Consider the following 72,089-nt stretch of genomic DNA (forward strand, 5'->3'; position numbering starts at 1 on the left):
GAAGTTTCTCTCTGTACTAGGGTTTTATAACCGACTGCAGGATTGAATGCTATATTCTTTTTTCCTTTTATATATGTTTGAATCTTGGGGGTCCATTAGAAAAATGCAGTTTCGCTGGAATTATAACATACTCCCTTTGTTCAACACCCAACATTACATTTCCAACTCACATATAATTGCTTATACAATTTTCCCTCTCCCACAACAGAAATAAAAAAAGGTTTTATATTATATAGTCATAAATTTCTAAAGACAACGTCAAAACAATCAGCAGAACAGAACTTCTTATCGCTCCCATTAGACTCTCTACTTCAACATGGCAGAGGGAGAAAGAGGCTTAATTATAACAGCTTCCCATTGCATAGCCTATATGGTTACTGCACCTGGCAAAATAATTAGACAGGAAATACATGGATCTTGTTTTTTGCTGCTTATTTTTCAAGAGGTTTAGGAAGGGAGTTGGTTTTGTGGGCAGCATCTTGGCCTTTGGGGCAATCTTTGGCGATCACCAAATTTACATTTAAATAAACATAGCCCATCTTTTGTGTTCCTATACCAGTGGGTTTTTCTGTAGACCTCATGTCTTGATTTAAGTCAAGACATCCATGTGAGTAGAAAAAAACAATATGAATTTTCATGTGAGTTTCAATGTGATATAAAAGAATTACTAGGAGAAAAGGAAAGGAAACTATCTTTCTTTTTGGTCAATTTCTTGGGGGAAATATGGTGCTAGTGGTTTGGCTATTAGGTCATGAAAACTGTCCAGATGTCAGGGCTTGTCAAAGTACCCAAAATGCACAAAAGAAAAGAAAGCCAGTATATCTGTACAGACCTGTGAGTCTAGCTATGTGAAAGGATGAAATGGCAGGAAGATTACAAACTCAAAGGCAACCTAACCTACAGAGTTGAAACCTACCAAAGCAAATTAAAGAGATTCACTGAAAAATAACTAAAAAATAAAATTTTCTTCAACTGACTATACCTTAGTGGTAGGGAATTTATTTAGAATGTGCAAGGCTCTATGTTCAATTCCAGGTATGAGAGAGAGGAGAAGGAAAGAAGACAGGGAGTAAAGGAGCATTGAGGGGAGCCAGTGAGAGAGTGTAGGAGCACAGGGAATATAAAGAGAGTGATTGCTTGGTAATTTCTCACATTAGAATTTAGAATTCAGGTCAATGTTATATGGGACTCAATTTAGTAATATTGTGTGCCATAATGGCAATTCCTCTATCTATACAACAGTTATTATTTGAAATAGGTAGAAGGGCACCAAGAAGAATATTCAATTGGTAAAGTGTTTATCATTCAAGCATAAGGATCCAAGTGAGAACCTTGAACCCTTACCTATAAAATCCAGACATAGTGGTCCATGTCTGTAACCCTAGCACTTGCTGAGAGTCAGGGAGTCAGTAGAGGGAGGTTGATCACTGGAAATCCTTGGCCAGTCAAACTATCTGAATTGATAAACTCCTGCTTCAGTATGGTACTTAATATTTCTAGCTGACAAAAGTTCAAGAAGACTAGCACTGAGCATGCTGTGAGGGTTTATTTTGGTTAGTTTGGCTTCTGGCCATTGCTGTAAGGTATTATCTCCATCAGGTTAATAGAAGTGAGAAGATCCACCATAAAAGTTTTGGCACCATTCCCAGGGTTTGCATCCTGGGCTGCATAAAAAGGAGGTTAGCTGGGTTTACATATTCATCACCCTCTACTTCCCAACTTCAGATTCATTGTGGTCAGATGGCTCCTCACCATCCTGCTACCAAGCCTTTACTACTCTGCCCTTCAACTGTGACTCAGATTTTTTTCTACATGACATTGTTTTGTCAGAGGATTTTAATCACAGCAAATAGAAAAGTAGCTGAGACATCCTGTCTCAAAAAAATAAGGAAGAGGCCATCAAGGAAGACAGATAATTAACCTCTGGCCCCTACATACACACCTATGTATGTACATATGTTTGATAGTATTTTCCTTCAGAACAGAAACATTCCATTTTACAGGAAGCCTCTTACACAGGATTGTAAATGACAGGGATATGACAAAATAAAAGATACGCTGAGGAAGCATGATAGCATGGCCCTGACTATAGCTAGCAAGACATGCTATTGAGGCTGAGAAGCCTGAGAAAGAAACATTAACAGAGGAAATGATAATATATTGCTCTTTACTATCTGGTATTTGCCAATGTGTTTTGTGTTATCATAGAGGTTTTATGATACTTTCTGTGAGCAGTAAGCCTAGCAACAATGACTGGGCCACAAAGATTAAGACTACTGTTGGAGAAACCTGACAGTTGGTGCCTTTCTCTGTATGGTATTGATGGCATTTATGCTTGATGAGTGGGGTCCACCACATGAATATGGAGATGCCCTGAAGACAGTTAAAGATTAGAGGAAAATTTGAAGTCTCTGCTATTAATGCACAAAAGACCAGATTGTCAATAAGCTATAGAAGTTATTGCCTGGTCACTATTGTGTGTAGTTAGAAGTGTAACTAAGGTAAAGGTGGTGGCAAAGCAGGCACTTGTTCATATAAAAGAGCAATTACAACATAAAGGGAGCCATGCCTGACATCCTCCATGTTAGTCCCTGATTTGGTAAGTAAATTAGATAAAAGAGAGGATGAGAGAAAAGTGCTAAAAGCAATAGAAGAAACCTATCAAGGTTGATCTTTCACAGAAAAAAATAGAAGAAATCTGTGATCCAGTATAGAGATTGGGACAATTAAAACCGTCAAGTATAAAAAACCTAGGGTCATATTCTGAAATTAGAAAAGATTGAAGCAAACAATGAAGGAACCTGTAACTGTGTGGTTTATGAGGCTGTGGAACATTAGAGTGGCTAGGGTCAATCTGACTGCTGTGGAGGTAGGAAAATGAGTAAATTAACTTCCCATTCTTTCTTAACGAAAAGTTTGCATAACATTAGATAGTGAGAGAAACCAGTCCCTGATGGGGTGGCTTATTAAAGCCTTTAGGAAGGCTTTATGCCCATCCCTGGTCTCCACAAATATGGTCTTCCAGACCATAGAAAAGGGACAGATGTTATCTCTTAAGGAAACCAAAAAGAAGGAAAACAAATTTGATTCCCATTTCAGTGGACCAAATAAAACTATTTTCACAGAGGAGTTAATGAAAAAATTGATTAGCCAGGGACTGGCAGACTGATAGGGAACTTTAGTGGCTTTGCTGAGATCTTTGTGGGACAAAATCTTTATAAAGTAGGAAAGGCTTTGTAGAACACAGTGACTTAGACCATATTGTAAAGAGAGTTCATAGTGTGAGAGAGCAACCTAGAGGAGAGAGTAAAAAAGGAAATCAGGAAGAGCACTCTCTGGATTATGTGAAGACAATTGTGGCAAGATTTGTGTCAATCTGGGATTTGTAAAGAAAGAAAAATGATTTAAAACAAAGCCAGATTGTGTTCCAAAGACATTCTGGAAGGTTTAAAGCCTGAGGTACAGTTCACAGAAGACATTTGTGATAGAAAGAGAGGGGGGAAAAGATCAAGCCTATCCCAGTAGTGGATATTTATTCCCATAGAGTAAGGAGGGTATTTTTCTCTCCTGAAAAAGGTTTTGCTAGGGGTAGAAATGCCTCCTACCATGCTTTGTACCCAATCTTGATCTGTGGAGGACACACTTGATACAAATATAGTACTTTCCACACTGTATTAGACCTTGCTTACATTCAGTTTTAGTATCTTAATTATAAATCTCTGGGATCACCTGACACTACTGAGAACAGAACACAACAGACTTTCAGAATTCTTTTCCAAGGTTACATTTGTTATGGGTTGCTGTTTCAACATGTTATCCTGTCTGCCAATCCTCTGGAAAAGGTTTTCTTAAATATGGAAATGCTTACTCCGGAGTGATTTGCAAGTTTGGATAGCCATTGGAGAGACAAACAAGTGCACTGGTACTTCTATCTACCTTATAATCCTATTGATACTGACTTAATTACATTTTATCTTAGCCAAAAGGCTAAGAAGAGATTAAAAGAAAAACAAAACAAAACAAAAACAAAAAAACAAATGGGTCATTAAAACATAGCTACAGTGTTTAAATCCAAAGGTACCCTTCATGGATGAATATTATTGAATGGAAATTCTAATGACAGGAGTGAGCTACCTTCTGGTGAGTTGTTGCCAGGGAAGCCTCTGAGGCCCCCAAATTATAAAAGCCATTGCTACTGCTATTGCTCTTGGTTACATGTCAGGACTATATAGCAAGTTCCTATTGCTGCCAACATTATGTGTACATGCTTGGACTAAATGATATAGAGAAGTTAAGCTGGGCCAGTAGAGGAGAATACTAACCTGTTGTCTGGTTTTTGTATTGTTAGAGGGGGCATACATGCTGCTAATGGAATAATTTTCACCAACATCAGCTATGAACTTTTTGTGCTGTAAAACTATAATGCTAAGTAGGATGTGCCTGATTGTGCAATCAAGGATAAGACCAGAAGCCTTCTGATTGTATTTATGACTCACTACAGAAGAGAAAGCTTACACCTGGCACTCTTATGCCAAGACAAAACTCAGTGGCCAGGGAGATTATAGGTCTCAATGGAAAAACGGCTTCTGTTGTTTTACTAGGTGTATATGATATGTCTGCCAAACTGCCTTATAAGCTTCTGTAATCAGCCTCAACTCATAACCGATAGTGAAGTTCCTGAGAACAAGTATCTGTGACTGTGGCATGGTAGCCTATTTCTTAGTTACTGGTAGACATTCACAATCACACCAACCAAGTCTCAGGGATCATTATGGAAGAGGAAACAGTAAACCTGAGAGCATTGGTGACTTAAGCACCCCTGGCCACTATAATCACTTCCCAAGTGCCATAGATTTAGTGTCAATGTACATCCAATGAAACAATAAAAATGCTCTTGGAGACCTTCTAAGAGGCAGGTTCCACATCAAATCCCCTTAATTATGTGTTTTAAAGAAAGACAATATTGGAAATAAGAAGTATTCTCTCATAATATTTTAAAGTTATAACCTTGACATTTATTTGGAAAAAGGTTTGTCTTACAGCCTAGGAATGGCTGGCATGACTGATCTTCTTGCCCCAGCCTTCCAAAGCATTCAAAGGGTGGAAATTGATGGTAGAAGGTTTAAATAAAATTTAACTTTGATTCAGTTTTCCATTTGTGTATCCCCTTTCTCTATTTCTCCTTCTTTCCTCGTTCTCAATATCTTGTTCTCCTTAATTTTAGTTCTTATTCAGACTTGATCCCCTCAAAAAGTTGATATGAATAATACAGGGATGACCCTTTCCTTGTAGTGCTTGGTTTACTGTGATAGAGATAATTAAATGTGATTATATAATAGCTAAAATATTAAATAATTCAGGAATGGAATATGAAGTCTTAAAAATGGGCAATATATAAGTGATAGGGTTATCCAGGTTCTTATAACAAAATAATTCAGTGTTCTCAGGGAAACACTTTGCAGTCTTCTAGAAGAAAAATGTAAAGTGGAGGAATGATAGGTGTGAGCATCAGCCTTCCCAGGTAACCAGCATCAGAAGCAATATTTAAGTCATTAGTAACCCTCATCCCTGCATACATATTTTTCTGGTAGCTGTAAAACAAATAGTTGTTGTTCTGTATAAAGTTTAAATCCTGGTTTTGGGAACTGAAGTAGTGATTTAGCAGTTAAGAGTGCTAGTTGATGTTACAGAGGATCAGAGTTCAGTTCCCACTACTTATGTTAGGTAGCTCACAACCAAATGTATCACTGGCCTCCGATGATATCAGTGCTTGCTTCCCACCTTGCTTTGGTTCAGTATTTCCTTCAGATGCCCCCTTTCTTCTTTTGGAGTAGTAATATGTATTCTTTGCCACTATATAATCAACATGCTGAATTTTTTGTTTTACAGGTGTTCTCAGTTAACTTTTAACAACAGGCTAAGAGCTTGCTTGAGTCTGGGACTGTGAAAGATCATGGGAACTTTTGAAGTTGGATTAAATGCATTTTGCATTATGTTATGGCCATGAGCTTACAGAGACCAGAAAAAGGAATGTATTGATTTGAATGAGATGTGTCTCTTATAGACTCAATTATGTCTCTAACTGATAGATCTCTTTGGGGAGGTTTAGAAAATTTGACCTTCCTAGAGGAAGCATATCACTAAGAATGGGCTTTAATAGATAAGGTCTTGCTATACTCGTAGTTTGTTTTGAAAGCCTGTAACTTCTATAGTTTTTCTATAGACATGGAGTTTTATGCACATCAGAGAAGTGGCTGATACACTTCATTGTGAAGCTTAAGGATAGAAGTCATCTTCTGGGCCTTGTTCTAATGTCTTACACCTGCCTGATATTTCTGGATGCAGCCTTCTCAATGAAGTGAACAAAGTCTCAGAGGAGTACTGGTGGGTGCCAATTTAGCCATTTTATTTCCTTCTAATAATTGGTCCAGTTCTCCAGATATACTCTAAGGCATGGAGAGCAAACAGAATTAGATAAGTCATCTCTTCTTTAAAAATGTTTGAAAGGACAGTAAGATTACATTGGTTTTCTTCAATATGTTCATTTTATTCTTAATTTTGTTTGATATTGGTTTATTGCAAACAGGGTTTAGGTAGGGGGTAAGGGAAGCAGACATGGTCAGTGGGACTTTTGACATAGCTGGTACCATTAGAATCACTGACATTTTGTGGTAGTATAAAAATGAAGCATACCCTCAGTTGTTTTTCTATAAAATTGCGACCATGATATTTGAATTTGATCCTGTGGTCAGTGTTACATAGGGGCATTATTTGGGAGAGTCCTGCTTGCTTGGAACACCCACTCTCTGTAGAGGGCACATAGGATAAATTTCTTGGCTCAGCCGCCTTAAGAACATGACCTCTAATAAATATAGCTGTAATAATTAAAAAAAATCCTTACTGAATAGATGTTGAAAAACATTGGTACTCTTTAATACCTCGGTATCAAGCCCATCCAGAAAAATATGTTTTTCATAGTCAAGTCAAAGGTACTTTTCAAGAAAGTTTGGCTACAGGAAATGGCTGAAGAAGGATGAAGAATATGGCCCAGTTCTTTATTCTGAAGTTAAGAAAAAGACATGGATAAACACAAGAATCCATTTAGCTAGGCTCTAGCTAATTTTGTGACCCTTTGGAAATCATTTTCCATTCTTGTTTCCATTCTTAACATTCACTATAAAGTTCCAGGTCTCAGTTGGGTAATAACAATGCTTCTTTAGGCTCTATAACCTGAAGAGTAAGAAACTTATGGTCTTTTTTCCCAAGAGCAATCAATAGATATTTTAGGTTTCAAGAATTGGGTAAATTGGAGCAGTGACTTGTAACGAGTATGTTTTTTTCTGCCGGCCACCGCTGGTCTTGTCCCGCCACCGCGCCAGCCCCAAATAACACACAGAGACTCTGTATTTGATATTATACTGTTGGCCAGTTACTACTTTCTTATTGGCTAGCTCTGTCTTAAGTATTAACCCATTTGTGTTAATCTATGTATTTCCATGTGGTCTTCTTACCGGAGCCGGCTGCTGCATACTGCTCTCTCCAGACCCTCCATCTTGGCTCCTCTTTACTACTTTCTATTTCCTCCTTGTCTCTCCTATCTTCCTTTCCTATTGGCCAACAGTGCTTTATTATTACCCAGTATGGGAAACATATACAGAATGACATCTCCAATCAGTGACTTTGCAGTAAAAAGGGAATCTTCAGGTGTGTTACATCTATTGTACAGAAAGGAAACTGTAGTTTCAGGGATGCCAGCAGCAGTGTTGTTTGTTATTATGGTAACTCATGAAGATTTTTGGCCAGTGAATTTGCCAAGTCTCAGAAAAATTAATGCAATTCTTTGTTCTATTCTAAAGCCAAAACATTAGAATTTAAAACAACATACGCAGACTTTTTTTTTCTTACTGGGACTTGATAAACAACAGGTTATGTTAATAATAATCATTATGAGGATTTTTTTATGACAAAAGTATATCCATGCCAAATTCTCTAGGCACCTACAAATGCCAAATTGAATATATTGCCCAATAAAATGGCAGTCTAGCTCCATAAATCTCAAGCATACCGAAGAAAAATTCTCTATAACCACCACCACTACATAATAAACAAAGCAACTATTCACCTACGTAAAACAGGGGGAAAACTGGGTTTAAAAAGCACAGGCATTTGTATCTGAGGACTTTAAGGCAGAAGTCAAAAGCCTAGGAAAATGTTATGCATTGAAATGGTATACTGGTACCCCAAAAGTTTAATTAAAACTTCTCTTAGTTAAAGGGTAGACCAGCCATTGACAAGCTTTCAGTAGTTGAATTAATGGAGAACAGGAAATATGTTACATTGTTATACATATTCACACAATTTTACAGGCTGGATACTTCAGTAATAACTTTATATTTAAAGTGACTTTGTGTATATGTGCCTCTTTCTTGGTGTTATGCCCTATGTAAGTTTGAAATGTTCTAATGCTTGTGGATTTCAGCTTGACCTTTCTCAATTCCCTCTTATAACTTGCATACAACTAATTTGGTTTTAGAAGTAAACATGCCAATTCTACTCGTAGCCCACTTTATAAACCCAGCTTTGTCCTTGACTTTGCTTTATAAGAAAGTAAAACCAGCAAGATTGTGTAATGAAAACCACCATATGGTAAATATCTTTTCTTCATAGTGGTTGGTATGCTGGGTTTGTGGTTTATAATTTTTGTTACTATGAAAAGTACTTGATAAAAACAATTGAGGAGGAAGAAAGATTCATTTCAGCTGTGGTTTCAAGAAGTTTCTCTCTATGGTTAGCGGTTCAATAATTTTTGAGTCCTTTGAGGTAGACCATTCTATCAGTGAACATGAGGTTCAGCAGAGTGAAGCCACAGGCAGTCCAGGAGCAGAGAGAGGGGCCCAGATGCATCTTCATAAGCATGCCTTACTTTCCCTCTCTATTTAGGATTTATTTACCAATATCACATCCAAATAATAACTGCTTGATAAAACAAGCCATTGATGCAGTTAGTACCCTCATGAGTCTTTTGTTGAACTGATGAGTTCTACTAGGATTTTAACTACTAATTCTTTGTAGATAATGATAATGTTCAAACATTTAGATTGCATGTATTTCAGATCAAGGTACTGTAATGAAATGTAATTCTATTTTTGTAGTTATGGATGATAATTTCTAAGATCAGAGATTCTTAAAAAGGTTCTTTTTCAGATGACCAAATATACATTTATTATTGTATTTTAGACTGGTGGACAGCAGAAAGAGAAAGCAAACACTCTTCTAGTTCCTGCAAAAGCAGGACTCCAGTTCATCATATGAACTTGCACTGAGACCAAGAGCAAGCTAATGTGGAGGACATTTAAGGATCCAAGTTTCTATCATCATATCACATTTATGTCCTGAATTGAGAAGACAGGAGCCTCCAACTATTTATACCAAAGAAATATCATGAGAAGCAGAGGAAGATGACTTTCTGGTTTTCTTTCTTCACCATGAAGAAATAGTATCCATATTAAACCTTCCCATTATGGGAAAAAAATCTCTCAAAACCTATTTGATATGTCAAAATTTGTCACTGTTATAATTGCCTTGGATTAAATACTACATGGGATTCAGGATATTAATAAATTAACAAACACAATATCTTTGTTTAAATGGTTGTTAAGTATTCTTGTACCTTTTCTACCTTGGAGGAAGGATTTCCTGTTCTCTTGTCCTCTTTACTTCAATTTTTACTTATCATTAAAGATATGAACATCACACGATGATGATGTATCTTATGCTTCACTTTTGTCTTCTGTGAAACACATATTAAAAATTACCTACATGCTAAGATGATTAGACTAATACTGTATGCCTGGCACACAGAAGGTACAAACCCTGCCATTACTGGCCACATCATGCATTCTACTATCAATATAAAGAGGAAAGATAAGGAAAAATATATTTCATGTATTATCTGATATTCCATTTATCCTCATAATTTAAGACATACTTTTATTTTTAACTGTTTATACATAATTTTCACTATTTACAAAAACATAAGCTAGGCATGGTAGTACATACCTATAATTTTAGAACTTGGAAAGTACAATCAGGAGGACAAAAATTTGAAGGCCATATATATATATATAAATATATATGTGTGTGTGTGTGTGTGTGTGTGTGTGTGTGTATGTGTGTGTGTGTGTATGTATATATGTATGTATATATGTATATTTTTCAGGTGAAATATTATAATTTCAAGGCCAGTTTCTGATATATATATGTACACCACACACATACACACACACACACACACACATATACACACACACACACACACACACACACACACACATATATATATATATATATATATATATATATACTTTTTCAAATCAGTTTGTCCTACACAATACCTTGTTTTAAAAAGTTAGAAAAGGAAAACATCTTAACAATAAAAATGTCATATTTTTAAACAAATTCTGGGGTTTTAAGGTAAATTAATTAGAGAAAGATATCATGATGGAAAGTAAAAATAATTAAAAATTACCAATTGTTTACTGCTCTAGAGGCAGTGGGGCCTGGAGAATGGAGCCAATAAATGAAGCAGTACCCAACTTCATTCAGCACATCAGATAATGTATATGCTCAACATTAAGAAGAGCCACTTGAGTAAAAGTATACAATCACAAGGACAAGCCACAGGTGGTGGACAAGTTGCTCATGGTAGAAACATGTTTTCCATAGAGGCATATAAATGAATAACAATAGCTAGTAGAATAATCTGAAGTAAAGTTACTCCTATCTCCTACACCTGGGAGGGACATGAAAGCATAGTTCAAAAAGACTGTGCTTTTAAAGAAACTGAAGTCAAGAATCTTGTCTTGGTTTATTGTAATTTTATTAGAAGCAATCAAGATTTCTCCTCGCATGACTCTATCCTTGGGCCCCATTCTGACAATTATGTAACATTTTATAGCATGGGAATTCTTTGTATATAACTTTAAATAGCAATTTTCAGGGAACATACATAGTATGATCACTATCGTGCAGAATAGAAATATTCAAACAAAAAGTGGCTCAAAGCTAAAGTACACAATTTTATTATCCTTAGGAAGATGAAAGTTACCTTTTCTTTTTTTTTTTTTACTATGTTTTCATGATTTCTCTTTCAGCAAGTATCTATTACATAATTTGTGGTGATATATTATGCATGATTTATTAGAGTTTTCCTGAAGATTCAGAAAGCAAATTCAGCCACCCTACTTAGCTGTAGAACCCAAGAAGTGGTGGTATACACCTTTAATCCCCACTTAGGAGATAGAGTTAGATGGGCCTCTGTTAGTTCAAGGCCACACTGAGCTACACGAAATTGATGCAGTCCTAAAGAGAAACGGCTTACACAAACATGATCTCAGCACTTTAGATCACATGCCTTTAATTCAAGTACTGGGGATGTATAAAAAGCAAAGGGTCTCATGTGGAGATTTATTCTTTAGCCAAGCTAAGGAGAGATAGAAGTTTAGTGGAGAGCTCATGAAGACAGGATCAATCCTTTCAGTCTGAGGCAGAGGTAAGAGCTAGTGGCCAGCTGCTCTTCTCTGACATTCAGCATGAAGCTTGAACCCCATTATCAGTCACTGGGTCTTTTATTTTCCATGTTACAATAATTAAATAAAGTTACATAGAATAAAAATGTAAATATAGGCATATAGAAAAATACGTTGACCTACATCATTGACCTTTCACCCTACAGGTCTAGCAGTAGTGGTTCAAAATGGACCACGTATGCTCAAATATTTGAGTGCTTCACTCCTAGTTGGTGGGCTCTTTAGGAATTATTAGTAGGTATGTCTCTGGTAGAGGAGGTGTGTCATTAGTGGGTGGAGGGTGGCCATTAGGATTTCAAGAGCCCAATGCTGATCCAGTTTCCCTCTTTGCCTCTAGACTATGAATCTGGGTATACGCTCTTAAACACTGCTCCAGCATCTTGTCTGTTTGCAGTGGCCACGCTTCTTCTCTTCATGATGATTGCAAACTAACCCTTGGAAACTATAAGTAAACGCCAGTTAAATGTTTCCTTTTGTAAATTTCCTTGGTCAAGATGTTTCTTAACAGTAACAGAAAAGTAGCCAAGGCACTTACTTTGTATTAACCTCTTTCTATATTCAGTATTTCATGAATTCCCTACAGAACCAAAGTGGGAAGATATCATTACCCTTTCATCTTTTCCCCAGGATGAAATTGAGTCTTAAAGAAGGAAAAAAAAATCATCATCATTCATCTGAAAATACAGGGATTAAAAGCCCTAGGAGTTTGAAGCACTTAGGACTTTGAGTACTCAAAATATTTTCTCTTAATTGAAATACTTATAGTTGTATCCCTTTAGGAAAAACCCTATAAACATGCTATCATAAAAGGGATAGGTGGTGAAATCATCTTCTTTGATTTCAGGCTATTACAAAGTGAAATGCATGTCTTATACTTTTGTGTGACCAGCAGAAATTAATGCACAATTAGATGAATGAATTGGCTGGTTTTGCATTGTTACCATCAAAATATCCAGTAGAAATGAATCAAGTGACAATGGAGGAGCAATATTAATGGGATCATGGTTTCACATAGTGTTTTTCATTTATGGCTGTAAAGGCATGAAAGAACAACTCAATTGGTAGAGATGGCAGAATTCATGTTGCAGCAGACTTGAAAGCAGCAAAAGTGACAAGAATCTGGATCAGTTATAAATTTTCAAGGTCCACAGCTTATAATTCAGTTCTAGTATCTTGGTTTTACCTCCTGAAACATTCCTCAGGATCTAAGGAGAGAACTGGAATCCAGGGAATGATTGTGAAAACCATAAAACTTCAGGAAGAAAATCATGTAAAACAACAGCTGGAATTTCAACTTTCTAGTTTTTAATACTACATTGGGACAGGAGACATTTCTAATTTTCATGGAGAACATCATATTTAACCTTCAGATCTGTTGATTACCATTCATGAATGCTCTTGAATTTCTGTCTACAGGTCAATGACAGGAAAAGGAATGGGAGACAAAGGTGATTATTATAAAAACCAAAACACTAAATATATAAATTATCCTGAGACACAAATTTAAGTCATACACTCTCCAGTGAAGGTTTTATATCAAGATAATGTCTGTGTTGACATTTTTAGTTGTATAGTGAATTTACAAATATATTTTAGCATTGACCTCTGTATAGACAAGTTTCAGGATTTGGATTATGCTGTCATTACTTAATAATGTGCTCCAATATGATGGTTGGAGTGTACAAATTTTTTTCTTTAATTTCATTTATACCTTGACTCTGTGAATTAGACAGCAAACATCCTCATACAGAAAAACTAGATAAAACACACATGCACATGCACACACACACATACAAGAGAAACACATTGACCACTTTGATTATATTTATAAATTATTATGTCTGTCATGTTGAACAAATATAAATGTAAATACTGTGTGTGTAGTATATATCTTTAGATGCTACAAAATAGACATTAAGTCAGAAAGGGTCATGTACACTGTGCAACAACAAATTATTTTTAATATCAATTTCAAGTTAAATAATTTTATAGATTGAAATGTGATTTTGGGATAGAGTTGGATATAATATCTTTGAACTGTAATCCAACAGATCATAACAAAGCAACAGCAATGTTTGATTCCTTATCATTTAAGAAGTATTTGGAATATACAGTTAATATTAAATAGGATGCTCATTTTGTCTATCTACTTATCATCTGGCCATATTTTTTTTTCTTTCTAGCAAGAATAATTTGTTTCCAGCGACCTTGTTTTGTTGTTTTTTTTTTCCCCTTATGAGTATGGTGTTGTCACTCCAGTTTTACTGTTAAAAGTAAATTATATAGCAGAGCCAACCAGGCTACTGAGGCTTGATTAAGACATTAGTACCAGCCAACAGTCATTGAGAATCCTTGAATAGATGGTTTACTTTTGCTGTATGTTTTAATAGCAACATTTTCTGTTCATATTAGTGCTCACATAATATTACTGTTCAGTTACTGAAGAGGAAAGATAGCTAATAGATAGAAAAGTTTTCTTAAAATGAAAAGAGTACAGAAAGAAACTAAGAAAAAGAAACTAGCAGAAACTTTTTCAAATACATAAACAGCTATAATGTACTGATTCTAATCTGGGTCACTCATCTGGACCCTTCATTAAAGTGCATAAAAATTAATTCCAATTTGTACTGCTATATTTTTTCAGGGAACTACAGTAATTTTCACCTGTAGCAAATTTTGTAACTATATGTGTATATACGTATATGAGTTATATGCACATAGACATGTATCACACATTTGCCTGAGAAGGGATGGTGCTTGAAATGGTTGTATTAGAGTTGAAGCATCAATCTTTATAGAGGATAGAGATTGTACTGGAATTCATACATAAAATAATATGAGTTCCATTGTGAAATATTAAATTGATAGAATTAATAAAGCGATCCTGAATCTTTTACTACAGGTTATTTAAAATCAAAAGTGTGTTTTTTTCCTTGAAAGCAGGTATTCAACTTGATGAGTCAATAATAGTTAATGAAGTACTTAGCTTCCAGTATGTAGTATGTACCATTGAAAAGACAAAGTGATCACTAGCAAAATCTTGTGTTAGGATCAGATGCATTAAAGACACTCATGTTAGAAGTAAAGAGTGATGCTTCAAGAGGAAAGACCCCTTTCACCCTCATTGTATCCTAGAATTGTTGGTTAAGAAAGGAGTGCCTATTCATGATTCATGAAATTAAATGTTCTGTGGTCATGAAGAAAATATAAAACATACTCATAATGAAGTGCATGCTGCTCACCAATGCAAAGGGGGGGGGGTTGTATGTCCCTTGTTGTCAGTGATTTTACTTTCATTGATATGGAGATATAGATCTTTCTGTTTAGAATTGAGATTTTTTCCCTACATATAGTTGCTTATATTTAAGTTTTATATTAAAAATTCTGTTTCCTTACAACAAAAGTGGTCTAATTATGACTTGAAAATAAGTCTGTGTATTAGGTACACATAAATGCTAAAGAAAATTAAATTTAAATAATATATGACCAGAATAAACACCAGGATACTAGTGAAATTACATTTCTTTTTCTTTTTGCATATGTAGTGGTGTGTGTGTGTGTGTGTGTGTGTGTGTGTGCTTTAGTGCACAGGTATAGTCTAGAGTCCATCACTGTGTCTTCCACTGTCAGTGCCTATTGTTATTGAGAACAATTCCTTCATTAAAACTGAAGCTCTTTGTTTCAGCTAGGCTGTCTGGCTAGTGGGTCCCTGGAAATATCCTCTCTCCAGGTTGTCAACTGTTGTGCTTAATAATGTGATTTGCACTTTTGGATTTTACATGTGTCCTAAGGATCTGAACTCAATTCTCCAAGCTGAGGGACAAGCACTTCACTCTGTAGGAGCATCACACAAACTGCAAGTTATACAATGATTTTAGAAAAAAAAATCAAGGTGAAGGGCTTGGATGAGGTTATCATTTCTTTCCTATTCTGCTTTACTGAATAGAAGCAAAGTTGTTATCAGAAATGAAGGAATGATCCCTATATAGAATGCAAAAGTACATTTGCTTAATGTGCATTTCCATAAGAATCTAGGGTTACCATTATATTGAAATATTAAAAAATTCTGGGTATTTTGCAATCTCTCTCTCTCTCTCTCTCTCTCTCTCTCTCTCTGTGTGTGTGTGTGTGTGTGTGTGTGTGTGTGTGTGTGTGTGTGTGTTAGGAATCACCTCTAGTGATTTACTTTGCTTCTGATTTCAGTAAAATAATTTGTGTATCTACAATAGGAGATTGATTCATAGTTAACTGTGAATGGTCCAAATACAATTGCAGTAGTTCATATCAAGTTGATGACATCAAATTAATAGCATGAATTAAAAATTCTAGTCCACACTTCTGACATCTGTTGATATAATAACTCATATTCCCTTACAATTTGTATTCTGTAAAAAAATTGCTTTTACTATTTTTCCCTTTTAATCATTATACCAAAGCTATAAGTAGATGATTTATACATTATTGTGATACTTGAGAATTTTGAGTTTGTATTCATTCAATTTTTTTGATAATTTTTTATTTAAATTTGAAACAAGCTTGTTTTATATGTCAACCCAGTTCCGGAACCATCCATTCCTCCCCTGCCCTGCCATTCCATTTCCTTTCTGCTCCACAGGCAGGGTGGGGCCTTCCATAGGGAGTTTTCAAAGTCTGTCATATCATTTGGAGCAGGGCCCAGGCTCTTTCCCATGTGTCTAGGCTGAGAGAGTATCACACTATGTGGAATGAACTCCCAAAGTTCATTCATATATGAAGGATAAATACTGACCCACTACCAGAGGCTCCATAGACTGCATAGTCCTCTGAACTAACAGCCACATTCAGGGGATCTGGGTAGGTCCTATGCTGGTTTCTTGGCTATCAGACTGGAGTCCATGAGCTCAACCTTGTTCATGTGAGCTGTATATGTGGGTTTCTCCAGCCTGGTTTTGACCCTTTGCTCATCACTCCTCCTTTTCTGTGACTGGATTCCAGGAGTTTTGCTCAGTGTTTAGCTGTGGATGTCTGCTTCTGATTCCATCAGCTCCTGGGTGAAGGCTCTGGGATGGCATATAAGTTAGTCATCAGTCTCATTATCGGGGAAGGACATTTAAGGCAACTTCTCCAATATTGCTTAGGTTGTTAGTTGTGGTCATCCTTGTCGATTTTACTCATTCATTTTACCAGTGAATTTTATACTTTCCCATGTTTTCATATTATTAATCAATGATTTTTGTTTGTTCTATTTGGGGAATAAACCTTGATTTTCCTTTCTTTATTTTTTTCTTTTCTTTTCTTTCTTTCTTTTTTTTTTTTTTTTTTTAACAGATCTAGCAGTAATGTGTAGTGAGCATTTTCACAATTTTCTTGGGAAGATTTTATCTATCTTGTGTCTAAGGTTGACTTTATCAGGTAGTCTATTCTTGTTCTGCAGTTTCAATTCACTCTTTAGCACTTCCAGTTTTCTATCTACTTTCTTATGGTCTATAAAGCTTCCACTGATAAGATCTCTGCTCAACTCATTAAAATCCACTCCTGTGAGCTACTTATCTCATTGCTATAATAAAATACCATGGCATAAGACATGAGTCTGTACCATGGTTTTTTGTAGCTAAGGGTGCAATTGAAGACTTGATATACATAAAGGCATTAACCTGGAATTATGCGGGACAACTTGGTTATGTCTTGTGATGTGGGCTCATTTGTTCTTGTATTCTGTCTTAAAGTGGGTCTGGAGACTGGGTATGTAAAATTTTTATCATGGGTCCGGGGGTCAAGGCCTATGTGGTTTGATATGGCTGGATGAAGACAATCTACTGAAGTCATGTGTATGAAGGCTTATCAGAAAAGGGATTTTACTAAAGTAGGCCAGCTTTGGGGGTTCAATAAAGAAATATTGTGTTTATTTTCCCCTCATCTTTTCTCAAAGTAGTTTTCTACCTTTGTACTGTCTGGCACTGGGAGAAATGTAAAGAGAGTAATATCTGTGTCTTCTCTTATTTTGTGATTCATTTGGGTAACATAATCTCTCACTTGGTTTCATTAACCATTATAAAAGCTATTTTCGTGCATGCATAGTTGTGTATTTTCTTGTGTCTGTAAAAAGATGAGTTCTGTGAAGTCCTACTATCCTACTAATATCTGATTTGAGGTTAAATTAATGCTCAACATTTTAAAGTTGTCTTTTTCTTTTTTATCATGGGGATCTTAATAAAAATCACATAAAATTGATCCTTTGGTTATCATCTAATATTGATGTCAAGAGCAGCACATTAATAGTAATCATATATAGCTTTTCGTCTTAAGTATTTGCAGCTACAACAGTATTTGGTGCATATTAGGAACTCCAAACATTTGGGGATGAAAATATGATACAAGAGAGAGTTGTTCCAAATAAAGGCTGTGATATTAAATTTTGAGAATGTTTGATGTGTTCATAAAGACAGACTTTTTTCTCACCATCATAAAGACAGAGCTGCAGCCCCAGGTGCTAGACAGAATTATCATCACTCTTTTCACATTTAAGCGGAGACCTGGAGCCATTTAAATGTGAGTGATGACGTGCACATATCTCCTCCAACAAAAGTTCCTCAATGTTTTTCAAGGTAGAAAAAAAAAAAAACTCACAGCAAGAAAGTGATTGAAAAATAAGTAATTTAAAATAAACAACACATAAAGGGTTTGAAATATGTCTTGTGTTATTAGGATGCTTAAAAATAAAGAAAGGATAGTGAACCTTTCATGAATACTCATGGTGTATAGTAAATTGTCAATGTCAAGTCGTGTTTGATCAGAGGTTGAAAGACATAGTAGGAAATGGCATAGCTATGAAGGAGGCAGTAAGCTGAGAGCACTAGTATATAATGAGAAAGCTCAATGGTATTGAAATCCACAGAAGCTGTCATAAAGTAGATACATGTGACTCTCCAGTTATGCCAGGAAGATCTCTTACATCCACCTCTGACCCTGTATAGCCAATTTGAAGGATGCAAGAAACTGTATATTTAGCCTCTGCTCTGCACCCTGCCATTTCCTTCTTGTTCTTAACACCTCACTTAACCTTGGGCTCTCATTTTCTGGACCCCTACAGGTTAAGTGACAGAAATACAAAACCTATGTTTGGTAGGCAGTAGTAGTAGGCTGGGCATCTATGTTTGACAGTGAATGTCTGAAAGCATCAGAGCCAAGTCAAAAGGCAGGAAATATTCATGTACAAAAAAAAAATGTTAAACAATGAAAATCATTACAGGTCTTTGTTAACTTTTACTTTACAGTTCATTGCAAGTCTTAAAGTCAGGCAGAGATAAACTCAGTGCTTGAGGCAAGCAATCACTTTATGCTTGATTTAATCTCCTTTGCCAGATATTGCTGAAGGAGCAATCCTGTTAAGCATTCACTCTATTTCCCCATAATTCTCATGGGGAACACAAAGCCTGTGACACTAAAAAAAAGACAGAGCCATAGTTGTACTTGTGAAATTATTGAACTTGTATGAAGATATTCCTGCCAAAATTCTTTTGAATTTCAAAACTTTTGACACAAACATTCTGAAATCATGAACTTCTCCTTTTCTTCAAGGTCCTATTTTTGCCAAACCTCTCCTCTAGTGCTGGGGTTGGAGGCATGCATGGATTTTAATATTAGTTTCAGGAATTCAAACAAGTTTTGTTCTCTGGGCAACAAGCACTCATTCATCAAACCATCTGCTAAGTAAACAGAAAGGGTAGTTCTTATCTCCTATTAAACCTTTATTTTAAGTTATTCTCTGAAAGTATAATTGATTGACAGCTCATGGTTTGTCAGGCATTAGCTTTTTGAGTGAACCAGTATAAAAACCCGATCTATAATAAGAGGGAGGAATGCCTACTTGTGGCAGAAGACACTATATTTTACAGTGCAAGTTTTCATATTACTTACTGTACTAAATGAAGTCTCACACATGAAATGTGTTCAGAGATAATTGGCAGAAATGGAACTAACATGTACTATTTATATTTGTATAATTGGGGACCCAGATCCCAGAAAAGAAAATGAACAACAGAACATAGAGCAAAATTGGAATATTTGAAAAGGTATGTAGGGAAAGTGAGTCTTTTAGTATTTTTAAGCCAAATCTGAAAATATTTCCATTCAAGTTGAAGAAATTTGAATTGTTAAGATCAAACATGCATTCAAATTTTAAAAAATTACTGTATACAATGAAGTCTTTTCTACATATGTTTCAAAGATTTAGGGAAATCCATGAATACAATATTAAATGATAGGAGTCAGCAAAATATGTCATCTGTTGAATTCTTGTTGCCTTTTATTGGAAATCAGTTCTTCTGTCTATCATCCATCTATCCATCTATCTATCTATCTATCTATCTATCTATCTATCTATCTTAATCTATTATCTATCACCGATATATCCCCAATCATCTGGCAATCTAATGTCTCTATCTTCTATTTACTCTCTCTTTTTCTAACTCAGTAAATTAGGGTTAGTAGCTCTAACAGACTATGTGTATGTACCTTGACTATCTTAATATTTGACACAATAAATTTATTGTTGTTTTTCCTTATCTCTGCTTTAGAAGAAATACAAGTGTACAATATGAGATCTATGGGGTTTAATGTTCTGCTTCATATTTTAAAATGAAAAATCTCCTGAGAAAATTGGGAGCATGGGGGAAGGGAAGAGGGAGTTAGGAGAAAAAGAAGGGGCAAAGAGGAGGGGTAAGGAAGACATGAGGGACCAGGGAGATTGAGACAGGAGAAGAATAGAGGAGAACAAGAAAAGAGAAACCTTAACAGAGAGAGCCATTATAGGATTAAAGACAAATCTGGCACCAGAAAAATGTCCAGAGATATACTAGGATGACTCCAGATAAGAATCTAAGCAATAAGGGAGAGGCTATGTTAAATACCATTCTCCTACAATAAGGCTGATGGCTACATTATATGCCAGCATAGAGCCTTCATCCAGGAGCTGATGGAAACAGAAGCAGAAACCAGCTAATCACTGAGCTGAATTCCTGAACTCCAGTTGTAGAGAGGGAGGAATGATGAACAAAAGGGTCAAGTCTAGGCTGCAGAAACCCACAGAAACAGCTTATATGAACAAAGGGGGCCTCATGGACCCCAGACAGACAGCTTCAAAACCAGCATAGGACAGAAACAGGGCCCCTGCATGTGGGTGTCAGTTAGGAGGCCTGGGCATTCTATGGGGGCCCTGGTAATGGAATAGCATTTGTACCCAGTATACAAAAGGATATTGGGAGCCCATTCCCCATTGAGGGATACCCTCTCAGCCTAGACATATGGGGGAGGATTTAGGTTATGCCCCAAATGATGCGACAGACATTGATGATCCCCCATAGAAAGCCTCACCTTTTCTATGGAGCAGAAGGATGGTTCAGTTGTGGGGACATGGCTGAATGGGAGTGAAAGGAAACTGGGATTGATATATAAAATAAGATTGCTTCCAATTTAAAAAAGAAAAGAAAAATTTCCACTTGAAAGTATTGAGAATAAAATTTAATATCTAAAAGTCTGTTGTAGAAAAATACTCTGATAAATAATTGTTACAAAGGAAATTTTAGTTTGTTGGGAAATTTATAATTACTTCATTAAACAATCATGAGTGTGAGAGATTAATATTCTGATTTTGATTCTAAAGGCTACTTCAGAGTCATTTTCATGATCAACAATATATTATTACCTATTACTTTGGAGTATCTACAAGGATACCACTCCAATTTTTGTATGAAAGCTACATTGGTGTAGGAAACAAGACAGAGAGAATACCATTTTAAAAGATGTAAGCGATAATTCCATAAACAATAAATGTTCCAACTTTCATAAAACCTTTTCTAGTTTTGTATTCCTTTGTAAGGTATAGACATGCTTTTACTGTACCTGAAGTCAAATATGTCTTTTAATTGCAACCATTATGTTCTTTCACATATGCTCACAATTTCGAATGTGGTGACTAGCAGGCATTCTCAAAATTTATTGGAGTGTTATTTCCTGTAGGCATTCATTTGGTGTGTTTTTTAATGTGATGAATGCATCTCTAATTGGTATAATATACATAGGCATCTGGGTCCTAGTTTAAGGATTCAGTAGAGGGGCTAGGAGAGTGAGATTTATTTGTAGGTACCTTTAACTTTTTCCAGAGTGGAGGGGCAATGTTCATGTCATGCAATTTCTGCCACAAATTTGTCATGGCAGAAGTGTCTGTCATAGTTCCTTCTAGTTTTTAAATTCCATGGTTCTGTATCCTCACATCTCTATCTCTTTATCATCTGTGGTACATGTATAACTGTTAACTGTGATACATGTAAAACATGATCAACTGAAGACCTATGGAATCAGAATTTTGACTGATATGTTGGAAATTTGCTGATTTGTTGGAAAAGAATTTAATAAAGGTAGAAGTTCCAAAAGATTTGGGATAGTCTTTTCCTCTTCAAATTTATTCCCAAATAAACACACAGAGGCTTATATTAATTATAAACTATTTGGCTGATGTTTCAGGCTTCTTACTGGCTCACCAGAGAATGTCCTTGCATCCTAACATCTAGGTTTGTTTGACATGCTTTACTTGTACAAGCAAGATATCACCACAAAAACTAAAATTAAAAAGATGTTTCTAAGTAGATTTTATTTTAAAAAATTTTCAGTTCTTTCATATCATAGGGCACATTGCACTTTAGATACTATTAATAATATTGAAAAATTTCAGTCTGGATAGCTAGCATTCCCAAAAGCCACTTGGCAATTCAGGTATACATTGGTTACTATTCTTTGTGATGTAACAAAAATACTTAAGCAAATCAAATTACAAAAGGAAGAGATTATTTACCTCACAGTTTGAAGAACTAATGCATCATGTCAAGAAGGTGTGTTGTCAGGAGTATGAAGTCAGTCATTATGGTCTATCCACTATCAGGAAGTAAGAAGTGATAAATAGCATTTCTCCTTTTAATGTAGCCCAGAATTATAACAAACGAAATGGTGGTATCCATATTTTAGAAGAATCTTCACACCTCAGTTAACTCAATTTAGAAAATTCCTCACAAATGTCGTCTGAAGATTATTCTAGATCTTGTCAGATTGAACACCAATATTAGCCATTATTAGACTTAAGACAAAATCAAGAGATGGAATAATGATGATAAGGCTTTTACATGCTTAAAACTTCAATGTGCTGTTTAGTTCTCATTTTGTTACTGGGCCATAACTCATACCAAAATAATATAACTGTTTAATAGGAGGGAAAGGGTTTGCTGGGAAGAGACAAATTAAGAATAAAGATGGAACTCAAGGTAGGGCAAATTATTCTGACTGGTTGATGTATATTCAAGAGTAGTTCAGGATTAATATAAGAAAAAAATAGCATATTGCAAAATTTAATTTAGCTTCAAGTGGTATCCTTTCTCATAGTCATGTGATCTGTAAACCCTTGAACTTGTGTTATTATAATATTTAGTACATTATGTTCCAAAAGATAGTCAAAATTGTGACTGTAGGGACTTTGTTCAATTCCTTCCTGTTTTAAGAGATGGCATTGTACTTTGTCTGTTTTTAAGTACCAAATAATAAATAATCCTGATATATAGTGGCATAAGACAACTTTGAGCTTGTTGCTTATGATGTTGAATGCTGGCTAGGTGGTTCTTCTCAGTGCAATATTGGCTGGGGTTACTCATATGATTAGCTGAAAACTTTTAGACGTAAATCACTTGAAATGGTTTGATGTTTGTCCTCTTTGGGTCTATTTGTTGCCTGAAGGATCATGTTTTTCTCCCTATAGCCTCTTCCTGTCTGCATGTTGCCTTCTTATTAAGTAGCTTATATGCTAATTGTCTCACATGAAAACAAAAGTAGATGCTAATCATATCTCTGAAGGTCTAGTCACACATTTGGTATAATGATATACTGCCATATTTTATTAGGCCTCTCAGGTCAAGGAAAATGGAGACAAGGATTTGATAGACAGTTCTACAGATACCTATAACTTTTTGAATTATAAGCTGTTGCCTTTTGATGTAATTGGGCACACTCTAATTAGTTGAGTGCTCAGAAAACACAAATTTAGCATCATGGAAATTATGGCTATGTCCTTCTTAGTGAATTGTTGAAAGAGTAGGCATATATCCAGAATACTGATGAAGAAACTTGGTTCTATAGGGTCTAGATAATGATATTGGGGAAAAGATAAAAAATTGACTGCAAGAATATAAGTTTGGAAATGGAAATTTCATGTATATATATTTATTTAAGTAGGTTTCACCTTGCAGGTTTTCTCAGAAATTCAAAGGCAATGTTTACTGCTAATATCAAAGTACTAGATATATGCTAAATTGTTCTCAAAAGGATGGCATACATTATATATAACAGTATAATATATTTCAGTGTATGTATGAATGTTAATGACATGTCTTCATAGATTTCATACAAGAAAACTGAAAAAAAAAATGTAGACCTGATGTAATGATTTCCCGCAAGAAATACCCACATATAGAACTGGAACACTGACTCATTATTTCCAGAGTCCTGGTGTAAGTGAACATTTCATAAGAGGCACAGACACATGGCATGGAAATAGCAAAGCTATCCCAGTTACAATTACAGTATAAAGCAATGTTTAGTGTATTGTTTGTTTGCTTCTCTGTTTCCTAGTTGATCTTAGGATCAGTATTGACTTACTCTCATAATGTCTTTCCTGTTGGTTTGATAACATATTATGACAAAAAGGAAACAGAAAAAGGCAATGCATGCTAGTTCTCAGATCATGTTCTCCAGTGCCTAGAAGTATAACAGTAGTCAACACAGAGGTAATATGGGAAACCTGCTGTGATAAATCTCAGAATTCTTCATTTCTAAACACTGTTTACACTCCGGCAGAAACTTTTCATGAATTTTACTTTTTGATTCTTAGTGATATGCAAACTTTATAACAAAAAAATCTCTGGCATTGAACCTATTTTCTGGGATGTAAATTATAATTATACAGTAAGTGTTTTCAAGGAATTTGGTAACGAAATACTTCATCACCTTTTCAATCAACCCTGTATCTAACTTTGCTTACTAAACAAATTGTTCATTAACAGCTCATTTGTTTATAATAACTATTAATCTGAACTATACAGTTAACCCAGAATGCTATAACATCATGGACTATCCATATGACTATATCATTTTATCAAGAAATTAGAGATTTTGTTTTACTGAACTGTTATAGTCTAAGTAAGGGCAAATTAAAATATATAATATACCTCAATTTCTGCCATAGAAGTAGGAAACTGTCTATAGTGGTGGTTCTCATTCTTGAACAGTACTCAACTGAAGATCTTTGACAACAAAAATGCTTGACCATCAATCTGGTACATTTAAATCTGCATCTCTGCTATAGGTTTGAATTTGTTTAAGAGCCTAATATTTTTCAGTTGCAAATACATGTTGACAATATACACTGCTTCACTAAATTTATCAAAACATATAAGTGAGGAACAAATTTTTATTTTATTGTTAAAACAGTTTTATTTTACATGCCAATCCCTGTTCCCTCTCCTTCCCACCTTCCCATTTCTCCCTCCATCTCTCATTCCTAATCCTCATTTGCAACTCAGAGAATGTTAGGTCTCCCATAGGGAATGATCAAAGTTTGTCACTTCATTCAGGGCAGGACCAAGTCCCTCCCCTCTGTACCTAGGCTGAGAGAGTATCTCTCCATGAGAATGGGCTCTAAAAAGCCAATTCATGCATGAGAGATAAATACTGGTTCCAATGCCAGTGAGCCCATAAAGTGCTCATGCTCCCTAACTGTCACCCACATTCAGGGGACATAGTTTGGTCTTATGCAGATTCCCCAGCTCTCTGTCTGGAATCTGAACTCCTACTTGATTAGGTAAACTGTTTCTGTGGGTTTTCCCATCATAGTTTTGAGCCCTGTGCTTGTATTATCACTCCTCTCTCTCTCTACAACTGGACTTTAGGAGTTTGGCCCAGGGCTTAGCTGAGGATCTCTTGCAACTGCTTCCATCAGTTACTGGATGAAGGTTCTATGATGACAATTAAGGTGTTCATTAGTCTTATCATAGGGGAAGGGCATTTCAAGTAGCCTCTCCATTATTGCTTAGATTCTTAGTTGGGGATGTCCTTGTGGATTCCTTGGAATTTCCTTAGTGCCAGGGTTTCTCATTAACATCATAATGGTTCCTGTTATTAAGCTATCTCTTTCCTTGTCCTCTTTCTCTCAAATTTCTGGATTCCTCACATTCTTCTACCCCATTGTAGTGGGATACTCACTTTGTCTCCTTCTCTGGCACTGACCACACCCATTGATGGGTGAAGCCAGGGACAGGAGTGACCTGTGGAAAGAGGTCTGAGGAGGAGCCTGGAAAGCTCTCTTGCTGGCGAGTCGTGGAGAGGAGAACATCCAGTGGAGCCTGCTTGTCTTAATCTGTCTTGATTGTAAGTTATTTCTCCCTGAATAAACATCTATTTAGCCTATTTGTTTATCCTGATCCTTATTTAACTGCAATAACCCATATTCAGGGGATCTGAGTCAGTTTAATGTTCATGTCCTAAGATTACTTTAAAAAAAAATCACTAGCCTGACTATATGCAGATGATACAGGGGCTGAGAAAGAAGTCAGAAAAACAACACACTTTACAATAGCCACAAAGAACATAAAGTATCTTGGAGTAATGCTTACCAAAGAAGTAAAAGACCAATATAGCAAGAACCTTGTGCCTTTAAAGAAAGAAATGAAAGAAGATATCAGGAAATAAAAAAAAATATACCCCATGCTCTTGGATAAGTAGAATATACATAGAAAAATGGCAATCTTACCAAAAACTATCTTCAGATTCATTGCAATGCCCATCAAAATCTCAACACAATTCTTTGATCTTGAAAGGAGGATACTCAACTTTATATGGAAAACCAAAGACCCAGGATAGCCACAACAACCCTGTACAATAAAGGAACTTCAGGAGGCATCACCAACCCTGACATTAAGCTCTACTATAGATCTATAGTCCTGAACACAGCTTGGTATTGGCACAAAAATAGGCACATAGACCAATGGAATCAATTTGAAAATGCACACACCTCTGAACACCTGCTTTTTTGAGAAAAAAGCTAAGAGTATACAATGGAAGAAGGAAAGCATCTTCAACAACTGGTGCTGGCACAACTGGATGAGTTTGTGTAGAAGACTGCAGAAAGACCCATGTCTATCACCATGCAAAAAAATCTAAGTCCAAATGGATGAAAGACCTCAACAAAAATCTAGTCACACTGAACTTCTTAAAAGAGAAAGTGGGAAGTACCCTTGAACAAATTGGTACAGGAGACTGCTTCCTAAATATAACACCAGTAGCACAGACACTGAAATTGACAATTAATAAATGCAACTTCCTCAAACTGAGAAGCTTCTATAAGGCAAAGGACACAGCAACAAGACCAAACAGCAGCCCATAGACTGGGAAAAGATCTTCACCAACCCCATATATACAGAGGGTTGATCTCTAAAATATACAAAGAAATCAAGAAACTAGTCACCAAAACAACAAATTAACTTATTGAAAAGTATGGTACTGAATTGAAGAAAGAATTCCCAATAGAGAAATCCAAAATGACTGAAAGACATTTAAGAAAGTGCCCAACATCCTTAGCCATCAGAGAAATGGAAATCAAAACAACTCTGAGATACCATCTTATTCCTGCCAGAATGGCTAAAATTAGAAACACCAATGACAGCTTATGCTGGAAAAGATGTGGAGAATGAGGAACATTCCTCCACTGCTGGTGGGAGTGAAAACTTGTACAGCCATTTTGGATATCAGTATGGTTCCTCAGGAAAATGGGAATCAGTCTACCATAGGACCCGCCAATCCCCTCTTAGGCATACTCAGATGATCCACATTCACGTAACAAAGGCATCTGTTCAACTATGTTCATAGCAGCATTATTTGTTTAGCAAGAACCTGGAAACAACAAAGATGCCCCTCAACTGAAGAATGGATAAAGAAGATCTGTCACATTTGCACAATGGTATACTACTCATTGGGGGGGGGGGGACAAAACAAACAAACAAAAAATAAAAACCATAAAACCCCAAAACAATAGAATATGGAAATTCGCTTGAAAATGGATGGAACTTGAAGAAACCATTCTAAGTAAGGTAACTCAGTCACAAAAAGAGGAACATAGTACCCAGTCACTCATATATGGATTTTAGATAAAGAGCAAAGGATTACCAGCCAGAGAATATAGTATACAAGGAAGAACATAAGAGATTCATACAAGGTCCCTCACAGAAGGGGAAAGGAACAAGATCTCCTGAGCATATTGGGAGTGGATGGTGGGCAGTGAGTGAAGAGGGAATTAGAAGAAAGAGAAGAGGAGGAGAATGACTTTGGGACTCTTGCACTCACTCCAACTCAAGTCAACCACTGTCCTACTCTGTTCCCTATTTGCTCTGATTATTGTGTCCACCAATTTCAGAAATATCTGGAGAGTTTTCCACCCTGCTAATTACTTGTAGTTTTTGTTAATCTTTTGCAGCTTTTGACAGTTCTCTAACTGAAAAGTTTGTGAAAAGAAAGGAAATATATTAATACATTTAATTTGTGACTAACAATATTAATAATAATTCTGCACCTTGTTATTCCACAAAGTATTGGATTCAAATTCATTTTCTCCTGTTTACATTGGTAAGATATCTAAGGTGTGAAATATTAAGATGCTCTCCAATTTTATAATTGACCAAGAGCCAAAATATAGGAGAAACTGTTAGGTAGCCTAACCAAGCTACAGTCACCCTGTTCAGGCCAGGCTGAATGAGCATGCATGGCAGGCATTTCCTCCCTGAGCCAAGCCTGCCACTATGCCCCAGAGATTGCTGAAAAAGAGACACCTGATCCATGATGGGGATGTCATTTTGTACATTTGTTTCTTTTATTGGTTAATGAAAAAGCCCTTTTGGCCTATAGGAAAGCAAGATAGGCAGAACTAGGAGACAAGGAGGATTCTGGGAGATGTAGTAAAGAGGACACAAGATGTAGGAAGGAAAGAAGAGTTCTGTACCCTTTCTCCCATAATAAGATCATGTGGAAACACTTAGATTGATAGAAATGGGTTAATAGCTAAGACAGAGTAGTCAATAAGAAATGCTAATAACAGGCCAACAGCTTTATATCTAATACAGTATCTCTCTGTGTTATTTGGGAATGATGCTGCTCTGGGATAAAGCTGGTGGAAAAGTAGTCTTAACAAAATGGTGCGTGCAAACTGGTTACTAAGAATTCCCACTTAAAACTTGACAAGCATAAAAAGGGATTTTATAAACAAAAGAACAGAGACAAGCAAGGCATCTTGGTAGCAGCATTTTTCCTGGGCTTGCTCTGTTTTGCTAGAGGCAAGCAGAAATTTGCTTGGCTCCTTTAAGGGATATTTCCAGACAGGGCATAAGCAGGAAAAAAAAACAAAACAAAAACAAAAACAAACAAACAAAAAAAAAAAACAGGACACTTTTAAGATAAGATGTCCTGCTAACAATTGAATTGTATATAAGACAACTGACAGCAGGAATGACCACATCTTCAAGCTGGCAGCATGCTGCTTGATGGCAGCATAGACCAAGGTGATGAGCACAGATCTTACTGCTGGAGGTAAACATATCCCCACCATATTGGAAAGCAATGTTGTTTAGCAGATAAAAGAATTGTGGCCAGAAAAAAATAAAGATTTAGAGTAAAGGGAGATTAAGATAAAGAAAAACCTTTAAAGATTTATATTGTGTTTTAAAATATACATAGGCCTGAGAGAGAAAAAGATATATGATAAAATGATTTTAAAAATGAAAAAGAAAAAGAGTAACTGGGTGTGATAGCACATGCCTCTAATCCCAGCACTTAGGAGGTAGGGACAGAAGGATTTCTTTTTTTGTTCCCACAGAGTATGAAAAGCTGTGATTACTCCCAAACTAACATGACTTTATCAAGCAAAAACACCTGAAGCAAAATAGCTGATGCAAGGCAGTCTTGCAGACTACAGTTAGGATTTCTGCATCTTCTTAGGATTCCCATTGTATTACAACATCCCCAACCAGGACAGTTTGGTTTGAGCAACACCCAAATTCCCAAATAGTGTCTATACATGTTTGCTTTCATTGAAATGGGGTTGGTTATAAATTCTTAATGATCACAACCAATCTCTTTTTAAAGGTAAAAATGGAATGAGAGATTATGGTATAGAAATGATTACTTTGTTTTGGAATGGATTTTCATTTATTGATATAAATTTAAGGTCAATTTTCTGATAAGTATATTTCTCTTCCTGTTTAAGTATTATGTTTGCATAGCTCATTTAAAAATGTAATGTATAATTAAGTACATATTTTAGTTACCTATTATAGTCAAAGCTTATAGTTAGGTTGGTTAAGATTTCTAGATATATAGAGATATATTCAAACGGATAGGCATTCTTCAAACCATTCGAAGACCTACAGAATTTTGCATTTAAAATGGTTTATGGTTTTTCTTGACAATGAGACATAACTGCTTTTGGCAAAACCACCTGTGTCTGAAAGGAAAATGGACATCGAAGAAACTCATTATAGAGTTTGCTTCCAATATGGTAAAACTAGCCATTTGGGCAAGATCCTGCTTTTGTCTAAACTGTTGTACTTTATGCTGTATAAACTGGACATGCAGAACCCACAGAAAAGTGACTGCTGAAACAAGATGGACAGTGCTACAGGGTTCCGCCTTCATGGAAGAGTCTGTCAGACATTCTACAGGACACAGAAAAAAAGTGACTGACAAACTGCCAATACAGGTGGACAGTTTAAAGTTTTCTGCTTTGCTGAGGAGTCTGACAGATACACTATGTCCTATGGGCCAAAGATGGAATATTTCAAAAAACTTCAGCGGACTGAGCAGGCATCAAGTTGCCAGTGTCATTTCTAGAGTTTATATATTATCCTGCTGTGGTCTTTGATGGAGTTGAAGACAGAGAGTTGTTGTCCTAGTTTTCATTACTTAAAACTAAAAAATATTAATATAAGACTTTAGACTCACAAAGATAGGATAGCTGATGAAATATATTCCTTAATTCTTTCTAAATGTCAATGGACTTAATGTTGGTAACTATAGTTCTTATTTGGTAACTTTTTAGTCATAAGTAATTTTACTATGTTAAAGTTAAAACCCTTCTTTTTATTTAGACAGAGGAAATGATGGTAGATGTCATTCTTAAATACGTTTGAGTTACTGGTTAATAAATAAAGCTCTGTTGGCCTATAGGAAAGCAAGACAGGCGGGACTAGGAGACAAGGAGGATTTGGGGAGAGGTAGAAAGAGGAGTCAATATGTTAGAAGAAGAGAAGAGGTCCAGACCCTTTCCTTCATAATACCATGAGAAAGCAATTAGATTAGACACATACACACACACACACACACACACACACACAGAGAGAGAGAGAGAGAGAGAGAGAGAGAGTGTGTGTGTATGTGTGTGTGTGTGTGAGAGAGAGAACATAAAAGAGGAAGCCATTATAGGATTGAAGAGAAAACTGAACCTAAAGAAATGACCAGAGACTTACAAAACAAACTCCAAATAACAATTTGAGCAACAGTGGAAAGACTACCAGGCCTTCCCTGATAATGAGATCAAGGACTAACTTATCCACCTCATCTAGTAAATGTTGGAAACAGAAGCAAACACCCACAACCAAACACTGAGCCAAACTAGAATCCAGATGTAGAGAGGGAGGACAAGACCAAGCTGCAGAAACACATAGAGATGGCATACCTGAACAAGGAGGGGCTAACGGGCCCCCAGATTGATAGCTGGGAATCCAGCATGGGACTGACTCAGAACCCCTGAACATGAGTCTCAAGTAGAAGGCCTGAGTAGTTTAAGGGACCTCAGACAGTGGAACCAGGATGTATTCCTTGTGAACAAAAAGACCTTGCGGGCACATCCCCCATGGAGGGATACTGCCTTAACCTAGAGGCAGGAGAGAAGTCCTGGTCCCTACTTCAAATGACTTGACAGATTTAGATGACCGCTCCTGGATCACATCACCCTACATGTGGAGTGGGGAGTGGTGGCAGGGGAGGGTGGTAGAGTGCATGTGAGGGGGGTAGAAAGGGAAAGAGGGAGGGAGGGAAGAAAGGAGGGAGGAAGCGGGAACTGTGATTGATATGAATAAATAAATAAATAAAAAGAAATGGGTTAATAACTAAGATAGACATAGCCAATAATAAATTCTAATAACAGGCCAACATCTTCATATCTAATACAGTGTCTCTGTGTGTTATTTGGGGCTTATGCTACTCTGGGACAAGGCTGGAGGAAAACTACTCATAACAGACCAGGGATGCCAATATGGAAAAGGTTAGGCATCAGAGTCAGCTGCCTAAGCTAATGGGATCATGGGAGGAGTATAAAGGCAGGCCTGATTTCATCAATAGCAGCAAACTCTGCTACTCATATGACTCCAATTGCATGCATCACTGGTGCTGTGTCTTTTCACCCCTTCCCCCAAGAGGTTTAAATCATGGTCACCCACAAAACTGAAATGTATTTTCATAAGCAATATCTATCTCCCACCCTTATATTTAGAAGAATTTTTTTTATTTTTTAAATTTAATTTATTATTTTACATGTCGATCCCAGTTTCTTCTTCCTCCCTCCCTCCCTCCCTCCCTCTTTCCTGCTCTGCCCCCTAACATGCACCCTAACCACCCTCCCCTCCCATCCCCCCGACCTAATTCCACATGTAGGGCAATGCCATCAAGGTGGGGTCATGTAGATCTGTCAAGTCATTTGAAGTAGGGACTAGGAGTTCTCTCCTGTCTCTAGGTTAAGGCAGTATCCCTCCATGGGGGATGTATTCGCAAGGTACTTTGTGCACCAGGGATATATACTGGTTCCACTGTCTGAGGTCCCTTAGACTGCTCAGTACTTCTGGCTGAGACCCATATTCAGGGGGTCCTGAGCCAGTCCCATGCTGGATTCCCAGCTATCAGTCTGGGGGCCCGTTAGCTCCTCCTTGTTCAGGTTAGCTGTCTCTATGAGTATCTGCAATCTGATCATGTCCTCTCCCTCTGTATCTGGATTCTTGTTGGACTCATTGTTTAAGTATGGGTGTTTGCTTCTGTTTCAAACAGGTACTAGATGAGGACTCCATGGAAAAGTTAGTTCTTGATATCACTATCCTGGAAGGACTATTACAATAGCCTTTCCGTGGATGCTCACATTGTTAGTTGGCAGCATTCTTGTAGGACTCTAGTCTTTTTGTTAGGTTCAGTTTTCTCTGCAATCCAATAATGGCTCTGTCTTCTCTCTGCCTGTTTGTCTGTCTGTCTGTCTCTGTCTCTCTCTGTCTCTCTCTGTCTCTCTCTCTTCAGTCTTCTGGTCCTACCATGACTCAATTTTTCTAGTCGCACTTGCTTTACTTTCCTGCCCCTCTCTTTCTTCTACTTCTCTCTTCATTCACTGCCCCCACTACTTATCCTGTTCTCTGAGGGACTTGTCTCTTACCCCTTCTGTGAGGGACTTTATATGAATCTCTTAGAATACACCTTGTATCCTAGTTCCTCTGGTGGTGTGAATTATAGGATGGAGATCCTTTTCTCTAGGTCTAAAATCAATGTAGGAGTGAGTAAATACCATGTTTCTCTTTTTGTGACTGGGTTACATCATTCAGGATTGTTTCTTCAAGTGCCATCCACTTGCCTGCAAATTTCAAGATTCCATAATTTTTCTCTGCAGAGTAGTATTCCATTGTGTAGATGTGCCACATCTTCTTTATAAATTCTTCAGTTGAGGGGCATCAAGGTTGCTTCCAGGTTCTTGCTATTACAAATAATGCTGCTATGAACATAGTTGAGCAGATATCTTTGTTACATGGATGTGGATCATTTGGATATAAGCCTAAAAGGGGGATTCCCGTGTCCTGTGGTAAAGTTATTCCCTTTTTTCTGAGGAACCGCCATACTGATCTCCAAAATGGCTGTATGAGTTTGCACTCCCACCAGCAGTGTTGGAATCTTCCCCTTTCTCCCCACATCCTCTCCAGCATGAATTGTCATTGGTGTTTCTAATTTTAGCCATTCTGGCAGGAGTAAGATGGTATCTCAAAATTGTTTTGATTTGCATTTCCCTGAGAACTAAGGATGTTGAGCACTTTCTTAAGTGTCTTATATCCCTTTTGATTTCTTATATTGAGAATTATTTCTTCAGTTCTGTACCCCATTTTTAATAGGGTTTATTTGGTGTTTTGTTGACTAGTTTCTTGAGTTCTTTGTATATTTTGGAGGTCAGCTCTTTGTCGGATGTAGCATTGATGAAAAACTTTTCCCAGTTGGTGTGCTGCTGTTTGGTCTTGTCCACTGTGTCATTTGCCTTACAGAAGCTTCTAAGTTTGAAGAGTCCAATTTATTAATTGTGGCTCTCAGTGTCTGTGCTCCTGGAGTTATATTCAGGAAGCAGTCTTCTATACCAATTTGTTCAAGGGTATCTCCAATTTTCTCTTCTAAGAGATTCAGTGTGGCTGGATTGATGTTGAGGTCTTTGTGATCCATTTGGACTTGAGTTTTGTGTATGGCGACAGAGATGGGTCTTTCTGTAGTCTTCTATCTTCTACACACCATAATCCAATTGTGCCAGAACCATTTGTTGAAGATGCTGTCCTCGCCCTATTGTATTCTTTTAGTTGTTTTGTTGAAAATCACGTCTTCATAGGTGTGTGGGTTAATGTCATTATTTCCAATTTGATTCCATTGTTCTGACTGTCTATTTTTGTGCCAATACCTGTCTGTTTACAGAATTATATCTCTGTAGTAGAGCTTAAAGTCAGGGATGATGATGCCTCCTGAAGTCCTTTTATTGTACAGGGTTGTTTTGGCTCTCTGGTTCTTTTGGTTTTTCATATAAAGTTGATTATTATCCTTTCAAGGTCAGTGAAGAATTGTGCTGGGATTTTAATGGGGATTGCATTGAATCTGTAGATTGCTTTTGGCAAGATTGCTATTTTTACTATGTTAACCTATCCATCCAAGAGCATGGGAGATCTTTCCTTTTTCTGGTGTCTTCTTTAATTTCTTTCTTTAGAGCCACAAATTTCTTATTATATAGGTCTTTCACTTGTTTGGTAAGCATTACCCCAAGATACTTAATGTTGCTTGTGCCTGTTGTAAAGGGTGGTGATGCTTCTTTGATTTCTTTATCAGACTTATTGTTGTCTGAATAAAGTAAGGCTAATGATTTTTTTCAGTTTATCTTGTATCCTGCTAGTATGTTGAAGTTGTTTATCAGCTGTAAGAGTTGCTTGGTAGATTTTATTAGGTCACTTATATAAACTATCATATCATCTGCAAATAGAGGCAGTGTGACCTCTTCCTTTCCAATTTGGATCCCCTTGATCTCCTTTTGTAGTCTTATAGCTTTATGTAGAACTTCAATACAATATTGAATAGATATGGAGAGAGAGGGCAGCCTTGTCTTGTATCTGATTTTAGAGGAATCACCTTAAGCTTCTCTCCATTCAGGTTGATGTTGGCTGTTGGTTTGGTGTATATTGCTCTTATTATGTTTATGTATGTTCCTGTTATCCCTGATATCTCCAAGACCTTTATCATGAAAGGGTATTGAATTTTTTCGAAGGATTTTTCAGCATCTATGGAGATGATCATATGTTTTATTTTAGTTTGTTTATATTGTGGATCATGTTGATAGATTATCATATGTTAAACCATCTCTGCAATCCAAGGATGAAGTCTACTTGGTCATGGTGGATGATTTCTCTGATGTATTCTTGAATTCGGTTTACCAGTATTATATTGAGTATTTTTGCATCGATTTTCATCAGGGATATTGGTCTGTAATTTTCTTTCCTAGTTGTATCTTTATGAGGCTTGGATACCAATGTTATTGTGACCTCATATAAAGAGTTTGGCAATGTACCTTTTCTTTCTATTGTGTGGAACAATTTGAGGAGTATTGGTATTAGTTCTACCTTGAATGTCTGGTAGAATTTTGCACTGAAACCATCTGTCTTTGGGCTTTTATTTATTTATTTATTTATTTATTTATTTATTTTTGGTTGTTAGGCTTTCGATGACTGCTTCTATTTCATTCATTGTGGGTTATAGGGTTATAGGTCTATTTAAGTTGTTTGTCTGTTTTTGATTTAATTTTGGTAAGTGATAGTTATCCAGAAATTTGTCCATTTCCTTTGGATTTTAATTTCTGGTAGCCAGCCTTGACACCTCTAGTGACCTCCTGCACTTCTAACCTCTAAATATATATCTACAGATCAGTAATTTCTCATACATTATATTAGGGATGCTAATATGTATGCTCATTTATTTTTAGACTTAATATTTTTTAATGAATCTGATAGGATTCAAATTTGTGCCTTCGGCCTTGAACACGGGACCCAGCACAAAATAATAGATAAGTACATGAGTGCAATTTGAATACATAATGTTCACTAATCTTATCTTTTGCCTCCTACTTTTGTTATATCACATCTTTCAAAATGAAATTCAGTCATCATGAATGCACTATGAAGAGTAGCCTAGGATAAAGCAATTTAAATACACATATGACAATTTTTGTGGGTATTCTATCACACGTCGGTATGGAATAATTTCTGTCCTTTTATACTATATACTAAGGAGTTTGCATAAAAATTGTTTCCAATCCATAAAAATATTTACCACTTTAATGAAGAAGACAAATCAATTTCCCTCCAAAAACTTATTAGTGGCAAAGACAGCACTTCAGCTAATTCACCTCAAAAAGAGCTATCTCTTTTGAACTATAATGCACATAACTTAAAAAGCTATAACCAGATAATATGAGAAAATAGACAAATCTGAGGTCTTTGCTTCCATTCATTTGAATAAAATACTGCATGAAAAATTGCTCAACAGTTGATTTTCCTCATTAGCATTTTCTTTTCAACCTTTGTGTCAAAAACTATGTTTTTTTTTTTTTTTTTGCATTTTGCTAAGTTAAATGTAAGATAAATCTTCATAAAAAATCAGAACCAATTAAATACCTTGGAAGTATTCTTCATGTTGAACAGAATATTGTTCTAACTCTGAAATTTTAAAAGCAGAGAAACTAAAAAGTGTTTTATTTGCATTATGGTTCAATATCAAAAATTTCACCAAATTGTATTTACATATGGTAGTGCAAAGTATTTTAAACATTTGTTCTGAGTATGAATATTGCACCAGAAAGAAACACATTTTAAAGTAAATACATAAATTGAATGTATATATGAATATGTATGCAAAAATATATCTATATGCAGCATAATGTATGCATATGTGCATAATGTCTTCTGTTGATGTGAAAATATATTCGTGACAATAGCAGCTTAAAAGAGAAAGAATTTGACTGAATATGAAGTGATTTCCTCTATTTGGGTAATAACAAGAACGAATGCCCAAGAGTGATGACAATTGCTGGTATTTTAAATAATTTCTCAGCATACTGTATATAAATAAAATTATTATAGTAGTCTGTGTATTTTCACAAGCAAACTCTAATGCCAGAAATGTATCTGGTCTTTATTGTGTAATATTGATTATAGAATATTGGATGTGTTCAGTTCCTTTAACTTGTGGAATATTTGTTTAATGAAGCAAAGATGTATTGTATTCTTTTATGTGCATTTGTTTAACTCTGTAAGGATGTTTTACTTTGCTGCCTAAAATATCTGATTGCTCTAATAAAGAACTGAATGGCCACTAGGTAGTCAGGAGGGCGAAACAAGTGGGGATGTAATGCAGTGTCAATAAATTGGAGGAGAAAAGTAGAAAAGCGTATTAAGACTAAGGAGAGAGAAAAGAACAAGGCAAGGAGGATGCTGGGGCCAGCCACACAGATAGCCACGGAGTAAGAAGGAAAGAAAGAGATGTAGCACAAGAGAAATATAAAGCCCAGAGACAAAGTGTAGTAAAAAGAGAGATGGGATAATTTAAGTTAGAAAAACTGGCTAGAAACAAGCCAAAGCAAGGCTGGGCACTCTTGAGTAAGAATAAATAGAATAAAAATCTATTTTATTTATTTGGGAGCTAGTGGTGGACACCCAAAAAGGAAAACAAAACAAAATCAAAACAAAAAAAACTACAATTTGTCTAGATTCGTCTAAGATAAACTGCATGGGGATTGAAGTAATTTTTGTTTTTCCTGATTGATATATACGCCCCTGATTATTTTCTTTTTTCAAACAATACATCCTAACCAATTCTACCCTCCTCTCCTCACAGTTCTTTCCCATTTCCTTTCTCCCCCAGATTCCCTTCAAAAAAGATTAGTCACCCCAGTCATATCAACTAAACATGGCACAAAAAAAAAAAAAAAGATGAAATAAGACTTGGCACAAACCTCATATGTTGGATAAGATAAACCAGTAGGAGGAAAAGCATCCTAAGAGCAGGCAACAGAGTCAGAGACAACCCGTTCCCACTGTTAGACATCCCACAAAACACCAATCTAAATGACCACAATGTATACACAGAGTATGTAGTGCAGACTACGTAGGTTCTGTGATTGCCATTTAATTTTCTGTGGGCCCCTATGAGCCCTGGTTAGTTGATTCTAATAGTGAGCTGGTGTCCTCAATCCCTTTGTCTCTCACAATCTTTCCCCATCATCCATGGAGTTCCCTGAGCCTAATAGTTGTCTGCGGTCTCTGCATCTGCTCCAGTATTCTGGGATTGTTCCAGCATGACACCAATCTTGATGAAAGTTACAGTGCTCCAATTGGCTTTACTACCACAGAGCAACTTTATTATTCAATCAGAAATTCACCATAGCACGTACAAGTCTGTGTTACCTGGATATTCCCCACGTCTCTTTTTCATTCAAATGTCACCTTCAAGTTAAGGTTCATACACTGTGAATGAGTTGTTCTGACAATTTCCTCTGCTGCAGAGATGACTATGTAAAGCCACCAATAATGCCCCTTCACCTCCTTTTAATGTTGTAGAAATGTAGTGCAAGGGGAGTTAATGAATCATATAAAAATAAGAGTCATTCTTTTGTAAGTGACAAGTCAGATCTCTATAGTTAAGCTTCCAAGTTAAGCCTCTGAAAGTGAAAATTAAAATATTATTGCAGTGGAAAGATCAGTTCATGGCAGTTAAACAACTGTGCATCAGCTGAATTAGTTAAAGAAGTAAAGAGAGGTCACATTTGTTTTGACCTTTTTACTTCAGTACAAAAAGCCTCCTTTCATATTAAAATTATAGTTGCCTCTTGACCACAAAACAGGAGATCATTTCACATATTTTAAATAAGTAAGACATGTGATTAAAAAACTAAATGGAATGGTAAACTTCTTACTTTAAAACCATATGATGAAGAAAACATCTGTTTCTTCCCCATGAAAACATTGCTTGAATTAATGTAATGATACAAGCAAATGATGTAACCTATTTTCTTCTGAAGTTCCTTTTATTAAGAGAAGGGATGACCTTAATGTAAGGGATACTCAGGCTATCTTCTTTGTTCACTCCAGTAGACCTACATGGATGCCATGGCATTTTATTTTCTAGGCTTCTTTACCACCCACTTTTTTTTTTAAAAGGCTACTGTGTGCATAGTTATTTGGACATGCTAACATCCAAAGTCCATGGAATCACTTCCTCCTAGCAGGATTCTGCTTTGCCAGTGCTGTCTCCAGTATCTGTTTTCTAATGCTCTACAAAAGTGAACATTTGGAATTAACTCAAGTATGTAAAATATTTTCCTCATCCAATTAATTATAATAGCTTATGTATTTATAGTGATATCATTGCTGAGTGTAGCACCATGCTACAATCTTTCCACTAATCAGGTGAAGGCCTAGAGACTTAAATAAGTTTAAGACAAGACATCAGGTCAGTCGTGCAACAGGAATGCTGTAATGCTGTAATGCCAAATGCCAAATGCCAAATGCCGTTTATTGAGGGGAAGGACCTTGCTTATATACTGACTCACAGCACAGTGGGAAACAATCAAGAGTCAATTTCTTGAGCTTAGTTCCTCCTCAGCAGATGTGTGTTAGCAAATCAAGAACTATTCTGGTTCAAGATGTTCCAGCCAAAACTGCAGAACGTTCCATCCAACAGCTCAGGCTTGTTCAAGTTGCCTTGGGGATCCATGCAGGGCCCTATAGCTGAGCAACTTCTCTTGTTCTTTACTTCACTGAATGTCTTCATTTTTTCTGTGATTGATATAGAATATATAATATTGTATAGAATAGAGAAGTATTTTTAAGAGTCAGTATTTTTTGTTTTATGTGTTTAGATGTTTGCCCAGTGTGTGTGCATTTGTATCTTGGTTGTGTGTGGTAGCCATAGTGGCCAGAAGAGGATTATGCATTTCCTGCAAATGGAGTTACTAAAGGTTGTGAGCTTCCTGAGTGCTGGAGAATAAACCCTTTCTATATACGATCAGCAGATGCTTTTAAACTTGGAGCCAGTACAACAATCCCTGGGAAGAGGATTATAAACATTTGGGGAAATGTGACTTTTGAGTAGCCATTTACACACACACACACACACACACACACACACACACACACACACAATCATCATCTGACAGCAATCTTGTGTTCAGTGTTTGCTGTGAGATGGAAAATAGCTTGTTGAACGTCTGACATCTAACCTATGATGAAGCTGTGAAATAAGAACCAATTCCAGGGGAAAGTAATTCGGACACATCTTATGCTTTGGCGGAAATGACATTACATAAACCTAGTGATTTTTTGTTTTTTTGTTTTTCCCTTTAAACTTGAAGCATTGGAAATTCCTTTAAAATAGACAGGAGTGTGTATGTTTTCAGAGATATGAATTCCCATGTCTCCTTGTGTGTCTTCATAGGTATTTTGACAGAAAACAGGAAGGCCATCATAAGACAACTTTACAACTCTTTTTTTGATGAAGGATAGGCAGAAGAATATTCTAGGCTCAGCTTTAGAGCACTTTATTTCCCTCTTATGTATACCACTACATGTCAGCATAAGAGTTTAGATAAAATTAATGTGTTCTCTATACCAAGTCTAAATGACTTAGTTTTGAATATATAGACATTTTCAATGATTAAATATTAGTATGTGAAAATTGAAAGGGCCCCCAGGCCTGAGAGTGATCCCAACCCTCCTTTATGTTTTATCTAAGGCAGGATTTAGAGGGTTTTAATAGACTTCAGAAGGGCTAGAAATCTCCATGAATACTGTCTAGCCAGGCCTGATTTATTGCTAAGTTTCCTGTGGAAATTTTATGTGACACTTTATTTTCTCTGAAGGGGATTCATTTACTCTTGATTTGGTAATGTAAATTTCTAGGCAAGATTAAGCACAAACAAAGCTGAAATTCATTCATTTCAATAAGGAGAAAAAAGTTTTGATAATCTACATTTTCTTTTGCAAATAAGCTAGTCTGTCAGATAACAGCTTAAAATATCTGGAAAGAATTGAAGAGTCAGTTTTTACTTCAAACCTATAATGGCTACCTCATTTATGGTCTCTCTATCTCTTGTTCTCTCATTTATTCCTCCCCTGACTCAATCTTGAATTAGATGATCCCTCCAGGAAGGCATCACCCTACATGTGGAGTGGGTGGAGGGTGGTTGGGTGGTATGGGAGGATGGAAGAGAGGGAGGGACGGAGAAGGAACTGTGATCAATATGTAAAATAAGAAAAATAAATAAAAATAAAAATAAAGAATTGAAAGAAAAAACAAATGTAATTCTTTCGCTTCTAAGTTACTCATAGAAGTTCTGAGGTGGGAGAAGAGTCCAGCATCAGTTGGAGTAATCCCAATTACTCATTTTTGTATCTCATAGAAAAAAACAGTTGAGAGATGTATTAAATTCTTCCCTTCCTTGCGCTTAATTTCTTTCTGCTCCAAATGACTTACTACACTTATACTCCTCACAAAAGTGAATTTAAATTTCCATCCACAGAAAATAATATGTGTGTACTAGACAATGAATATTCTACTTATATGTTTTCATCCTTTCTAACTCCCACAAAATTTGCTGACTTAACATTGCAGTCTCTTGATTGATAGGAAAGAATTTTTGAGAGAGATCAGAAGCCTTCATGAATTAGACATGCCATTGAGAAAATGTGCATTGTAACTGGAGCACGCAGAGAAAATAATCGTCATTCCAGATTTCTTGCTGAAGTGAGTGGAATACAGATTTACAGATGAGAAAAATGGAAATGGAAGTAGATACATTGTTTATTCAAAGATGAAATACCTGACAAACAAACTTAGAATATGTTCCTTTACAATGTCAATGTAACTTTGAGGTGACCATTTTTGGTAGTTTGAGCTATAGATCCAGAACCTCATAGATAATCTGAGAAGGTACATAGAGATTTTGAGAGCCTGGAAAACAGTTTACTAAAAACTCCAGATATCAAGATTATACTATGCATTTTCATTTCTTGCTAACATCCTGGCACCACAATGTCTACATTGTTAAATTGCATGTTTTTGACAAATTTATGAATAAAACATGGATGATCAGTGATTTAATTTAAAGAGATACAATTAAATAGAATTACATTATGATGAATATAGCTGTGTTTTAAAGCAAATACTTCACAACTTTATCATTACACATATTCTTGCAATTTTCTCTATTTTTCAAGTTCATTAAAAATTGTGTGTGTGTGTGTGTTTATATTTATGGCACTACATACATGTGTAGGTCAAAGAACAATTTATGGGAAGTCAGTTATCTTTTTCTACCACATATATCATTGTAATCAAACTTATGGTCAGCTTTTATGTGGCAAATATCCTTATCTTTTATGGCAAATGCCTTTTTACTTTTTCTCTTGATATTATATAAGTAAGGTATTGCCATAATGCCTCTTGAAAAATTATTACAGAAATCATTATCATAGAAGAATAATTAATATAATGTAATATTTCTCATATGTCTTCTTACTGGTTAGTGCTCAGTTGGCCTAAATGGCCACAACAGAACTGGATATCAGGCTGAGCTTATACCCACTTTCCTTCTGTGACTCATCCTTCTGAAAAAAGCACCTAAATTTCTTATAACAGACATATAAGTGGAAAAGTCCTTCTGCGACTCATCTTTCTGAAAAAAGCACCTAAATTTCTTATAACAGAGATAGATATAAGTGGAAAAGTCCAGCACCAACACTCTCACAGCAGAATTATAAGAGCCAAATCTTAGCACTTACACCTCAAAGTAGAGGTAGAATGGCAAAGCCTTATCCACATGCACACTTCAACACACTTAAAATCCACTAATTTATTGTATAGGTAAATTCTGAATACAGGGCCAGAGAAATCTGTTCCCTGTCTAAAACCATATCTACTTTACTTGTGAAAATTAGCACCTGAAGCTATGGGTCTACTCAAGATTTAAGTATTTAACTTACATAGTATGTAGTGACTGTGTAATTTCTAAGGGCATCATCTCATACACCAGATAAATGAGCTCTGTATACATAAGAGATTTTTAACTTACATGAAATCTAGACTGTGTAGCAGAAAGCATTTCACGATTCAAACACTTTATATTAATAAATTACTGAACATTCTCATAGTCCTCTGTGCCTTTCTCATCTTCTCCTTTGTTCCACCCTCTGTTTCTAATTACTCAATCCATAATTTGCTCTTTCCAGCATTATCATCAGAATTGTATGCAGACTCAAGTAATACTCTACTGAAATAATGCTGTGGTTTTTTTGTTTGTTTGTATGTTTATTTGTTGTTCATTGTCTACCTACTACATGTTAAATCCCAGTACAACATAATTAACAGTTTTCTTAAAGTAGAAACATCTATTGAATCATTATAAATACTTTGTATACCATAATATGAAAGGATAATATGGAACACAAAAAAGAATGGGCTTTAGCTATTATGGAACTCTAATCTAATGAAATTAAAGTGAAAAACAGATTTTGTAAAATCTAAAATACTTTTTAAAATTATTAAGTAATGATAATTTTTAGGACATGTCTTACTAGACAACAATGAGAAGTCATAATTAAGATATCACAGGAGGGGATTTCCTAAGGACATGACATTGAATTAATACTTGAATAGTAAGATAATGACGGAGATGCAAATATTAGCAGTAATAAAATTCTAGGGAGAGGAAACCACTGGTTTGTAGGTACAGAAGGCTTATAAAGTATTAAGAACTACCTTAGGGTTGATAAAACATACAATCAAACAATGTGGCTGAAACATGAATCACAATTGCCAGTAGATCACTAAATAATATTTTAAAAATGCAGCGAACAATTCAGAATCTGAGACAAAGATACAGGATAGGAATTCAATTTTAAAAAGTGAAGATTTTTTTTTTAAGAGTCAGGAACTTATGTTTTTCCAAGGATAGGCTTTGTTCTGCTTTGAAGAATTGGCTACTAACTACTGAGGAGATCTTGACTGTCTGTTCCTTGAACCTGTGTGTGTGTGTGTGTGTGTGTTTTGGGGGGGGTATGCTTGAATTAAGTACTTCACTACTTATCTCCTTAGATTTGTCATGCTACAAAATCCAGTCTCACTGAGACTGCACTGGACTTACTTATAATACAACTATTGCTGATTCCTTAAACTGTTTTGCATTTATCTTTATCTCTCCAGTATTTCTTAATTTAATTTATTTTCTTGGTTATTAATCACATGAGGCCATAATATCTTCTTTTGTTTTCTGTAGCTTATATCAAATACACATATTTCTTTTTTTCTTTTCTATGAAAACACCATGTATCTTTATTGTATATATATCTGAATAACTTGAGACTCAAGTGTCGCCTTCTATTATGTGGCCCTATAGTTAGAATTCATTGATGGGAGATGTCATTCTGTATATGTTTTTCATACTGGTTAATGAATAAAGCACTGTTGGACAATAGGAAAGGAAGATAGGAGGGACTAGAAGACAAGGAGGAAAGAGGAAGTAGTAAGGAGGGGTCAAGATGGAGAGTCTGGAGAAGGTAGAACTGCCAGCCACCTCTCGCTGATAAGACCACGTGGATATACATAGAAATGGGTTAGTAATTAAGACAGAGCTAGCCAATAAGAAACTAGTACCTGGCCAATAGCATTATATCAAATACAGAGTCTCTGTGTGTTAATTGGGGCTGGTGTGTGTAGCGCCCTTGCTACAATCTGTTCCACGAATCAGGCCAAGGCCTAGAGATTGAAATAAAGACAAGACAATGGGTCATTCATTCAATGGAAAAGTCGGAACACCAAATGCAGAATGCCGTTTATTGAGGGGCAAGAACGGGCTTAAATACCGACTTATAGCACAGTGGAAAATTACAGGAATTTTTTGGCTTAGCACCTCCCTGTGTTGTCACGAGTTATGGTTGTCACAGGGTGTGTGTCACAAGATGTGTTGTCACGAGGTGTGTGTCACGGGAAGAGTACCAACAAAAGCCTTGGGGCAAGGAGTTCCCTCCAACAGCTTCAGGGTAGGTCAAGGTGCCTTGGGGTCCTACAGGTCCCCCTTTCTTTTAATATAAACTAACACCTGTCTTAGGTGACAGAGGACGTCAGCATAATTCCTTACCCATCATTGGAGAGGTCACCCAGGCCTGTAACCTTCCTGTCTTAGGTTGGATATTTGCTGCCTCTGCCTTACCCATCACTGGTGAATAGTTTGTCAGCCACATGTGGGCAGAGGCATTTTCTCTTGAGCCAAAGACAGTATCTGTCTTGTTAGAAAGTTGGCCTGGGCCTGTTTAATGCTGTGGCAAAGTAGCACCAAGTGCAAGGGCTACAAACACCAATTTTCTGCCCACAAGTTGAAGTCCTTGTAAAAGGCCTTCTGCATTGGCAAGTGGCACTCAGGTCTCATAGATGTTAATGATCTGCATGGCTAAAGCATGTGTATAACTTAAAAACTCATCACTCCAGGATTTCTGGAGAAAAAGATGCATTAACACAGATATGTGTAAAAGATAGAGAACAAGAAGCCATATGAGCCTCTCATAAAAATTCAAGTGTTCCTATAGGAGGTTAGTTTGTAAATTTAGTTTAAATATGCCAATTTGTACTAGATAATTAAGTGTGCTTTGGGTAGCTAAGGCTTAAGCCAAATCACCTGCTAGTTGATCCACTGTGCTTGCAGTATTTACAGATTAGGAGAGGGCTATGGTAGAAACTGTTGCTTCAGTGGTGAAGGCGGCACTGGCAGCCGTGATCCTGGAATCTCCTTTCCTCTCTGCTGCACACCTGGGGTACATGACCCACGACAGCTGTTACAGCCAGCAGACCTGCTAAGAACAATTGAAACTTTCTCCAAAATTAGTAGCATTGGTTACAACAAAAAGAATGGAAAATGGAACCAAAATACAGTGCCTAAGATGAAGGTGAAATTCTTGTCCTTTGGATCAGTGTAAATTTATATAGCTGCTTGATCCAAATTATAATTAGTGGTCAGGAAAAAAGGCCACATATGTCTACTCAGATGCACAGGCATCAGGATGGGTATATTCTGAAAGACCCATTGGACCTTCTTTCTGGCTGTTACAATCACCATCCCTCCGCATATGGCAAATCAGCCGCTCAGGCACTCAAACAGGGTTGTCTGTGTCTTGTGGAAAGACACAAACTGACTCTCGTGACCATACTAGGTCAGGGCCGCACCATTTTCTAGTAGTGACATTCTTCCACATAACTGAGCCATAGTCAGATGACTGAGGGCGCCAATGCCTGTCGGCCGCAGATCGAGCAGCACCATCAATAGTTAAAAAATTTAAAATGTATAGGACAAGAGAAAGGTGATTATGAGGAGATCCTGTAAACTCCCCCTTTTTTGTTTTATGACGATAGGCTTTAATTGTGCGATGTGCACGTTCCACCATGGCCTGACCCTGAGGATTATAAAGGATACCCGTCTTATGTGAGATAAAAAAAAAAATTTGCAAAAAGAATTAAAACCCTGACTAGTATAAGCAGGGCCATTATCAGTTTTTAATTGTCTGGGCAAAGGCTTGTAAACAATGGCTCTTAACATCCTTAAGCCTTTCTCCAGTATGAGCAGAGGCAAATATGGGTATCCACAGATACGTGAACAAATTGTAGTCGACCAAAGGAAGGAACATGAGTAACATCCATCTGCCAGATATCATTAGGTGTGACACCACGGGGGTTAACTCCAAGGTTGGAACAGGTAAAAACTCTGCACATAGGGGACAATTCTTAACTATATCAATAGCTTGGTCTCTAGTAATTTTAAAATGGAATTTGAGTGACCCTGCATTAAGGTGGAAGGTTGTATGAGCTTTGCAGGCTGCTTCATACCCAGACTCTCTCATCATCATGATGGCACTATCTTTTTTAGTATTAAAATCAGCAATGGCATTTCCTTCACTTAAAGGGCTTGTCAAATCAGAATGCGCTCGGAGATGTCCTACAAAAATTGGATGAGAGCGCCTCCATAGTAGGTTTTGTATGGCTAGTAAATGTTCTTGTGCACGAGACACTGGAGCTATATAAGCAGCAGTTTCTAAGGGAGCCAATATATGATACACATATTTACTGTACTTGTATAAGTTAAATGGCTCATCAGAAAAATGTTGAAGGGCTAATTGTACTGCAGCTAGTTCTGAAAATTGTGCAGACTTCACTTTAAGTATAGAGTGTTTGACAATGGGAAAAGAAACAACTACTGCACAACCATTTGAAGAGCCATCTGTAAATACATTACGGGCCCCCTTCAGAGGATTTTGGGAAATAATATTGGGGAAACACACAGGGTGATTTTTTTAAAAAAATGAGCTAACTTACTGGAAGGAAAATGACTATCAAAGTGGCAGGGGGTGGAACACAAGAAATGTGTCCACTCCTCATCAAACTGTTGAAGCCATTGTATCTGTTGTTGAATATAGGGAGTAACAATTACATCCGGCATCTTGCCAAAAACTTGAATACTCATTGTGCATGCCTTTTGAATAATAGAAAGCATTGCCTGAGGATAAGACCTAACTGTCTTTCTTGGGGATGCATGTTCATGCACCCATAATATAGGACCAGTTTGCCAAAATACCGCAGTAGGGGAATACACTGAAGCAAAGACTAATAACATCAAGTTCTGATAATAGTCAATATAATTTAAATGTGCAGATTGGAGACATTTTTGGACAAGCTGTATACATTCTCGCGCAGCAGGCTTTAAGGTGCGCGGAGAAGTGGGATCAGAATCTCCTTGTAAAATATCAAATAATGGTCTAAGCTGCCCAGTGGTTAGGGCCAAACTAGATCAAACCCAATTTATGTCTCCCAATAATTTTTGAAAATCATTAAGGGTGGTCAGATTATCCAGCCTTAAAGTAATCTTTTGAGGACGGATACCAGAAAATAACAATTGATGACCCAGGTAATGATAGGGAAATTCTTGTTGCACCTTTTCTGGAGCTAATCTTAAGCCAGCTAGTTGAAGATTATGTTGCAATTCCCCAAAAGCCTCATTCACTTCCTTAGAATCCGGGCCGGCTAAAAGAATATCATCCATATAATGTATAATATATAGGGATTGAAATTTCTCTCTAATGGGAGCAATGGCCAATGATACATAAATTTGATAAATAGTGGGACTATTGGCCATTCCTTGAGGCAACACCACCCATTGATATCTCTTATAGGGCTCTTTAAAGTTAATAGAAGGAATGCTATAACGTGATGACCATCTATGTCCCGACATATGCATATATAGTCATTAAGACTTTGGCCTTATGGGGACATAAAGCCTCTTTACAATACTTATTTGCATTTTTGAATGCCAATTGTTTAACTTTGGGCATGGCATTTTCAACATCACCAAAAATGCGGCCTGCCAGCTGTAGGAGGCGGTCTGCAAATTCTGAATAGGACTCAGATGGTCCCTGCAATACCTTGAATATTTGATCTCCTGCAGCCTCAGTAGGCAAGGCTTCCCAAGCTCTAGTAGCAGCAGCACTAATTTGTGCATAGACTTCTAGGTCAAAAAGAATTTGAGCTGCAATGGTAGCATATTGACTTCTACTTGTAGCACTAGTGAGCATATCTAAATTCCTAGCAGGAAATCTGGCAACAGCATTACTTTGCATGTTTCCTTGCAAAATTGTTGAAATTCGCCTCTCCAGAGCAAATAGTCACCCCCACTCAGCATGGCTCTACAGAGCTGCATACCATCACTAGGGGTACAATTTAACGCTGTGAAAGACTCAAAAATTGAGTAAAAGGAGCACGAGGCCCATAAGCAGTTACAGCCTCTTTAAGCTGTATTATATCCTTAAAATTTAATGGACTGTGTTCCCTAACCCTGTTATCCTGAGGATCCACTGTCTCTATTACTGGAAACACCTGTCTTTCCTTTTCTAATGCTTCTACCTTGGTTATTAAATCTTTGACCTCTTCCTCTAACCCTCGAGGTGTAGAGGCCCTACTAAAGTAATCAGAATCACAAAAGGAGTTGTGCAGTGGTGGACGGCATATATACTCATCAGCTTCAGTTTCTGATTCCGAAGTATCCTCCTCATCAGTTACAGTAGGACTATCACCATCTAGTTGGGATCTCTCTTGTTCCCTGATAGATTTCACAGATTCTAAATTTTGTACTTCCTCAAAAATCCTATTCATCTCTGCCAACTGTTCTTTTACTTTAACATTGTTGCTCAAGAGAGCACTTTTAACTAGACGCCAAAGGGAAAGGGTGGCAATAGGGAAATTATCAGGCCCCCGTTCTTTATAAGCCTTTTGGAGGTCTCCTTTTACCTGTTCCCAATCGGGGATGTTAAAGCCTCCAGACTGAATAAACCAGGGGCTATGTTCCTCTAATATATCAAAAAATTCTTTAGCTGTCTTGGTTTTAATCCTAGTGCCCTGCCTTTTCAATAGGGCCACTAATTGCCCGCTGAGCTTTTCCTTACAGTTACTGGCACCCATCCTTCAATACACCCTCATTCACTTACTTTTGCCGGCCGGCCTTCGAGGGCGATCTCTTAGGTGATCCTTTCTTTCCCGATCTCGGTGGGACCTCCACTTGTAGCGCCCAAGCTACAATCTGTTCCACAAATCGGGCGAAGGCCTAGAGATTGAAATAAAGACAAGACAACGGGTCATTCGTTGAATGGCAAAGTCGGAACACCAAATGCAGAATGCCATTTATTGAGGGGCAAGAACGGGCTTAAATACCAACTTATAGCACAGTGGAAAATTACAGGAATTTTTTGGCTTAGCTCCTCCCTGTGTTGTCACGAGGTATGGTTGTCACAGGGTGTGTGTCACAAGATGTGTTGTCACGAGGTGTGTGTCACGGGAAGAGTACCAACAAAAGCCTTGGGGCAAGGAGTTGCCGCCAACAGCTTCAGGCTAGCTCAAGGTGCCTTGGAGTCCTACAGGTGTGGCAGTGGGACAGACAAGCGGTGGGAGGAAAAGCCTAATACTCCTTACAATTCATGTCACCAGGTTTGGAAAAAAGTGCCTTTCTCCATTAGGTAATCTTGTCAACATGCTGTCTTACATTTTCTGTCATTTAGACAATTATATTTTATGTTTTTTTTTTATCTATATAGGTTTCTTCCTTAATTTGTTGAGGTATTATCTTATTATCTTCTTTGTGGGGTTTTATATCCTATTTTAAATTAAAAAACATTATGAAAAATATCAGTTTTGGAATTAGAGAGATCTAAGCTCAGATTCTTGTTGCATATTTAGCAGTTTTGAAATGAGTTATTATTTAATATCACTAAATTCTTACATTTTCTATGCTACAAAATAGTTCATACTGGTTTCTCTTCAAACATGTTGAAACATAATGATAATGATAATATGTAGAAATGTATTTTATAATGTTTTGGACAGTCAAAAGACTCAGAAAGCACTGGATTTTCTTGATTCATTTTAGAGTCTACTCAAGGATTGTGCTCCCATTAGGCATTGCCACATGTTGTGAGGACCAAAACAGGAAAAAATGTTAATAGCCTATGAATTTCTATACCAAAGAGTTTTGTTTGTTTGTTTTTCCATTTGCAACACCCTACTGTGATTCACTTGATTTTCTGAAATGTCCTTCTTAATCAAAGTGCTTCATGGGCTACAATTTTCCAAACTGAAGTGGATTAAAATTAGTTTTGTCAGAGAATTTCATGACACCCTCAACCCCCACCTGGAAATAATTGGAGATACCCTGGGGTATCACAGGCTGATTTCAGGAGTCGCCACTCTCTATGCTTCCTTGCCGGTGTGTTTATGAAAACTAAATTGACAGCAGCAGTTCATTAAGGGAGTGTGATTGAGTGTACACAGTTTGCTGACAAACTTGCAATGCCTTAGGGAACCACAAAAAGAAACTGCCTTCCTTCTTCCATTAAAATAAGACCTAAAGATCAAAGTTTAATGCAGGTGCACATTTGTGTTTAATAAAAGTGTATTCTAAATAAGATTCTCCAGATATCTGATCCAATATGGGATTTTTCAATAGCTTATCTGGCTTGTTTGACAACTTCTTAAATAATTTCTAAATATAAGAAACCTACATTCTCTCTGTATGTTTTCTGCAAGTAGGCTGTGCATGATTTTAAAAAGGAACAAAAGCAGACAAGGTAAAGAGGAGTGGGCCACCATAGAAATCTGACAGGTTTATTGAATGTTTACTAAGCACTCTGGTTAAGAATGAAAATCTTCATTCCTCTCAAATTTCTAGAAGTTGGGCAAAGAAAGCCACAGAAGGGCTTGAGTGGGACACCTGCCCACTATGGACTTGAGGAAAAATTACGACCCTAAACCTGCCATCACCTACAAAGGGCAAAGACACATAATCTTTATTAAGTATCTGTGATTTAGTCTTGTTCACCACATTTGTATAGTATCATTGCCTTCCCCAGATTTGCATTTGATAATGCATTGTCTTGTTTGGCACAGCATGTCAGGGATGACATTGAAAGGAATAATTCCAACTTCTTTGGGTATTTAAAGGATATTCTTTGGCTTTCATGCTCAATGGTAAATGATTTGCACAGCAATTTTTCAACCCAGAGGGCTCCTCCCATTAAGGAGGGCTCTCATTAGGAAGCCCACTGACATTTCCTCCCCCCCTCCTTTTCATGAGTTTTCTCCTTCCTATGAGAAGCATGTACCTCTCTTGATCTGTCTGCCTAAGCCAGGGGCTCAAACTTAAGAATGTCAGCAACACTGGAAAAGTATCTGAAGGGAAAGTGGCTTCCTTCAAATATCTCATGGACTCTATCTTTCTAAATTATAGAAAATGTCTCAGTCAGGTATCTTGTCCTTAAACCAGGGAAATGGGTCAAGGGCCAGAGCTTCAAGAGCCTCCCTTCCTGTGTTATCTGAAATGCTTTTGATCTTAATGCGTTTTATTTTCTCTCATCTTTGCTGTAAGGAGTTTCATGAAAGTCAGAACATAGGAATAAAATTTGATTGGAAAATTTCAACTATAGTATCAAATTAATGTGGTGATATATAATAATATTATGAATTAATTTTAAGGGAGGAAGGACTTACTAACATAATTTCATGTCAACTATCATTACGAGAAAGCAAAGGCAATGACATGTAGCATCGAGTCAAATCACAGTTAAAATCAAATGGGGAGAGAAAGAGATTGATTGGTTCATAAGTTCTCATATTCTTGTTTGCTTGTGCTCACTCAATTTTTGGTAAAGAATGGTGCTACCCACAGTGAACTAGGTCTGGCCATATCTGTTAAGTTAATTAAGATTATATTGCAAGATATACCTACATGATAATTCAATGTATAGAAACCATCATGGAGACTCTTTCCAGCTGATTCTAGTTTTTGTAAAGTTGACAAATAAAGGTAACTATCACATTAAAATTTATTTCAAGATATAGCTTATGGTCTTTCTAACTTAAAAGACCACAAGAGAATTTATGGGTGAATGAATATTTTCAAACTTAAGGAAGGTCCCCGTTGTCTAGGGAAAAAAAAATCCTAAGTACAGGTAGGCTTCTAAGAAATCATAATGTGAAATCATGGAGTACTTTGTTCACCCTGGTAATGATTTCTCTAGATGAAAGCCTGTCCTCACTCTGAGGAAAAACCATATTAATTAAACCTACATTAACAATAAAGTCTGGATTGGTCTTTATCTGGGGTATATATATCTTTTGTTGATTTGTTCATTACTTTGTATTCATTGATTTTGATCTTCTCTCTCATTATTAAAAAGTCATTACTTGAGCTTCACTCCTAGTGTTAAAGGTCTTCTCTTAAAATTACTCTCAGCATAGAAAATATCAGAGACTTGAGTATTTTTTAAAAAATGACATATGAAGAATATTGGAACCCAGGTTTTGGGTGGTTTGTTCTTTGCAAGTGTAGTCAATTAGTATTGCATAAGAAATCAACATGGAGACAGGTTACATTAGGACAACCAGGAAGGGAGACCATGTCAAGGCATAGACTTTTCACTATTCTGCTAAGAAGTGTTTATACAAAACCCCCAGAGATAGCTGACCTGAACAAGGAGGAGTTCATGAACCCCCCCCCCCCAGACTGATAGCTGGGAATCTAGCATTGGACTGACTCAGACCTCCTGAACATGAGTCTCTATTAAAACAACTAGGCAATCTAAGGGACCTCTGACAGTGGAACCAGATGTATCCCTGGTGCACAAAAGAACTTTGGGAGCATATTCCCCATGGAGGGATACTCCCTTAACTTAGAGGCAGGAGGAAGGGTCTAGTCCCTACTCCAATTGACTTGACAGATTTAGATGACCCCTCCAGGAAGGCATCGCCCTATATATGGAGTGGGGGAGAGATGGGATGGGAAGATGGTCGGGGGCATGTCAGGGTGGAAGAGAGGGAGGGACAGAGAGGGAACTGGGATTGATATTTAAAATAAGAAAAATTAAAAAAAAAGTGTTTATCAAATTGACTGTAGACTAAATGTCATCATGCAAGGCCTTTGCATACTAATGATTTTTGTTTGTCCAACTCACTTTACACACCGTATCAATGTATGGATGTAGGTTTTAACATTTTTAGAAGACATACTCTTACAGTGAACTCCCCAGTCTTCTGGGTTTTACTGTCTCTTTTGCCCCTATTTTTCCTTAAGCCTTAGGAGAAAATGTCATTTTGTAGATGTATTCATGGGAATTGAGCTGCACAATGCTGCATTTTGATAGATAGATTTGATTACATTTTTTTTTTTTTTTTTGCATTGAGCTCCATCTATTTCAAGGGGTTTATTTAATGACTTGTAAAGCATACAGTTAGCTGTGGGTATACATATAAAAAATATTGTGTAGACAGGGAAGGTTATATTTAATGATATATATGTACATACATATATAAGCTAATGAAGCTATATGTAATACATATAACAGCTAATGAAAAAGACACAATGAATTTGAAAGAAAACAGGGAGAGGCATTTGGGAGGATATGGAGATGGGAATGTGGAGGGTGAAATATGATTATATCTTACTCTTAAAACAAACAAAACAAACTACATACTCAATCTGCTATCCTACTGTGTGCTAAAGAGGTTTTAATTTGACTGGCAATTGTAGAAGCAATGTAACCAATCTTACTGTTGTGGAATATTACTTTAACTAGACAAATGTTATTTACATTTATTTATGCTGCAGTTTTTTCATGTTATAAGGATGTGCGCTTAATTATGTAAAGATGTGTTTGTTGCATTTGTTTCACCTGGCCTGAATAAGTATCTGATGGGTCTAATAAAAAGCTGAATGGACAATAGCTAGGCAAGAGAGGGATAGCCAGGGCTGGGTGGAAGAGAGAATAAATAGGAAAAGGAATCTAAGCTTAGGAAAAGAATGAGAGAAGGAGGAGAGAAAGAATAGAAAGAAAGTGTCAAGCCAAGTGCCAACCAGGCAGTCATAGTCAGCCAGGAGAAACATGGAAAGTAAAATATACACACAGAAAGAAATTAAAAATCCCAAGGCAAAAAAGTATAGAAGGGAAATAGGTTAATTTAAGATTTAGCATTAAATGAGTCTATCTTAAGCCAAGCCATCATAGCTAATAATACGTCTCCATGTCTTGAATTGGGAGCTGATTGGTGGCCCAAAAGAAAAAAGCCTGTTGCGCCTTACTATGAACAAATAAGGCAGTGTTTACTGTCTTAGTTATATGCATAACTTTAATTTAAAAATATGTTCTCGTCCATGACTGAGTATGTGTGTGAGCATGCATGTGTGCAAGCACATGTATTATGTAATCTCTTGATGAAACCAGGCAACAGATAGAATTCAACCTTAAAAACAAATGTTCCAAAAAACAAAAACCAAAAAACAAATGTTCCATAAATGTACAAATGTTCAAATGTAAGAAAAAATAAATAAAAAGTGGGACCCATTAATTTGATAAAAAGCAAGTAGAGGTACATTGGAGGGAATTGGAAGGAGCAAAATCCTACTTGCATTGACAAAAGTACTCATTGAATGTCTGATACTGTAGATTTTTTTTCAACCTCTACCCAATCTTAATTACAAATTAATTTTTTGTTTTTGTTTGTTTGTTTCATAGGTCTTTAGAGGCAGGATTTCTCTGTGTAGCCTTGGCTATCCTGGAACTAGCTCTGAAGACTAGGCTTGACTTGAACTCATAGAGATCTACCTGCTTCTGCCTCTGGAGAGCTAGAATTAAAGACATGCCACCACACCTGGCTTCAAATTTATATTTTTTAACACAACTCACCTATAAATAACCAAGCACCTTGTTTTCACAGTCACTTTCTGTTTCTTCTACATGGATCCTATTCTTTTCATCCAAGTTATATCTATGACTTGCTTACTAAAGAAGGACAGAAGTTCAAAGTATTCACATTCTATTAATCTAGCGTTCATTTAGCTGTCTCCTTGTTCTGTTTTCTTTTATAAGAATACATAAAATGGAAAGTTAAATATATTAAGTAGCTGTCTCCATGTTCTACCCTTTTTGCATCTCATATCTTCCAGGATGCAATACTTAATGCCTCCCAAAATTAACTTTACCAGAATCAATGATGATCTCTAATACACACACACACACACACACACACACACACACACACACACACACACCAAACAAACAAACAAAAAAAGCCAAATGCCTGTTCTCAGTGTGTGTATTTACTGGCACTGGGCAGAGCCAATTTTTATTTTTATTTTATCTTGGCACTGTTTTGAGTTGCTTAGGAGTCACAATAAATAATATTCCTCCTATAATCTCTTATTTGCATGATTAATTTTATTATTATTACCTTCATATTCATTGTGAACATCATTATTGTTTTCTTTTTTTCTTCATTCCTCTAAGCATTGTGGATGTTAAAGCTTTTGCAAAAGACATTTCTCTATCTTTGGGAGGAAAAAATCTCACCTTTTAACCTGTGTTCCTTCTGTGTTCATATGGAGAGTTGCTAAACTTTCAAGAGTGGAGAATACTTCAAGTTCTCTGCCAGCACCTCTCACTGATAATTGAAACAGGAAATTCTTCATCTCTTCCAATTGGATCATGGTTTGTGGAATGTAATGGGTAATGCATAAAAGTTATGTATTAATCATGAGTTTATATTATGCTTTTTATATGGAAGTGCAATTTCAGTTGAAGAGAAATGCATAGAAAGCATACATAAGGATATCCAAATTTGTGGCTGAGTATTGAAATTTCCTGTAAACAAAGAGAAATAAGTCATAGACAAAATTATATACGCATAATAACCTATTGTATTCATAGGTAATTTGATATTCAATCATGTGAGAATTATATTTTGATGCTTCTGTATGAATGAGGATTAAATGATAAAGAGCTCACCATGCAGAACCATAAGCTTAAAGAAATACCAATGCACAAGGGAGGCAGGGTAGACAAAATGAACTTGCATAATATACTTAATTTCCTCAATTTTAGGCAATAAGATACCAGTGACATTTGATCTGTTAATGGTATCTAAGTTGTGTTTTTCTGCTGAGGTTGTTGTAGTAAAGTAAAACAAGTAAAGTGGTGTGGATAACTGATCTTTATTGTCTGTAGTTTGAATTATAGAATCCAGGAGGTGACAGGATCATGTACCATCTGATGATCACAGGAAAGTTTTTTCTGTAATGCTTTCCCAGTCCATAGAAGTTTCTGAGCTTGTGGTAGAGTAACACTTTTTGTATGATATTTTCCTGGCTGTTCCATCTTCATCTAATTTTCTCTCTATGAGGATATCAATCATATGGATTAAGAAGCTATTTTACTTCAAGAAGAATTCATCTAAAATTAACTAATTATAACCTGCATGTGCCTATTTTTGATAAAGGCATGTTCTACAGTGTTGAGAGTTAGGTTTTCAATCAAAGTACTCATGGGGACACAAATAAACCCAGAATATTGTTATAAAACCTGCTGGGAAGACAGCATGGGAGTGACTCAGGCCCCCCCTGAATATGGGTCTCAGCCAGAAGGACTGACCAGTCTAAGGGACCTTAGACATTGGAGCCAGGATGTGTCCCTGGTGCACAAAATGACCTTGCAAACACATCCCCCAAGCCCTAGTCCCTACTTCACATGACCTGTCACATCTACATGACCCCAACTGGATGGCATTCCCCTACATATGGAATTGGAGTGGGGGGGATGGGAGGGAAGGGTGGTTAGGGTGCATGTGAGAGGGCAGAGAGGGTAAAAGTGAGGGAGGGAGGGATGTAGGGCGAACTGGGATCGGCATGTAAAATAATAAATTAAATAAAAATAAATGCTTTGACTCCAAAATTTATGTTCAAGGACAAGCTACTGGGGAAAAAGATTTCTATTTTTGTTTCCACAGAAAATGAAAAGATGTGGATTCCTTCCAGACTAATGTGGTTTGATCAAGCCACACCGCCTGAAACAGAGTACCAGGTGATCCTACATTCAAAACAGCTGGACAAAGCAGCCTTACAGACTACAGCCAGGATTTCTGCATCTTCTTCGAATCCCCCATGACAGTGCCCCTTACCAGCAGGAAGTAGTTTGGAAAGAACGACACCCAAATTCCCAAAGGGAAAAAAATTCGGAAAAAAAAATTAGCCATCTTATATCCTACACAAATTCCAATTGTAATTCCTCAAATAAAACTCTACTTTCGTTCCACCTTGTGCTTAGAAAACATATCTGTCATGGAACAGAGGGAAAAAGTTCTAATGCAGGCAGGTTTCCTTATGAATTCCTTCTCTGACACACAGCATGTGTAAAAGATGGATTATGCAATGTTGTACACCATGCAGCTAGAATTCACTGCTCTTGTATAGGATGCACAGGGAAAAGAGAAGAAGCCAAAGCCCAACATGGAGCTATAAGCTGCATCTCTATATTTCTAAGGCTAATACTTAAAATAGCCTCCGTTTTCCTGTCTGGTAGCATTTGCCAAAGTTAGGCCAAGAGAAGTCAAAGCAATTTAGATTCAATCTTCTCTCAGAAATGAAATGAACAGAAGTTTTATTAAAAGGAAATGAAGAGGAAATTGAACTTTCTTATTTCATTGTGCAATTGTGATGACAAAAAAAATATCCGTGAATAGAAGTTTGAAAGATTGTTATTTATGTTCCTCCTCCCATCCTGAATTCACCTAAACTCTACTTGCTCTTGTCAAAATATGGGCCCAGGTCATCTTTACTCTTATGAGCCCACTTATGGAAATATAGTTTGAGCTACTGTATTTATTAATAAGTTTAAATGCTTTTGTCACATTTTCTAGTTCTTATTACTTAAAGTTCTAGATAGTGAAAGATGGCATTAAAGTTATGATTTATTTTGATATAATTGTCAGCTACCAAATAAGTAAAATTATGTTGGACTTTTGAATATTTTCCAAAGATGAACATATTGGAACACTGTTATAACAAATGAAATCATCAGAGGATGAGGTGAAGCATGCCTTAGGATAGTTTCTTCCAGAGAGAGCAGAACATGTATTTTTTAAGATAGCATTTTTTAAACTTGAAATGTAGAGATAGTGTGATGGAATTAAAGGTCCTTAGGAATTGAGATTTCTTTTACATAATAAAACTTGGGAACAAATGTAAAGATATGAACCTAAGGCAAACACAGGACTGGCACCTACTGCTACCTTCCACTCTCAGGCTTGAAAATGCCTGCCCAAACTTCTGGCCCCACATATTCTTCCTCAGAGGTCCTTTCTCAAAGTTGGGGAATTCTATGATCCATTCTGACCAGCTGAATATGAACCCCACCTCCTAAACCAATACTGACTTCAATTGGACATTGGGCCACAGCATAGATAATATTTCTGTAACATTTAGGACTGAATTACTTCATAAAATAAACATGATTTATTTCATTTTGAAATATGGACTTTGATGGTAAGATTGGAACCTGAGAAGGAGGAGTTGATGATGCCTTTTAGACATTCCTTAATACTGGACTTCATAAAAGTGCAATAAGGCACAAATTGAAAGAGTAAGAGGATGATGGCAAATAACTGAAGGTAAATTTACATAAGCTTTGGAAACTGCTTCCCTCGCCCCATACATACAAATCAGCATTTACTTCCACACAATCCATTGGAAGCTATTATGTTCCTTCTGTTTTTAACTAAGAGGTTATAGTAATGGTTAGTCATTGGGGAACTGGGGTTGTAACATGTTAGAATAAAAGAAATTTTCCAACCCTTCCAGGTTTATTGTTGGTGCTGTGATATAGCACCTTGGTGATATGAAACACAAGGACAGAGGGTTTATACTGCTTCTAATTCAAAGCTACATTCCATAATTGAATGGGAGTCAAACTCAAACAAATAGTTACATTATATCCACAGTCAAGAGCAGGAAGAAATGAATGCCTCATGTTATTTTTTGTTTTTCTCCTGCCACATGTAGTCCAGGACACCCTGACTAAGGAATGGTGTCACTGCTTTGGGATGGGTTTTACTATATCAATTTACAATCAAGAGAATCTCCCATAGACTGGCATATAATCAAACGTGATAAAGACAATTATTGAATGGAGACTCTGTTGCCAAGTGAGTCTAAATTGTTACAAGTTGACATTTGAAATTAACCTTCAATCCAGCACTGATGTTTCAAATGATACTATTCATTCTGCCTGTCCACCATGAAAGACTAAGAAGTTGAGTTCTATCCTATGTAGTCTTTCACAGGTCCAGGTTCACAGCTGCCTGTACCCTCTTATACCTGCACCCTATTATACTACAGAAATGAAAATTTTGTGAAAATTTTGCATGTATCATTATGGTCCCTCTCCAAACTATGAAACATACTCACTTTTGTCTCCCTGTAAGACTAAAAATGAGCTACATGCAGCTAATTAATTTCAGCAACCCAAAAAATCTTGGGAATATTTAGTAGTAAAATCTAGGTCCAGTTTATTTATTTTTATTTTTTTCTTACCAAACATGTACAGTTCTGCGGCACTCCTTATCTATGGTCAGAACTTTCTGAGGAATAGTGTGGTATTGTTTAATTGATGGCAGTACTAACAACAGATGAACTGAGGTTCTGTAAATACAAACAACAATGAGACTGAGATTACAGGGGAGAATGAGCGAGTTATGGCTATAGAAGGCTATTTGGGAGTCAGCACATATCCTTGACCTTTTCAACTGCAGTTCATCATATTGTCAACTCTCTGTACTTTTTATTGTCATGGTCTATCCATGGGCTCTGTATCTATAATAACAAAATAGTTTCCCAAGGTAAAAGAATGGATTCTTTGACAGAGAGGAAGCATGGAAGCTAATATTTATTGTGGAGTTTTGACAGGTGACATTTCTGGCTTTGAAACTTCTTAAAGTAGTTATTTCTTGTAAAAAAAAAAGTCATCCCAGCAGTGGCTCTTAAAGTTCAAGCTGGATCTAGGTAAGAGGGATTCCTCTGCATTAAGCAGGCATTCTGAAGTTTGAAGTTGAACAGATTCTTCCCTTTTAAGAAACAAATGTGAGAGCTGACTATAAGTAACTATAGGTGAAGAGAGTCTGTATGTATATGCTTGGGTAGCAGAAATCCTAGAATATGGAGCTGGGTGTGTTCTTAAGCTTGATCAAATCCATACAATTAATTTGATTGCTGGAATTTAAACATGAGGAGAGTACTTTGAATAGAAAGTTAAAAGTTATCACTAGAAAGTAGTATTCTGTGGATAATTAAGTTTAGGAAATGCTGCTTAGACAAAGTTAAGGAGTTATGTTTGCTGCATGGAACTTTTTTCAGTCTTTAATATGATAATGCACAGAGTTGATCTCCAGAAAGGGAATATATTAAGAAAAACTTCCTCCATATTTGATTTGCTGTGCATGATTTTTGACAAATATAATATCTCTGGCAAAACATATGCATAAAACTGCAAGAAACAGAATTTTCTTCCTTATTTTTACTTTTTGAATTGACATTTTTGTTAGCATAGATATGTACACTGCACATCTTTTCTCACTCATCTATGTCAATGTCAGTGATTCAAATATGAGGTCAAAAATAGTTGTCTTAGGGGGTAATCTTTTACTGCTGCCACTTATCTTATCTTTGATTTCTTGGTCCTTAGGTATTCAGTTGGTGTTTTAGAGTCACCGAAAAGGCATTGTTCAATCTAGCCCACCTTACAGTTCTCTGGCTTGAAATCTATGCACTTTGTATACAGGATTCTCTTAGCATCTGCCTCATGCCCTCATCCATTAATTCTCTTCTATACCAATGTGGTTTGGTAGTTTAGCAAAACTAATCTGAAGATAATAATTAGATCTTCCTTAATTACCTCTCACTCTGAAGAGCTGTTTTCTGTCTATACCACTGGAGAGATAGAATTTCAGAAATGAATTTGACTACACTTACTGGGGATGGAGCCTCTTCTGTACAATTATTTGATATTTCAAAATATTAAGTTTGTGTACTCTAATGAATAAGCACATAGGACTTTGGATGTGTGTGATCATATCAGACTGATTTTTAAAGGGGGTTTTGCGGAGGTAGCTTAATGGCTGAAGTGTATGCTGTGAAATGAGAGTCTAGGCTGAATGTCTAGTACCTATGTAAATTTTAGACACAGCAACATGAATTTGTAACCATAACAGTGTGTGTGTGTGTGTGTGTGTGTGTGTGTGTGTGTGTGTGTGTGATTGTGTGTATGTTGGGGGAAAAGATGATATCCCTTTAGCTGACTGGCCAGCCCACTTACCTGATTGAATAGGCTCCATTTTTAGTGAGTCTCAAAAAATAAGGTGGAGAATAATTGAGGTAGATATAAAAAGTAGAATTGTGGCAATCAAGTGACATAATCTTTACATACAGCAAGAAGTACACCACACACACACACACACACACACACACACACACACACACAGAGGCACACACATGTTAGGAGTGAGGGTTTTCCCCCAGTGCTGGTCTTTCCCCATTGCCACACCAGCTCCAATTAACACACAGAGACTCTGTATTTGATATAATTCTGATAGCCAGTTACTTATTATAAGAAATAAGCCGATAAGACGGCTAGCTCTGTCTTAAGTATTAACCCATTTCTATGAATCTAAGTATTTCCACGTGGTATCATCTTACCGGAGAGAGGGCCAAGATCTATGTTCTCTTAGGTCTTTCCATGCTGACTCCTCCTTACTACTTCCTCTTTCCTCCTTGTCTCCTAGTTCCACCTATCTTGCTTTCCTATTGGCCAACAGTGCTTCATTCATTAACCAGTATGAGAAACATATTAACAGAATGACATCTCCCATCATCTCTTTTCTGTCTAAATAAAAGGAAGGGTTTTAACCTTAACATAGCAAACTATATCACACAACAGTTATCAAATAAGAATCACATTTAACAATAATTACTCCATTAACATTTAGTAAATTTTAAGAAAATATTTCATCATCTATTTTATCTTTGTGAGTCTAAAGTCCTATATGTAATTTATCTTTAATCCTAAATAAGGAAAACTATAACAATAACTGTCTGTCTTCAACTCCTTCAAAGGCCACAGAAGGATACTATATAAACTCTAGAAATGACAGAGAAAACTGCCCTGGTCAGTCACCTGAAGTTCTTCTGTAATGTTCCATCTTTAGCCTATAAGCCATAATATGTCTGGCAGACTCCTCAGCAAAGCAGGAAACTTTAAACTGTCCACCTGTATTGGCAGTTTGTCAGTCACTTTTCTCTGTGTTCTGCAGACTGTCTGGCAGACTCTTCCATGAAGCATGAATACTGTAGCAATGTCCATCTTTTATAAGTGGTCACTTTCCTGTGGGTCCGGCATGTCCAGCATAAAGTCAAACAGTGCAGAGAAGAGCAGTATCTTGTCCAAATGGCTAGTCTTGTCATATTGGAAGTAAACTTCATAACGTGTTTCTTCCATGTCCATCTTCCTTTCTGACTCAGGTGGTGTTGCTAGGAGCAGTTATGTCTCACTGTTATGAAAAACCCAAAACCATTTTAAATGCCATAGTCTGTAGGTATTTGAAAGTTTTGAAGAATGCCTATTCATCTTAAATACATCTCTATATATCTATAAATCCTAACTAAACTATAAATTTTAATTATCATAGGTAACTATCTAAAATCTGTACATTTCTATCTGAGCTATATAAACACAAAATTAACCTTAAATTTGTATCAATAAATGAAAATCCATTCCAATACAAAGTATTCATATCTATATCCTTTAAAAAGAGCTAGGTTGTGGTCATTAACCAATTAGAACTAATCCCATTTAAATGAAAACAAACATTTATAAACAATATTTGGAAATTTGGGCGTTGTTCCTTCCAAACTGTTTCCTGCTGGTAGGGGGCATTGTCATTGTGGATCCTAAGAAGACAAAGAAATCCTGGCTGTAGTCTGCAAGGGTGCTATGTCCTAACTATTTTTCGAATGTTGGATCACTTGTGACTCTGTTTCAGGGGGTCTGGCTTGATCAAACCACATTAGTCTGGAAGGAATCCACAGGTTTTCATTTTCGGTGGAAACAAAAATAGAAAACCTTTTCCCCAGTAACTTGTCCTTAGACTTAAATTTTGAGGTCAAAGCATTTTTAAAATATATAAATTGGATTGATCCAGCAGCATATGTTTTAACAGTTGTTATTTCCTCAGCAGTCAAACAATACAAAGACAATATAATACAGAATCTCTCCATCTTTACATGGCTTTTTTAATTACTCTGTTTCTTTTACTTCTATTTTTTCATTTTTTGAGACAGGGTTTCTCTGTGTAACTTTTTATCTGTCCTGGAATTCAGTCTGCATACCAGGTTTACTTTGCAATCACAGATATATTCTTGCCTCTGTCTCCTGAGTGCTGGGATTAAAGTCATGTGCCACCACATGCAGCTCCTCTCTGTCTTTTTAAAACCATTTTATTTCTTTTCTCTCCCAAGCCTTAGAACACACTGTAAACCTTTAGCACTTTTTCTTAATGTGAATCTGTCTTTACTATAAGTCTTTATCTTTTTTAGCCATGGGCCTTTTATCTGGCAATCAACATTGCTAAAATGAAAGTCATAGCTGTGTTAGCCACAGTCTATCCAAGACGGAGGCAGCTATTTTACTGCCAGAACTGAGAGCTGTGCTCATTGCCTTGGTCTATGCTGCCATCCAGCAGCATGTTGCTGGCTTGGAGATGTGGTCAATGCCATTGCCAGCTCTGGTACACACCAATAAATTGTTAGCAGAGTCTTTAAAAGCCCAAAAGCCTTATGGGTTTTTGCTGCTTATGCTGAGTCAGGAAACCTTCCTTAAAGGAGCCTCACAAATCTCTGCTTGAATCTAACAAAACAGAGTCCAACCGAGAAAAATGCTGCTATTAACAAGCCTTGCTTTTGTCTGTTTTTTGGTTTGTACATCCCATTTTTTTAAGCCTACTCCTTACTACTTCCTCGAATCCTCCTTGTCTCCTAGTACCGCCTATTTTGCTTTCCTTTTGGACAACGATGCGTTATTCATTAACCAGTATGAGAAACTTATTTACAGAACAACATCTCCCATCACACACACACACACACACACACACACACCAGTATCACAATTCTTCATTAACACAGGCATACCATTTGGGTTACTGGAAACAAAGGATCTGACATTTTCAGTTAAGAACATATGAAAAAAAAAAAACCACCATGAAATTCATATCATTCCCATATAGTATTTGGGTTTGTTTGGTTGCTATGAGAGTAGAAAATTGCAGCAGACCTTGACTTTATGACTTGCTCATTTAGTTAGTTTGTTCTTGAACCATGGAAAGCATTAAGTTTAAGTTGAAATTAAAATTCAGTGAAGGTCAGTTCTACCGGCTTTGAAATCAACATCATAGCATTAGAATGGCTCAGTGCATCTCACCATATCAACTTTTCAGGGATACCAATAACAATTCCTTAAGCAGAGCAACTGGAAAGGGACTACAGGTAACAAAATGGTAAAGTTTTACATAAAAGGAATTAGGGGACAATGAAAATGAATTCCCTCTGTTAACATAATTAAATATATTTTTGCTGGTATCATTGCTTCAGTAATTGTTCATAATGTTTTCTTTATATTAAAGGAAAGCTCTTATTTATGGGATGTTACAGTATATCAATGTCACTAGAGATTTTCAAATATGTTTACGAAATATTTCTCCTGGAAGGTGTTTTATTCTATTTGCACTACTGAAATGGAGCAGAGAACAATTTTCACTTGTTGAGAACTTTGGCTATGATACCAATAGCACAGTGCTTACAAGGGTCCATTTTGATTTTATAAAACAATTCAGTTATGTGACAGCTTTAGAAGTTATTGGAATGTGGAGTTGTAAATCCAAAAATTAGTAGGTTGTAACTGGGCAGCTATGTATTTTTTGAGACAGATGAATTTAAGCCTCATGGATGTGCTCAAGTGAGTATTAATTTTATGTAAGTCATGTACACATATTAAAATAAAGTGATGGATTAAACATTCCTTATACATTCAAAGATAGTTTCATTTTTTTAAAAAAATCAGAATATACTTAATAGCATGTATCATAACGCTGTCAATAATATGCTTGTTTGTTGAATTTTGACTCTATGATCCATGAGCCTTCTATGAAACCAGCAATGTTAAAGGAGCTGTTATTTAAAATACCTTGAAATTCAATGAGAATCTACTAAACTATTAAAAATTCAATGTGAATAAAAGTTTTCACTGCATACACATATAATATAAAGGAATAAGCACCACAGAGAACATGGGAGAAGTCAGTTTTGATCATGAAGGGAACATGAATTTCCTTTTTCTTTTTGGGGTGATTTTATGAAGATATGGTTTTGGATTTTATTTTATTTTTTTATTTATTTATCAGTAGTAGGATGGAAGCAAAGGGTGATGTGCATACAAAGCCAGCACTATATGACTGAACCTTAACCCTTGCTTCATTGCTTCATTGCTTCATGTACCCAGAGAGTTTTGCTTTTTTAGATGTGTTATTTATACATAGTATGGGTCGAAACTGCCATTTTATTATTGACCAAGGTCTCAATTTGTTCTTTTGAGGATATGGAAAACAAGTGTCCACACAGAACAGAAGCTATCACAATGAACTGTGTGTTTTCATATTTGGCCCATAGAGCTTCTGGTGTAGTTGCTGAGCTGCTGATAGGAAATCCACACCCGTTCTGAGTTAATGTTATAGAATAAAGAAGCACAAATTATTGAGATACTAGAATATTTGTTTTATTAGCTTTATGGACAATTTCACCTATCTACAAGGAACCACAGTTTTCTGTATGGCAGACTTAATGATAACCTCATTCCAAGACAAGCCAGAGAATTTATCGCATGTCCTGAAAAGTTACCTCTACTGCTCTTCTTAGTTTTCTGGAGTGGTGTGACACTGCTGAGATCTGTTACAATCTTCATTTTACCATTCCTACAAGGGGATTTCCATGAGACAGGAGCAATTAGTAATGTTTGTTGTTTTTTTATTATTGAGTCCTCAATACCTAAGTGATATATTTACAGTCAGTCACTCCTGCTCTTCCCATGTGTAACACAGGAGAATAAACAGTATCTTCTAACCTATTCTATCATCTTATCAGTCCAGACCTTAACTTCTTCCTTTATTCAGACAAAAATTGGATCATTTTACCCATTTAAAACTGTATTTCAAGCATAATAGTACCTATATAAAGGTACATGTATTAATGCTTTCTACACCATTGCACCAAATTCCCATTTTGAATTTTGTAACAGTAACTAAAAAAAAATTACTTTGCTCTCAAACCATTATTATTGCTGAAGAAAAATTAAATTTATTATTTTACTTTTATTATATTTATCAAATAATTTGTAGATGGAGGTATACACAAACCATTGTATAAGTGTGGAGATCATAAGACAGCTAGTTGAAATTCTTTCCTTCCACCAAGTAGATACTGGGGGATTAAACTCAAATAATCCAACCTGGCATTTTTTTTCTTTATTCTTAATTTATAGAGTAGGTTCCAGCCCCCCATTTTTGATGCTTTCCCTGCACAGGTAGCCCTGGGAGATAAAATAAATGAAACTGAACTGGAATTGAAAATAGGACAGTTAGCATTCTTCCTCATGCTTCCTGTTTTTCTTCTGCCTAAGTTCCCACCCTTACTTCCTTCTGTGATAGACTGTGATCAGAACTTATAATACAACAAAACCTTTCCTCCATAAATTCTTTTAGACATGTCCCTTATCACAGCAATAGAGAAACAAAGTAGACTCAATATGACTGTGTATATGGACAGACGTGTACAGACTATTACACATGAATAAGACATTAATCACTGTATGAAAACTAGAAACACTGACCATTGGCCCAGATTTGTCTTATTGTAATAATTTCTGCCTAATATTCTGGGTGAATATACATTATTTTAAAAATCTCCATGGAAGCTAGAAAACCCCAATTTACACTGTGTAAGGTATTAGTAATTTCACACTAAATTTGATACTAAACTACTGAACAATATATTGTTCAAGAAGTAGTGACAGACTTGAGGAAGAATGCAAGCCTTATTCTTGAACTGTGCCAATGAAGATTATTCCTTCTTCTCAATAGAACTTCAATTCTGTCATTATACACCTCATGAGGAAGTAACGCTCCCTGCCTCAGAGCCAGCAGACAAGAGAGGCACATGAGCTACAATGCTATACCTAGCACAGCAAATAAGCAGCATATCATGTTTTCATTGCCCCCCCACGCACTGAAGAATTGTTATAACCAATAGTAATGAAATGCTATTCAAGATGATATTGGCTAATAAAGAGAAGTACATACTGAAAATTGCCTTCATTAAACTTTGTATATATAAAACCATCAACATAAAAATAAAAATAAATTTAATAGTGCATAAAATGAAGATGGTAATAGAGTGATGGGCTTAATTACATTGATGTATTTTGAATAAGAATAAAAACTAAAAGAAATACTTCCCCCAGCAAAACTCTATAAGGTTGACAGAAAAATTCACTCACAGAATATAGAATTGAAATAATGTTAAGTTCTGTATCTACGTCTAGAAAGATAATAATATCTTCATTTTACACTCAGAAACACAAAAGCACCATTTTACTAGAATACCAATTACACTGAACAAGAGCAGAGATGATTTTGATCCATGAGCTCAAGCTCACTCTCTAAACAAATGCACACAGCTCAGTTCATGGAAGAGACATTTGCTGCACAACACGGTGCATCAAATTAAATTCCATATCAAAACACTCTTCATAAAAAAGTGATAAAATGCCTTATTTAAGTGTTCGTGTCTAATAATTAAACTTTCATGATAACTGCAAAAATTGCTTAGCAGTTAGAAAAAATTAAGGCTGTTTAATAGGACAATTTTATAATTGGTATTGACTACAACTACACGAGTTGGTGACAAAAAGTATTCTAAAATGCCACTGTTTTACACAGGTTTAAATTCTCCACAGACATCACAGTTTTTACTGCATCATGGTTAGTATAAGAATGACTGTAGCCCCAAATACTGAGTAATGTGCAAAATGAAAGAGAAAACAATTGCTATAGAAATGAAAATAAAATCTCTACAGTTTATTTTACTGCTATAATTTTACTTAAGTTTAAATGAGGATTAACTAAAACATTATATAATAATGGACAGCTTTTATTGAATTAATACATTCAAAGAGTCTTTACATGTTTTGGAAAGAGTGTAATGATGTAAATTATTTAAAATCTGTATCAAGTAAGTTAAAATCTTTGAGTCCCCAATATGGTATGAATAGGAATGACCTTCATAGGCTCATAGGTGCTTAGTCACCAAGAAATGGAACACATTGATAGGATTAGAATATTTTGCAGGTGTAGTCTTGTTGGAGAAAGTGTGTCACTGGGGTTGGGCTTTAAGGTTTCAAAAGCCAATGTCAAGTCCAGTCCCTTTATCAGTCAGTGGATCAGAATATGGCTACCATTAGTTCTCCAGCATCATGCCTGCCTCCTGCCCTGTCCTATACATTGATGATAATGAACTAAATCTCTGAAGCTATAAATAACCCCACTTAAATGCCTTCTTTTCCAAGAGTTGCTTTAGACATCCTGTCTTTTCACAGCAAGAGAACAATGAGTAAATATGTTGATACCAGGAAGTTAAATATTGAGATGACAGGCCTGACCATGCTGTTTGTTGGAGAAATATTGAAGTTTTTAGGACTTTGGAGTTGAAAAGCAGGTGGATCCTTTAAGCAGAACTTCATGGACCACTGAAGTAAGAGCACAGAAGACCGAAATTTGAACTATGAGGACCCATATTAAGAAATTACAGAGGAGAAGTAGCCTAAAGACCATTTTTAAGATATATTAGCAAAAAATGTGCCTGCTTTTTGCCCTTGTAATAAAAATCTGCCTGAAGCTAAAATAGTAGTTTTAGATTAATGGGGATGTCACAGCAGATTTCAAGGCAATCTGGCATTGGCTCTGTCCTGTGGTAATTAGTAATCACTTTTATATAGATCTATGTGTAAAGGAACATACTGGACAAAGAACAATATAGAATGTATAATTGGAAGAGAAAAGGAGCATCAGAGAGTATAATGGAGGTAATCCAGTGCTAAAGTAGATGATATAAAAAGTTTAAATAAAAGCAGCCTGGTAGTAAGGATACACCCCTTTAATCCAATCACTTATGAGAGAGGCAGAGGCAGGTGGATCTAAGTGAGTTTGAGACCTGGCTATATAACAGTACTAGTTTCAGGACAGCCAGATCAGTTACACAGAGAAAACCTATCTCTGACGAGAAGAAGGAGGATGAGGAGAAGGAGGAAAAGGAGGAGGAGGAGAAGGAGAAGGAGGAGAAGGAGAAGGAAAGGAGAAGAAGAAAGAGAAGAAAAGTTAAAAGTAAAGCATGATGGTTATATGGAATAAAGGAAGTAGGGACTAGGGACCACTGGTTAAGATTCCACCCAGCTAAGCTTCCACCCTTTGAAAATGAATAAGTGATCTGTATGTGTTTCTGCCTCCTGGTCTTGTCCTCTTCATCTGCATCTGGGTTCTAGTTTGACTCAGTGTTTATGTATGGGTGTTTGATCCTGTTTCCATCAGGCATTAGTTGAGGTCTCCATGGAGAAGTTAGTTGTTGATCTCACTGTCCGAGGAGGGGCATTTATGGTAGCCTTTCCACAGAAGCTCAAATTCTTAGTTGGGAGCAGTCTTGTAGTTCTCTAGACCTTTCTTTGTGTTCAATTTTATCTTCAAACCAATATTGGCTCCCAATTTTATGTTCTCTGTGTGTGTGTCTCTGTCTCTCTCTCTTTCCTGTCTTCTATTCCTAACCAGGCTCAATCTTCCTGGTGGCACATGATTTCCTTTCCTCCCCCTCATTTTCTCCTACTTCTCTCTCCATTCGCTGCCGCCCCCCAATTCCCGTGAGCTCTGGGGGACTTGTCCCTTCCCAAGTCTGTGAGGGACTTTACATGAATCTCTTAGAATACACCTTGTATCCTAGTTCCTCTGGTGGTGTGAATTATATGCTGGTGATCCCTTGATCTAGGTCTAAAATTCATATGAGTGAGTACATACAATGTTCCTCTTTTTGTGACTGGGTTACCTCATTCAGGATGGTTTCTTCAAGTGCCATCCACTTGCCTGCGAATTTCAAGATACCATTATATTTTCTGCAGAGTAGTATTCCATTGTGTAGATGTGCCACATCTTCATTAACCATTCTTCAATTGAGGGGCATCTAGGTTGCTTCCAGGTTCTTGCTATTACAAATAGTGTTGCTATGAACATAGTAGAACAGATGTCCTTGTTGCATGGATGTGAATCCTTTGGGTGTATGCTTAAGAGGGGGATTGTTGGGTCCTGTGGTAAACTAATTCCCATTTTCCTGAGGAACTGCCATACTGATCTCCAAAATGGCTGAATGAGTTTGCACTCACACCAGCAGTGGAGGAGTGTTCCTCTTTCTCCACATCCTCTCCAATATGAGTCATCATTGGTGTTTCTAATTTTAGCCATTCTGGCAGGAGTAAGATGGTATCTCAAAGTTGTTTTGATTTGCATTTCCCTGATAGCTAAGGATGTGGAGCATTTTCTTAAGTGTCTTTCAGCCTTTTTGATTTCCTCTATTGAGAATTCTTTCTTCAGTTCTATACCCCATTTTTTAATAGGGTTATTTGGTGTTTTGTTAGTTTCTTGAGTTCTTTGTATATTTTGGAGATCAGCCCTTTATCGGATATAGGATTGGTGAAAATCTTTTCCCAGTCTGTGGGCTGCCGCTTGGTCTTGTCCACTGTGTCCTTTGCCTTACAGAAGCTTCTAAGTTTGAAGAGGTACCATTTATTAATTGTTTCTCTCAGGGCCTGTGCCCCTGGAGTTATGTTCAGGAAGTGGTCTCCTATACCAATTTGTTCAAGGGTACCTCCTACTTTCTCTTCTAAGAGGTTCAATGTGGCTGGATTGATGTTGAGGTCTTTGGTCCATTTGGACTTGTGTTTTGTGCATGGCGACAGACATGGGTCTATCTGCAGTCTTCTACACACCCTCATCCAATTGTGCCAGCACCATTTGTTGAAGATGCTGTCTTTGCCGCATTGTATAATTTTAGCTGTTTTGTCGAAATCAGGTGTTCATAGGTGTGCGGGTTAATATCATGATTTTCAATTTGATTCCATTGGTCTATCTGTCTATTTTTATGCCAATACCAGGCTGTTTTCAGAATATAGCTCTGTAGTAGAGCTTAAAGTCAGGAATGGTGATGCCTCCTGAAGTTCTTTTATTGTATAGGGTTGTTTTGGCTATCCTGGGTCTTTTGTTTTTCCACATACTGTTGATTATTATCCTTTCAAGGTCAGTGAAGAATTGTGGTGGCGTTTTAATGGGGATTGCATTGAATCTGTAGATTGTTTTTGGCAAGATTGCCATTTTTACTATGTTTATCCTACCTATCCAAGAGCATGGGAGATCTGTCCATTTTCTGGTATCTTCTTTACTTTCTTTCTTTAGAGCCACAAAGTTCTTATTACATAGGTCTTTTACTTGTTTGGTAAGCGTTACACCAAGACACTTTATGTTGCTTGTGGC

The sequence above is a fragment of the Phodopus roborovskii genome, unplaced genomic scaffold, assembly GCF_943737965.1.
Source record: "Phodopus roborovskii unplaced genomic scaffold, PHOROB, whole genome shotgun sequence".
NCBI lineage: Eukaryota > Metazoa > Chordata > Mammalia > Rodentia > Cricetidae > Phodopus > Phodopus roborovskii.